At 45.1% G+C, this 72,089-nt stretch overlaps 1 protein-coding gene across 5 annotated transcripts; it reads left to right on the forward strand.

The window, feature by feature from the left end:
• Window positions 1-23,368: 23,368 nt before the first annotated feature.
• Window positions 23,369-52,790, forward strand: LOC123102741 (ubiquitin C-terminal hydrolase 12). 5 transcript variants are annotated; one of them, XM_044524172.1, is made up of 32 exons: window positions 23,369-23,676; window positions 23,819-23,894; window positions 24,038-24,188; window positions 24,294-24,451; window positions 25,559-25,824; window positions 25,917-26,135; window positions 26,201-26,309; window positions 26,394-26,509; window positions 27,656-27,754; window positions 33,794-33,903; window positions 34,214-34,288; window positions 35,740-35,818; window positions 35,941-36,087; window positions 36,173-36,253; window positions 36,344-36,463; window positions 37,823-37,945; window positions 38,519-38,596; window positions 38,704-38,792; window positions 38,868-38,976; window positions 39,177-39,245; window positions 39,345-39,455; window positions 45,899-45,954; window positions 46,042-46,219; window positions 46,325-46,426; window positions 46,510-46,581; window positions 46,743-46,808; window positions 46,935-47,000; window positions 47,117-47,200; window positions 47,318-47,431; window positions 51,190-51,264; window positions 51,334-51,420; window positions 52,255-52,790. In XM_044524172.1, exons 1-32 carry the CDS (start codon window positions 23,647-23,649, stop codon window positions 52,294-52,296), a joined length of 3,357 nt encoding a protein of 1,118 aa, XP_044380107.1. In that variant the 5' UTR covers window positions 23,369-23,646; the 3' UTR covers window positions 52,297-52,790. The 5 variants fall into 5 exon arrangements, with proteins under 5 accessions (XP_044380107.1, XP_044380105.1, XP_044380104.1 ...); XM_044524170.1 differs by having other exon boundaries at window positions 23,370-23,676; window positions 47,315-47,431; XM_044524171.1 differs by having other exon boundaries at window positions 23,374-23,676; window positions 23,822-23,894; window positions 47,315-47,431.
• The last annotated feature ends 19,299 nt before the right edge of the window (window positions 52,791-72,089 follow it).

Genomic DNA, 72,089 nt, shown 5'->3' on the forward strand with positions numbered 1-72,089 from the left:
GAAGTCCAGAACATTTTGGCCTTCCTTGAAGCTAGGCCAACATCCAGGAGTACGCCAACAATGGCGCAAGGTGCCGCCGTCGCCGTCAGTCAGTGGCCTGACAACACATAGAGCACGGCAGAGGAGCCGCTTCCCACCGCAAGACGCCCCTGCCGCATCCGCGTAATCTAAATTTGCCATGAAAAACGTTCGGATTGCCATGCTTAAAATCGGAATGTTTATCATTTCCGTTTATTTTAGATTGATCGTCGTATAATTTAAAGTTAGAGTCAGACTGAGCGAAATATATGGTTTGGTCGATTGAATGTTCTGCTAGAGTCGTATCAAATTAAATATAAAACGTCATCAAGCCACACGTATTCCTTGTCATCCAACGACCTAGACTGCTTCAATGTTGAGCGCTCAACATGTTTAGTGTGCAGTTAATTTCATACCAAAAATAGTGCTAATCACATAATAACACGCAAATAATACCCTACTTAATATCCGCATGCACTTAATATACTTCCAAATTAACATGCATTGCACGTACACACTGACTAGTACTACTAGTACGTGAAACGGGTGCCATAACTTGTGAACGCGTCCAGATATGGTCAACGGCAACATCGCACGATACCTCATGGACGGAGGCAGCAGCCTCAACCTGCTCTATCAGGATACAGTGCGCAAAATGGGCATCGATCCATCAAGGATCAAGCCCACCAAAACTACCTTTAAAGGATTTATACCAGGTGTAGAGGCCCGTTGCTCGGGCTCAATCACATTGGAGGTCGTCTTTGGATCTCCGGACAACTTCTAAAGTGAAGAGTTAATCTTTGATATCGTCCCCTTCCACAGCGGCTATCACGCACTGCTCGGACGAACCGCGTTTGCTCGATTCAATGTGGTGCCACACTATGCTTATCTCAAGCTTAAGATGCCCGGACCATGCGAAGTCATAACAGTCAATGGAAACACGGAGCGCTCCCTCCGTACCGAGGAACACACCGCGGCCCTGGTAGTGGAAGTACAGAGCGGCCTTTTATGGCACAACTTTAATTCAGCGGCCAAGCTCCCGGACACCGTCAAACGAGTCTGGACTACTCCGCAGCATGACAGTCCGGCTCGTCAGGAGTTAGACTAGCAATTCGACCTCCGTGTCAGGCTTGACCAAGTGGCGGCATACGTACCGCGTGTACATAACTACGCACTAAAAATACCATGGGCAGAGATGGAGGCATAACCAGACTGTGGTCCACAATATGGCTCGACCTTCCCGGGACACACATACTTTTACCTTTCTTTCTATCCTTTTCAGGTTTCTTTTCCACAGGCCCCTCTCGACGGCTTGATAATTGACCCTTTTGAAGGACGGATATACCAAGGTGGCAAGTAGCACAGACGTATGGGGGAATCTCTAGATGTTCTTCTTAATGATCATTCTACCTGTTTTCAGGACCAGTATGCAGCTCCCCCTTGGTTTTGGCATGTTAAATAGCCACTGTTGCTTATCGCACTATTTGTACAAATACGCTTTGACGTATTAATCAAAATTATAATGGAAACAGTTTGCGGCCCAACTTATGTGGCACTATCTTACTACTTCATTTTATTTCGCTATTCATATCAATTGCATCCGTACACTTTGGTATGATGTAGTTCGCCAGGGACTTTATTGCACTCCATATCACGGCAACAAGTCCGAACACTTCTACAGTATAGTTCTGCCCCCGAATTTAGCATTATATGCATCGGCTCCGAATCATGTCTTTGGTCAATAGTTGGGTTGCCCGGCTCCTGTGCTTACTACCTTACATTCCGCTCTATCGGCTAGGGTGGTAAAGGGAGAACTACTGCGATTGTGTCCTGGTTTATCCGGATGAGCACCTTAGTAGAAAGCCGAAAACTGACTATCATGATGCGGCGTGGGCCGGTCAGCTCTTCGGAGGTTAGAAATCTTTTGCGATTTTTTCTGCATTACGCGACGGATCGGCCTTCACCCAATCAGGTGTCTACAACACCCTAGTCTAGACTAACAAATACTAGGGGTTGCACCTACATTTCTATTGTCAAACTCCTATGGCTAAGTGACGGTGATAAAGCCACATAGTCCGATTGCCTGGTTCGTTACACTAAACACCACCTTCAAGGACCAAATTCTTGGATCAAGAGTGTTTAGATTCCATCCCGAACACCCATGTACTACCTACATGGGGGCTGAAGCCGACGACTGGCCAACTCTCAGATTTAATAAAAACGACCGCACAGGAGGAAAACTTTTAAATAATAAACAAGCATTATATTACATAAGGGCTTTGTTTCATCATACAAGACAAGATAACATGAATGTATTCATTCGAAGATAATGTCTTTTGAACACTGCCCCTCTACAATGCAGGACCCCTTGAGGACATCGTCAAAATATCGCTCCGGCGTGCGGTGCTCCTTGCCAGCGGGCGGTCCTTCAGTCGCAAGCTTGACGGCATCCATCTTCGCCCACTACACCTTGACACGGGCGAAGGCCATCCGCGCACCTTCAATGCAGACTGACCGCTTGATGACATCAAGCCGGGGGCAGGCATTGACCACCCGCTTCACGAGTTCGAAGTAGCTGCTGGGTATGACTTCGGCAGGCCATAGCCGGATTATTAAATCCTTCATGGCTAGTTCGGCCACCCTATGCAGTTCGACCAGCTGTTTTAGCTACTTGCTAAAGGGCACCAGATGTTCTGGCACAAGGTATTGTGACCAGAACAGCTTCTCCGTCGAGCTCCCCTCTTCGGCTCGGAATAACTCCGCAGCATCGGCAACACTGCGTGGTAAATCCGCAAACGCTCCTGGAGAACTCCAAATCTGGGTTAGTAAGAGATACCTCTTCTTCACATATTTGCTCTGCATAATGAAGGCCTTACCCGCCGCGATTTTTCTGGCCTATTGGATCTCCTAGAGGGTGCCCTGGGCTTCGACCCGGGCATCTTGTGCGCTTTGGCGGGCCTTGGCGAGTTCGGAATCTTGATCCGCAACGTGACGCTCCAGGGACTCATATTTCTTCACGGTGTCCTGGAGCTCCTATTGGACCTCACCGACCCTGGCCTCATGCTTTTCATGGGCGGCTTGTTCCTTTACCACCCTCTCCTCGGCCTCGGCCAGCGCTTTCTTGAGGGCCTCCACCTCGGTCGCCGCCCCTAAAAAATATCATTGCACTATGATCAGCACAAATCATTCATCATTTCCGGATATATACAAGGTCATTGCATACCTTGCTTGTCTTCTAGCTACTTTTTTACATGGTCGAGCTCTTCCTCGGCCCGCTCTAGACTCTGCTTTAGTCTAGAGACCTCAGCAGCATGAGAGGTTGGGGCCAGCAACGACGCATGCTTATTCATGTAGGACATATTTAGTTAGTCTCCTATGAAAGTTACTTGATCCTCAGTCTGGCTTTTCTTTTTGAACACCGGATAGAGTCTCAGGGGCTACTGTCTATACTATGACATTCTTTTTATACGATTGTGTCGCTTACCTCAAAGCCTATTAGAAGGCTTGTGCAGGCTTAGGTCAGTCCGCTCTTTGCAGACTGAATCCTCTCAACCACCGTACCCATGAGGGTATGGTGTTCCTCAAGAATGGAAGCACTTCGCAGCGCTTCCAGTAGAGTATCCGGTGCCTCTAGCTGGATAGAAGGCACCGGTGGAATCGGTGCACCTCCTTCTTTCGAAGGAGGCTGCTTGCCAGATTCCGGAGCCATATAGTGATACGTCTCCGTCGTATCTACTTTTCCAAACACTTTTGCCCTTATTTTGGACCCTAACTTGCATGATTTGAATGGAACTAACCTGGACTGACGCTGTTTTCAGCAGAATTGCCATGGTGTTATTTTTGTGCAGAAATAAAAGTTCTTAAATGACCTGAAAATCAACAAAGAATTATTTTGGAATATATAAAAAATACTGGAAGGAAGATCCACGTCAGGGGGGGATCCACCTGTCCACGAGGGTGGGGGCGCGCCCTACCCCCTGGGCGCCCCCTGCCTCGTGGGCCTCCTGACGCTCCACCGGCCTAAACCCTGACTCCATATATTCACTTTCGGGGAGAAAAAATAGGGAGAAGGATCCATCGCGTTTTACGATACGGAGCCGCCGCCAAGCCCTAAACTCTATCGACAGGGCTGATCTGGAGTCCTTTCGGGGCTCCGGAGAGGGGAATCCGTCGCCATCGTCATCATCAACCATCCTCCATCACCAATTTCATGATGCTCACCACCGTGCGTGAGTAATTCCATCGTAGGCTTGCTGGACGGTGATGGGTTGGATGAGATTTATCATGTAATCGAGTTAGTTTTGTTAGGGTTTGATCCCTAGTATCCACTATGTTCTGAGATTGATGTTGCTATGACTTTGCTATGCTTAATGCTTGTCACTAGGGCCCGAGTGCCATGATTTCAGATCTGAACCTATTATGTTTTCACTAATATATGAGAGTTCTTGATCCTATCTTGCAAGTCTATAGTCACCTACTATGTGTTATGATCCGGCAATCCCAAAGTGACAATAATCGGGACCACTTCCGGTGATGACCGTAGTATGAGGAGTTCATGTATTCACTATGTGTTAATGCTTTGTTCCGGTACTCTATCAAAAGGAGGCCTTAATATCCCTTAGTTTCCAATAGGACCCCGCTGCCACAGGAGGGTAGGACAAAAGATGTCATGCAAGTTCTTTTCCATAAGCACGTATGACTATATAATACATGTCTACATTACATTGATGAATTGGAGCTAGTTCTGTGTCACCCTAGGTTATGAGTGTTACATGATGAGCCGCATCTGGCATAATTCTCCATCACCGATCCATTGCCTACGAGCTTTCCATATATTGTTCTTCGCTTATTTACTTTTCTGTTGCTATTGTTATCATAACTACAAAACACCAAAAATATTACTTTTGCTACCGTTACCTTTTACCACCATTACCACTACTATCATATTACTTTGCTACTAAACACTTTGCTACAGATATTAAGTTTCCAGGTGTGGTTGAATTGACAACTCGGCTGCTAATATTTGAGAATATTCTTTGGCTCCCCTTGTGTCGAATCAATAAATTTGGGTTGAATACTCTACCCTCAAAGACTGTTGCGATCCCCTATACTTGTGGGTTACCAAGACTATCTTTTGGCGCCATTACCGGGGAGCATAGCTCTATTCTTTGAGTCACTTGGGATTTATATCTTCTAATCATTATGAAGAACTTGAAAGACGCGAAAACAAAAATTTATCCCTCAACTACGAGGGGAGGTAAGGAACTGCCATCTAGCTCTGCACTTGATTCACCTTCTGTTTTGAGTAAGCTTGCGACACCTAAACATGCTTCTACTATTAATTCTAATATGCCGCATGTTATTGATGATGCTACTTCTGCTATGCATGATACTTATGATGAAACTACTTCTATGCTTGATACTACTGTGCCACTTGGTGAATTTCTTGATGAACAACTTGCTAGGGCTAGAGAGAATGAAATTATTGAAACTGGTAATATTGATGAAAGTGATGATGAAGACTCTCCCCCTAGATATGAATTACCTGTTGTGCCTGTGGGCTATGTTATGGATGAAGAATCTGCTAGAGACTTTCTTGCTTGCAATGATAGGAGTGATCTTAAGAAATTATTAGCTAAGCTGAAACAAAAAACTCTGAATGCTAGAATGAAATATGATCCTGCTTATGCTACTTCACCAATCTTTGTTATTGATGAGGATTATGATTTCTCTGTTGATCCTGAGATAATTACTTTTGTTGAATCGGATCCTTTCTATGGCTATGAATCTGAAACTGTTGTGGCACATCTTACTAAATTAAATGATATAGCTACCCTATTTACTAATGATGAGAAAACTCGCTATTATTATATCCTTAAATTATTTCCGTTCTCATTAAAGGGTATGCTAAGATATGGTTTAATTCTCTTGATCCTGGTTGTGTGCGTAGTCCCCAGGATATGATTTATTACTTCTCTGCTAAATATTTCTGCTCATAAGAAACAAGCTGCTTTAAGGGAAATATATAATTTTGTGCAAATTAAGAAGAGAGTCTCCCACAAGCTTGGGGGAGGCTTCTCCAATTACTTAATGCTTTGCCTGATCATCCTCTCAAGAAAAATGAAATACTTGATATCTTTTATAATGGACTAACCGATGCTTCCAGAGACCACCTGGATAGTTGTGTTGGTTGTGTTTTCACGGAAAGAACACTAGATGAAGCTGAAATTCTATTGAATACTATGTTGACTAATGAAAATAATTGGACACTTCCTGATCCAATTCCTGAACCAACTCCTAAGCCAACTCCGAAGAAAAGGGGTATTCTATTTCTCAGTCCTGAAGATATGCAAGAGGCAAAGAAATCTATGAAGGAAAAAGGTATTAAAGCTGAAGATGTTAAGAATTTACCTCCTATTGAAGAAATACATGGTCTTAATTCATTGCCTTTTGAAGAAACATATGGTCTTGATAACCCGACACAGGTAGTAAAGGTAAATTCTCTCTATAGATATGATAAAGCTGAAATCCCATTTACTAAGTTTGCTAGCCCATGCTTGGATGAGTTTGATGACTTTATGGCTAAACAAGAAAACTTCAATGCTTATTTTGGTAGAGAATTAAAACACAATGCTGATATGCTTGAACACTTGGGTGATTATATGGATAATGTTAAAGGTGAACTTAGACTTATTAGTAAACATGCTTCTATGGTTACCACTCAAGTAGAACAAGTACTTAAAGCTCAGAATGATTTGCTCAATGAATTAAATAGTAAGAAAAATGATAATGTTGTTAGAGTTATGACTAGAGGTGGTAAAATGACTCAGGAACCTTTGTATCCTGAGGGACATCCTAAGAGAATTGAGCAAGATTCTCAGAGAAATAATATTGATGCACCTAGTCCTTCTAAGAGGAAGAAAATGAAAAATGGTAGGACTTTGCATGCTTCTAGTGAACCTGTTGTAGACACACCTGAGAATCCCAATGATATTTCTATTTCTGATGCTGAAACACAATCTGGTAACGAACATGAACCTAGTAATAATGTTAATGATGATGTTCATATTGATGCTCAACCTAGTAATGATAATGATGTAGAGATTGAACCTGCTATTGATCTTGATAACCCACAATCAAAGAATCAACGTTATGATAACAGAGACTTTGTTGCTAGGAAGCACAGTAAAGAAAGAGAACCATGGGTTCAGAAACTCATGCATTTTCCTCCTAAACCATCCAAGAAAAAGGATGATGAGGATTTTGAGCACTTTGCTGAAATGATTAGACCTATCTTCTTGCGTATGTGTTTGACTGGTATGCTTAAAATGAATCCTTATGCTAAGTATATGAAAGAAATTGTTACAAATAAAAGAAAGATACCGGAAGCTGAAATTTCCACCATGCTTGCTAATTATACTTTTAAAGGTGGAATACCTAAGAAACTAGGAGATCCCAGAGTACCAACTATACCATGCTCCATTAAAAGAAACTATGTTAAAAATGCTTTATGTGATCTTGGAGCCGGTGTTAGTGTTATGCCACTCTATTTATATCGTAGACTTGATTTGAATAAGTTGACACCTACTGAAATATCTTTGCAAATGGCTGATAAATCAACTGCTATACCTGTCGATATTTGTGAGGATGTGCCTGTTGTGGTTGCAAACGTTACTATTTTAACGGACTTTGTTATTCCCGAGGACGATAGTATGTCTATTATTCTTGGAAGACCCTTTTTGAATACTGCAGGGGCTGTTATTGATTGCACCAAAGGCAATGTCACTTTTCATGTTAATGGCAATGAGCATACAGTACACTTTCCGAGGAAACAACCTCAAGTTCATAGTATAAACTCTATTGGAAAATTTTCATCGATTATTTTTGGAGGTTTTGAATTTCCTCTTCCTACTGTCAAGAAGAAATATGATATTCTTATTGTTGGGGATGTGCATATCCCAGTTGAGGTAACCTAGTGTTATTCTAAAATTATCCGGTTCCATGTTATTCAGAATGAGTTTGTTAACACAACCTGATCAACCTTGTTAGTGGATTCCTTTTGATGAGCATGAGATGGATGGATTTAGAAAACACAACTCTCTATACCCTCTTTTTACTTTCTGTTATTTATATTAAATAAAGCAAAAATAGTAATTTCTGTCTGTTTTCTGAATTATCAATGCAATAAAAATACCCCGAAAATAAAAGTTCTCCAAATGCCCTGAAATTTAAATATGATGTTTTCTGGAATATTTGAGAATATCTGGCACTACGAACACAGCAGGGGGAGCAAGCACCTGGCCACGAGGGTGGAGGGCACGCCCCTTACCTCGTGGGCCCACGGTGGCTCCCCTCCACTTATTCTAGCTACCACACACTCCTTCCTCCCACAAACATCACTAACCAGCTCAAACCTGAGTCCAAGCTCATTTTGCTGCCATTTTCGATCTCCTTGCTCAAAGCACCTCTCACAAAACTGCTTTGGGGGATTGTTCCTTGGTATGTGACTCATCCAATGGCCTAATTAGTTTTTGTTCTAGTGCTTTATTCATTGCATATTTTTGCTGCTTAGGTGACCCTGTTCTTGAGCTTGCATGTCAAAGTTATATGGTCAAAAGTAGTTTTGATACATGATATTGCCTCTAGGCACTTGTAGGAGTAGTTGCTATCAATATTGTTGAGTTTGGTTCACTTTTATTTTGGAGTTACTAAAATTTCAGAAATTTTTCAGAGGAAGAAATATGTTTAGGAAAATGAACCAAGGTGGTCCTTCAAGGAAGCAAGGACCCAGGCTTGCAATACGCAATGACGACGAAGAACCACCGAGGGAAGCTCAAGTGCGGGCTTGTGAATGGCCTTCAGAGGACTTTATGGATCAAGCGGGAATCAAGGAAGAATTTAACGCATATGTGCGTAATGCTGATCTTGAGAGCTTCGAGGCAGATAAGTGCCGCCAGTACCACTATCTCACTGATTCCTTTGTGAGAAGGTTTGAATTTTCATCATCACACAACTCTCAAACTGTCCTGTTTGATCTTTATGAAAATTCTTATACTATGGACTTAGAGGATTTTAACACTACGTTGCAAACTTCCACAATGGGGTAGTCCTAATGAACCTCACAAATCTGAATTTAGAGATTTTCTTGCTAGTATAACTATGGGGGAATCTAGAGACATAACACAAGCTACCATAGGGAGCATCCATTTTCCTGCTATACATTATTTTGCTCTCTTCATAGGTAGGTGCATAAATGGTAAGGATGAAGCATGTCACATGTGTGTCCCTGACCTCAGTGTTCTCAGAAGTGTTGTATTAGGAGTTAGACATTATAATTTGGGAGCCATTGTTGCACGTAGGTTGCATAATAATAGATTTACTGAAGATTTCTTCGGTGGAATTTATGCAACCCGTCTAGCTAATTTTCTTGATATACCCATATGTGGGTATGATATTGAGTTGCCTCCTGTTTATTTAGATTATGAGGCCATGGTTCATCATCGGTTTGTTGAGAGGAACGATCAGTTCCTCCAGTAATGACTAATCTTTGACAGACAACGCACCTATCATGTCGCTCTCCCTGCTCCTGCTTTCTTTGACTCTTAGGCAAAAGGGAGATATGTTATAACCAGGGAGGAGGCGGACGAGTATAAGAGGAGGGCGGAGATGGCCCGTCTCCAAGCGGCAGCTCATGAGGCAATAGCTGCTGCATCTTAGTATGACCCCAGCTACAACTTTGGATATCCGCTAGGCCAGTCGTGGCCATAAACCAACTTACGGAAAAATCCTAAGCTTGGGGGAGTATGTATTTCTCACCGACATTACATTCATGTTCACACACTCATTGCTAGTTGTCGGTGCTCATACTTTTTCATTGTATCATCCATGCTAGTTTATTTTCCTTTTTTATGCTTTCTTCTTGTGTGTTTAATAAAACCTTAAGAAAAACAAAAAATTTAGTTGTAGCTTTTAATTAGTTTAATCTCCATGCTTGTAGTAGTAATTAAAAAGAAAACCCCAAAAGATTTCTCGTTCTTCTTTTGCTAGTTGGGAACTTTCCCGTGTAAATAGTTTTATTTCTTTTCTTTTCTTTGGGGGTCAATAGGAGAAGACCATAATGAAAATGTTAAAGTGGCTCTTATATGCATTATCGTTGATCTGACAAAGAGCCCATATTACCTTGTCTTCTCTCTTGAATTGAATGCTTGCAGATTCCAGCTTAGTCCAATGCACGTGCACTATTATTATTATCCACACTATTCAGTCGTGCAAGTGAAAGGCAATAATGATGATTATATGATGAACTTATTGAGATGAGAAAAGCTCGTATGAACTCGACCTCTCTTGTTTTTGTAAATATGATTAGTTCATCGTTCCTGATTCAGCCTATTACAAATAAACATGTTTGCAATGACAATTAGAGATTATAGTTGCTTATGCCATGCTTAATTATCTAGGAGCTTATAATGGTTTACCTTGCGTGCCAACATGCTATTAAAATGGTTGTGATGTGGTATGATAGGGTGGTATCCTCTTTTGAACGATTCGAGTGGCTTGACTTGGCACATGTTCACGCATGTAGTTGAAACAAAATCAACATAGCCTCTATGATATTTATGTTCATGGTGCATTATATCCTACTCATGCTTGCATTCAGTGTTGATTAATTTTAATGCATGTTCATGACTGTTGTCGCTCTCTAGTTGATCGCTTCCCAGTCTTTTGCTAGCCTTCACCTGTATTAAGCGGGAATACTTCTTGTGCATCCAATTCCATAAACCCCAAATTTATTCCATATGAGTCCACCATACCTACCTATATACGGTATCTACCTGCCGTTCCAAGTAAATTTGTATGTGCTAAACTCTAAAGCCTCAAATAAATATCATGTTTTGTATGCTCGAATAGCTCATGTATCAACTAGGGTTGTCTATATCTTCCATGTTAGGCGGGTTATTCTCAAGAGGAGTGGACTCCGCTCCTCACTCACGAGAAAATGGCTGGTCACCGGGATGCCCAATCCCATGCTTTATGCAAATAAAATCAAAATAACTGCAAACAAAACTCCCCCGGGACTCTTGTTAGTTGGAGGCACTCGTTGTTTTCAGCAAGCCATGGATTGATGCTTGTTGGTGGAGGGGAGTATAAACTTTACCATTCTGTTTGGGAACCGCCTATAATGTGTGTAGCATGGAAGATATCGTCATCTCTTGGTTGTTATGTTGACAATGAAAGTACACCGCTCAAAATATTATTCATATCTATTTCAAAACCGAGCTCTAGCACCTCTACAAATCCATGCTTCCCTCTGCGAAGGGCCTATCCATTTACTTTTATGTTGAGTCATCATCCTCTTATTAAAAAGCAATAGTTGGAGAGCACCGCTGTCATTTGCATCCATTACTGTTAGTTTACATTGAGTATGACTTGACTGGATCTCTTTTACCATGAATTACAATGTCTAGTCAGTCCTTGATCTTTAAAGGTGCTCTGCATTTATGTTTTGCGGTCTCAGAAAGGTCTAGCGAGATACCATCTTGTTATGTCATATCATGATTGTTTTGAGAAAGTGTTGTCATCCGAGATTTATTATTATTGCTCGCTAGTTGATTATGTCATTGATATGAGTAAACATGAGACCTAAATGTTATTGTGAATATGGTTAGTTCATAATCTTTGCTAAAAACTTGAATGCTGGCTTTACATATTTACAACAACAAGAGCAAACAGAGTTTGTAAAAAAAATTCTTTATCACTTTCAGTTTATCAACTGAATTGCTTGAGGACAAACAAAGGTTTAAGCTTGGGGGAGTTGATACGTCTCCGTCGTATCTACTTTTCCAAACACTTTTGCCCTTGTTTTGGACTCTAACTTGCATGATTTGAATGGAACTAACCCGGACTGACTTTGTTTTCAGCAAAATTGCCATGGTATTATTTTCGTGCAGAAATAAAAGTTCTCAGAATGACCTGAAAATCAACGGAGAATTATTTTGGAATATATAAAAAATACTGGAAGGAAGATCCACGTCAGGGGGGCCTCCACCTGTCCACGAGGGTGGGGGCGCGCCCTACCCCCTGGGCACGCCCCCTGCCTCATGGGCCCCTTGACGCTCCACCGACCTCAACCCTGACTCCATATATTCACTTTCGGGGAGAAAAAACTAGGGAGAAGGATTCATCACGTTTTACGATACGGAGCCGCCGCTAAGCCCTAAACTCTCTCGGGAGGGCTGATCTGGAGTCCGTCCGGGGCTCCGGAGAGGGGAATCCATCGCCATCGTCATCATCAACCATCCTCCATCACCAATTTCATGATGCTCACCGCCGTGCGTGAGTAATTCCATCGTAGGCTTGCTGGACGGTGATGGGTTGGATGAGATTTATCATGTAATCGAGTTAGTTTTGTTAGGGTTTGATCCCTAGTATCCACTATGTTCTGAGATTGATGTTGCTATGACTTTGCTATGCTTAAGGCTTGTCACTAGGGCCTGAGTGCCATGATTTCAGATTTTAACCTATTATGTTTTTATCAATATATGAGATTCTTGATCCTATCTTGCAAGTCTATAGTCACCTCCTATGTGTTATGATCCGGCAACCCCGAAGTGACAATAATCGGGACCACTCCCGGTGATGACCGTAGTTTGAGGAGTTCATGTATTCACTATCTGTTATTGCTTTGTTCCGGTACTCTATTAAAAGGAGGCCTTAATATCCCTTAGTTTCCAATAGGATCCCGCTGCCACGGGAGGGTAGGACAAAAGATGTCATGCAAGTTCTTTTCCATAAGCACGTATGACTATATTCGGAATACATGCCTACATTACATTGATGAATTGGAGCTAGTTCTGTGCCACCCTAGGTTATGACTGTTACATGATGAACCGCATCTGGCATAATTCTCCATCACCGATCCATTGCCTACGAGCTTTCCATATATTGTTCTTCACTTATTTACTTTTCCGTTGCTATTGTTATCATCACTACAAAACACCAAAAATATTACTTTTGCTACCGTTACCTTTTACCACTGTTACCACTACTATCATATTACTTTGCTACTAAACACTTTGCTGTAGATATTAAGTTTCCAGGTGTGGTTGAATTGACAACTCAACTGCTAATACTTGAGCATATTCTTTGGCTCCCCTTGTGTCGAATCAATAAATTTGGGTTGAATACTCTACCCTCGAAAACTGTTGCGATCCCCTATACTCATGGGTTATCATATAGGTCTCCGGGATTGTATTCGGTTGGGGGCCAAATTGGGTATTGTCCCCATCACCAGTCTCCATGGGGATCTGCTCCCTCATGTGTTCGGCAGCCGAGGTATTATCCTCTGGCGGCACCGTGACAGCCTCCTGTGCCTCCCCCTGAGCCGGAAGGGTCCTTCGGACAACACTTCAGCGTCCTTCGTAGCCTTGGGAGAGGAGGCCGCCGGAAGGGACCCGCTGTCCATCACCTTCGGATCCAGTGAATTTCTCGAAGATGAGGATCGCTCGAGGTCGGAACGGGCCGGACTGCAAGTCCATGATTTAACATGTTAAAATTATGAAGTAAAGAGGCTAGGTGTTTGTGTGCGTCTTTGAGTACTTACGATTTGGCCAGGGGCATATCCCTGGGGCGCCACTCGGAGTTGCTATCAACCTCCCACGCGGAGTTGTCCATGGCAGAGGCCTTCCCCTTCTTGGACGTCTCTACCTCCAGATGCGTGGAGGCCGCCCTTTTCTTCCTTCCCCCCTCAGGGACAGAATTGCTTTTGTCCTCTTCCTTGTCGTCGGTGGCGGGAGGGGAGTGGGTTTCGGCGTCTTCGGATGTCATGTCCGAAGTCCCCTTATGGCGGAGACCACCTCTGGTCCCCTTGGCCTTCTTCTACGATGCTTGATAGGGCGCCGGAACCAGCATTTTCGTTAGAAGTGGGATAGCTGGTTCTTCGGGCAACGGAGCCGGACACCGAATCCGCTCCACCTTCTTTGTCCAGCCCTGAAAAAACAAATAGAGAAGCTTAGACATCTTCCTTGAGTAAGAAAGTAAAGGATACACCTTGAAATACGGAAAACTTACCACACTAGCGGGATAGGCCAGGTCATGCCCGCGGTCTTCGGTCGTCGCCGGCCACGTCTCGTTGGCCTTTAAGAGCACCTTCCAGATGTCTTCGTGCGTAGTGCCGAAGAACCGTTGCAAGGTTTGGTGCTTGGCCGGATTGAACTCCCACAAGTGGCAAGTCCGGCTTTGGCACGGAAGGATCCGGCGAGCGAGCATCACCTGGATCACGTTGACAAGCTTGATGTTCTTGTCCACCATGCTCCCGATGCGTGTTTGAAGCGCTATCAGCTCGTCCGACGAAGACCAGTCCAAGCCCTTCTCTAGCCAGGAGGTGAGCCGCATCGGGCCGCGGGACTGGAATTCGGGAGCCGCGGCCCAGGTGGCGTCGCGAGGCTCTGTGACATAGAACCACTACTGTTGCCACCATTTGATGGTCTCCATGAAGGTACCTTTGGGCCATGCGACATTGGGCAGCTTGCTCACCATGGCACCTCCGCACTCTGCATGTTGGCCATCCACAACCTTCGGCTTCATGTTGAAGATCTTCAGCCACAATCCGAGGTGGGGTGGGATATGGAGGAAGGCCTCGCACACGATAATAAATGCTGAGATATTGAGGAAGGAGTTGGGGGCCAGATCGTGGAAATCCAGCCCGTAGTAGAACATGAGTCCACGGACTAATGGGTGGAGAGGAAATCCCAACCCGCGGATGAAGTGGGGGATGAACACGACCCTCTCATGGGGCTCTGGGGTGGGGATGGTATGTCCCTTGGCCGAAAGCCGGTGGGCAATTTCCTTGGCTAGGTACCCAGCCTCCCGGAGCCTGGTGATGTCCTTCTCCTTGACGGAGGAAACCATCCACTTGCCTTGCACTCCAGATCCGGACATGGCTGGAGTGCTTTTTGGAGGCAGAAAGGATGGAGGCTTGGGCGCTGGAGCTAGAGAATGGATGGGCAGAGAGGAAGAGGGCGTGGGTGAAAGAGGTGAATCCTATCCCTTTATAAAGGTAGTGAATATCAAGCGCCTCCCAACTCGCCTTAAAACTCGCCTATTCCCCAAGGGTCGTGCAGGCAGCGGGTTGGATTACCCATGCCCGTATTGATGTGAATCCCACAATAAGGGGACACGATCTTTGCTTTGACAAGACGTGCCAATAAAACCGCATCTTGAAACATGGAGCGGGAGGCTAAAAAACGGTTCGAAATAACGACCGGGCTATGACATTATGTCACGCTACAAATGTCGTAAGTGGATTTGTGGCACCCCGATCCGCATGGAGCAGGGGGCCTTCGCACGTCAGCGCGGGATAACACCTGACGCACGACAGGTCAATAATACAGCATTCCAGGTACAAGAATATTCATCAAATACATGTATAGAAGATTACATCGTTGATGAATACAATTATCTGGCATAGCCCTAAGGCTATTTAAATGGCAGCGAAAATCTATTTAGATGGCAGCGGAAGCCTTGGTTTGGCAGCATAACAACTCTGGCTGGGCTCCACAACTCACAGGACTGGCAAGGTTACGGCCTAGTACGACGGGTCAAGCGAACACTTCGGGTATGACCTACAAAACTGGCATGACACGCCAGGTCAGTACATTGAATGTACTTGCAAGACAACCAAATACATAACATCCAAACAAGCAGATGACAAAGTAAGAACCAAGTGCATGCAACAACCTATCTCATATAAATTACTAACCATGGCATGATGAAGATCAACTAAGCATGAACATCATAGCATCTACTAACATCGTAATCACATGGCACATCAAAACATGCTTCTAACATGGCGACAATAAAACATAACATATCATCTCAATCATGGCATAATCAATCCAAGCATGGCATGGCATCATGAAACTATGCTGAAAGTAAACTACCGATCATATTCAATGCAAACATAACATGTTAACTTTATGCAACCATCTTCTGTTCTGCCATGGTACTTTAAATGCAAATAACCACATATTACTCATGCAATGCAACCAAACTTGTGCACTGAGTCCCTCGGACTCTCTTACCAACGGGTTGCCTTGTAACCAAACGGTGATCTTTCTGGCGATCACAACCATGACCAACACTTGGTCTCAAACAGTGATCTTTCCGGTGATCACAACCATGACCAACACTTGGTCTCCAACACTCACCGAGACCTCGTCTCGTGATCATATCAAAACATCGTCGTGACTTCTCACGACTATCTCATAGTCCAAGTCACCACATTCTTGTTATCACATTAATTTACTTAATTATTTCAGGTTTATCCTCCATTTCTACCAAGACCCGATAGTGTGACCTACTACAAACTGTGTTGCTATCGATAGACTTTATAAACACTCTGCAGAGGTAGCGCACTGTACACACACCACGGAACCCATGGCCTCGTCATCCCATTCGGGTGGACCAACGGCATTCCGATGAAACCGACCTACTGCCGTGACACTCTCCCGGCCACTCCGACTCACTCCCCACTGGGCTAGTCCTGGGTGGCCCCGTGTCTACCAAAGACAACAACGGCCACCGTCGTGGCCAAACATAAACGTCCCACACGGGGACCTGAGCTCAAAACCAAACCCGGGCACACAAGGCTTATGTCCGCCTACCTGATCAGGGTAGCGCGCACCCATAACCTTCCCTCTTTGGAGGCACCGACGAGAGGCATGACAATAGATCACATTAGGGCCTTCCCATAAAGGCAAAATGTGGCTGCACTGAAGAAGTTCGATTTGGTGGCACTATGACTCAATCCCATCGATAATGGAGGAGGTTTGTTATTATTAAGTCATTTTATTAACTTCTCCATCATCATGAACATGTTTAACATGAATGCAACCATGAACATGCAGCATACAAATGCATGGACAAAGTATCGAACTTCTCAAGTGCACAACTATAGCAAGAACATGACAATGCCAACTACTAGCATATCAACGGCGCAATACAGTTATGATAGCAATCATAATAGCCACTAAGAACCCAAAGGCACATGACATCCACATAATCATCCAAATATAAGCCCTAGAACTCCAAGCAATATCGATAATAACATTCTAATTTGCATGGGAAAAGATATCATGAAAACATAAGCATGCATGATAATCATAACGGAATAACTGCAGACGAAAACGGTAAGTAGCAACTGTAACTACACATACACGAGGTGCAAGCAAAGTCAACATGCAAGTTTGGGGCTCATGATAAGAGGTTTGCTTGCCTGGGGTTGATAAATACTCCGGGAAGAAGTGTGAAACGATCGCGGAAAGATTTGCCGGAGAACGGTTCTCTCTCAAAGGGGCTGAATTAGAGAAAGGGCAAAATGGGCATTTTAAGAATGTGCAAACATCAAGAAAATAGTCCCATCAAAAAGAGCTCGACGAATAGAGAAAATGAGCGTTGGGATCACCTCATTCGGAGTTACGGGTAAAAAGATACGGACGTTTAAAGCTCAGGGACTAGTCTGCAAAAGTACTTCTACAAACAGGTCCCTGGTAGTTTAAACAGAATGTGTCTTTTCTGAGAATACGTTTTCCAAAGAGGAAAACGTATTTCCGGCCGAAGAAGAGGAAGAATACGCTTTCGGTGATTGAAAGCGCACTTTCCAGGAATACGCTTTCGCGTGGGGAAAGCGGCTTCGCGGCTGGGGCGCGTCCACTTATCCTATGTGGCTAGCGGGGCCATGCCCTATGGTCGCGGACAGGTGGGGGCGCGCGAGAAGGGGGCCTGCCTGGCCTAGCTTCTTCAACCTCACGCTCGGGCACGCGCCTGGCCGAGGGAGGTGGACACCCCGACGGCGATCACCGGTGATTCCGGCCACCGCTAGCGGCGTGCGACCTACCGAAATGCGCATGACGGAGAGGCGCATCTTGGGGTGGTGGTTACTGCCGCCGACAAGCGCCGGACTGGCCGCGGTTGAGCTTGCGGCGGGAAGGAGCTTCGGTCGCAGGTGAAGTGGGGGCTATAGTGGAGAAGAGGAGAGGCTGAGGCCACGGGGAGGCTCACCGGAGCATGGGGGATGCAGTGGTGTTGGAGGAGTGGCGGGGGGCTCGGGGTCACCGGAATCAGGCGAGACCCGAGGCGGCGGCTATGGCGATGGTGGTGGTCAGAGAGGGGCTCCGGGCTCGGGGAGAGGCTCGGGGAGGGATTGCGGACTGCGAGAGAGCTCGGGGCACTATTTATAGCCGCGGGAAGAGCTCGGGAAGGAGGGGAGGAGGTGGCACGCGGCAGGCGACGTGTCTGCGCGCCGACGAGGGGCGCAGCGTCGGCAAGCGCGGCCAAGGCTCACGGGAAGCGGCGGGAAGGCGGTGAGGAGGAAACAGCCGAGCTGCAGAGGCTCACGGAGCAACGCAACGCCAAGGAGGCTCGGGGAGGAAGAAGACAGAGGAGGAAGGCGACGGTGCACACGGGCGCTCACTGCTCGGTCGCTGGCACGGCTCGCCGGAGAAGAAAACAGAGGGGGCAAGAGGTCCAGGGGAAGGCGACGGCGAGGGGGGAACTATTGGGCATTAATGGCGAGGCCAGAGCCGGTCGGAGCAGCGCTGCCGACGAGAACAGTGGCTAGACCACCGTTTTGGGCTGGTTACACTCGTGGTCACCACGGACAAGGCATGCTCCGGAGTTTTTACTGATGCCAACTCATGTCTACCGCGTAGTCCATCAAAGATAGAGTGTCACTACGGTAAGGAAATGGGCAGAGACAAACTAAGCTGAGTAAACCAAGCTCCACAAGTTTGTTATTGCAAACTTGGCCACACCCTAGAGAGTAAACCAAGCTCCACAAGTTTGTTGTTGCAAACTTGGCCACACCCTAGAGAGTAAACCTGTAACGCCCTCGATGCGGCTATATCTCCCACGTGTCGAAGCACGACTTAGAGGCATAACCACATTGAAAGCAATCGTAAGTGAGGTAATCTTCACACAACCCATGTAATACATAAGGGAAAGGGATACATGGTTGGCTTACAATCGCCACTTCACACAGTACAAGAATAGCATTACAACATCCAAATACAATCAAGGTCCGACTACGGAACCAAAATAAAAGAAGACTACCCCAAATGCTACACAGATCCCCGATCGACCCCAACTGGGCTCCGCTACTGATCAACTGGAAACGAAACAAGACTACGAACACGATCTTCATCGAGCTCCTCCTTAAGCTCGGTTGCGTCACCTGCTCAGTAACATCGGCACCTGCAAAGTGGTTTTGGAAGTATCTGTGAGTCACTGGGACTTAGCAATATCACACCCTTGCGATCAAGACTATTTAAGCTTAAAGGAAGGGAAAAGGTATGAGGTGGAGCTGCAGCAAGCGACTAGCATATATGGTGGCTAACATACGCAAATGAGAGCGAGAAGAGAAGGCGAAGCACGATCGAGAAACTATGATCAAGAAGTGATCCTAGAACAACTTATGTCAAGCATAACTCCAACACCGTGTTCACTTCCCGGACTCCGCCGAGAAGAGACCATCACAGTTACACACACGATAGATGTATTTTAATTAAGTTAAGTTTCAGGTTATCTACAACCAGACATTAACAAATTCCCATTTGCCCATAACCGCGGGCACGGCTTTCAAAAGTTCAAATCCCTGCAGGGGTGTCCCAACTTAGCCCATCACAAGCTCTCACGGTCAACGAAGGATATTCCTTCTAGCGTGAAGACCCGATCAGACTCGGAATCCCGGTTACAAGACATCCTCGACAATGGTAAAACAAGTCCAGCAAGACCACCCGCTGTGCCAACAAATCCCGATAGGAGCTGCACATATCTCATTCTCAGGGCACACCGAATAAGCTAAGCGTATGGGAGCCAACATAACCCAAGTTGCCAAGGGACGGCCCCACACGATGCTCTGGGTTGGACCAACACTTAGAGAAGCACTGGCCCCGGGGGTTTAAATAAAGATGACCCTTGAGCCGGCCGACTCAAGGGAAAGAAAAGGCTAGGTGGCGAATGGTAAAACCAATGTTGGGACTTGCTGGAGGAGTTTTATTCAAGGTGAACTGTCAAGGGGTTCCCATTATAACCCAACCGCGTAAGGAACGCAAAATCCGGGAACATAACACCGATATGACGGAAACTAGGGCGGCAAGAGTGGAACAAAACACCAGGCATAAGGCCGAGCCTTCCACCCTTTACCAAGTATATAGGTGCATTAATATAAATAAGAGATATTGTGATATCCCAACAAATATCCATGTTCCAACTAGGAACAAACTCCAATCTTCACCTGCAACTAACAACGCTATAAGAGGGGCTGAGCAAAGCGGTAACATAGCCAAACAACGTTTTGCTAGGACAAGGTGGTTAGAGGCTTGGCTTAACAATATGTGAGGCATGATAAAGCAAGTGGTAGGTATCGCAGCATAGGCATAGCAAAAGAGCGAGCAACTAGCAAGCAAAGATAGAAGTGATTTCAAGGGTATGGTCATCTTGCCTGAAATCCCGCAAGGAAGAAGAACGAGTCCATGAAGAAGACAAACGGACATAGTCAAACGGGTCCTCACAAATGTGACGTTAACGGAACCAACCCGAAGAAGCAACACCGAAAGAAGCACACAACATAGTAAACAACCAACACATGAACATGGCATGATATGCGGCATGCGGTATATGATGCATATGCATGATTTGGAAAGGAATGATTGAACCTGGCCTCAACTTGGAAAACCAAGAGTGCCACTGGAAAGCTGAGGTGATTTCGGTTGAAATCGATATAAAGATCACCGGAATCGGATGCACGGTTTGGAAATGGCAAGCAAAACAAATATGACACCGGTCTGCGATAAACAGCAAGTAGCCATCTAAATGCATCAAGATAAATATGCTACAACACTTAAACATGGCAACAAAATACATGGCAGGGATCCACTCATGATGCTTGACAAAAGATGAACACTGAGCTACGGCTAATTCACACATTAACAGGTTCAAACAATCATGGCAAAAGTGCAAACGATAACAAGTTTCAGACTTAGAGAAATAACAAGTCGGGAATTTATCATCATGAAGCAAAGTTTAGAGCATGAAAACTACATGCTACAGGAAGATATCATGGCAACTAAAGGAATGGCATGAAGCTACTCAAAACATATAACAAAAGTCCCTTAGTGACCATAAGCCAAAAGGGATCAGAAAATACAATTGCAAGCATGTGAACATAGCAAAAACATTAACAGATTTAGACTTAGTGAAAAACTGGAGCATGGCAAAGTAGTTAACAAGTAGGCATGTTTACAAGCTCGATGCACTCACTGCAAAGCATGTCATGATAAACTAAGCATACACCCAACAAGAAGACATGGCATAGAAGCTATACATGGCAAAAACAACAACATAGCATGCACGGATCAACAACAACAAGCTCGGCAAAATCGCTAAACATGTTAACAATCTGCCAAGAATATTTTATAGCAAAAGTAGAGCTCGATTGACTCAAGCTAGGGTGCTCCATAATTGCAAACAAATACATGGATGGATAGAGCACCACAATATTAACAAAACATCCTTACTGATCATCCTCAAAATAGGCACGGATCACTAGGAAACAACATGAACATATGGCATAAAAATAAGGACATGGCAAGGACTTAGTGAAATTCTAAGTCCCTGAAATCAGCATCACCGAGTAAGCTACTTTGCATGCTTGTGCTAGTTACCATAAAGATCATAAAAATACATGGCATACACCCCTGTAAAGATGGCATGGCATATAACAAAACACATGTAGAGCTTAAGATCATAGCATGCACACATTAATCATGGCAAAAATAACAAAATGCCATTTGCTGAAACAGAACTGACAAATTCATCACATAGCCCTCTTCCAACAGCATTTCGGGCATCAAGATGAGCTCAAATGAAAATGATGCAATGAGATGAAATGATGTACTCGTCAAGACGAACATTTTGATATGCTACACGCACGAATCAGAGCTACGATGATGCAGTTATGATGCGATGAGAAGTGCACAAAATTACTGAGATCTGGGGACTTAGTGGAAATATTACCCCGCGGGAAAAGTCAATGGGCGGACGAGGTGGTGCGGGATGAGAGGATCCAAGCGCGGGGCGCGGCGTTTGGATCGCGGGACGGGTGGATCTCGTCCACCCGCCCGGATCTGGCCGGGGCGGCGAACGGAGACGAGCGCCGGCGGGGTGGAGGTGGCACGGCGAGGCGAAGTTCGCCGGCGGCGGGGCAGCGGTGCACGGCAACCGAGGCGGCGAGGCGCGGTGGTCCCGGCGTCGGCGAGCGGCGCGCCGGCGAGAGCAGCAACTCGGGCGGCGGGGCGAAGTGGCGCTGGGCGGCGGAGCACTGCAACCGAGGCGGCAGCGAGCGCGGCCGGGAGCACCACGGTGACGCCGGCATGCACCCACTGCGCGAGCATCTCCGAGCGGGTCTCCGACTAGAAGAGCTTGTCGCCCTTCTTGCCGAGCGCGGCGAGGAGGCCGGCGAGGAAGGCCGCGAGCTCGACGACCTTCTGCTTGATGAGCTCCCACAGGGGGGCGAGAAAGCGCCCCGCGTCGTCGAGGTAGAAGCCGAGGCCGGCGTTGCACAGGGACCGCGTCATGGCTCCGCCACCCCGCAGCAGGAGCTTCCTCAATGCAGGTGCCTCCAAGAAGAAAGCCATGGATCCGCTTCTTTCTTTGCTCAGGGACATCTATTGGGTTTGGTCTTTGGTGTGAGTGTAGCGGCCGGAGCTGGCGCCGGCGCCATGCCCGAGCTAGACCGCAACGCGGCATCCGCTGTTGTCGGCGACGACGACGACGAGAGCGCGGGGGAGGCAGCGAAGACGAGGCGGTCGACGCAGAGGCTCTCCGAGAGGTGACAGACGCGGCAAGATCCTCAATAACGCCAGCTCAAGCTCGTCCACGACCTGCGGCGAGCCGGACGCGACCACGTCCACGGCGGCGAGCCGGGCGCGGCCACGATCACGGCAGCGAGTCGGGCGCGTCCACGGTCGTCGGAAGCCGGTGGTGGGCATGATGAGCAGTGGAAGCTCCGACGTGCTCAAAGTGTTTGACAAAATGTCAAGCCCAATCTGATGGCTGTTAAGTTTTGTTGTTAACGCTGGTAATCATATGCATGTATGCAACCAAACGCCAGGTGAAAATTGCATCTTGATAACAAAATTCCAATACAGTCAACCAATCAACTAGTCATCTACATTTTTAACCCTGTTTTTGCTTACTCAGGCCTGCTCGGTCTAGCTCAGAAGGGCCAGGCCCCGCAGCGAAAGCAACTAAACACGCCCATGGTTACCCTCGGTCTAGCACGCGATGTGCTCCGGGCGCGACGACACTCCCTCTGGTCAGATCCAAACGTTCGGCTTCGAGCTTCGCCTCGCTGACAGCACAAGAGAGCATGACGTGAAAATTTAGAATTTGTCATCCCCTCTTGCTGTGACCTGCTGGGCCCGGGAAATCCCCTCGACCATTTCCCCAAGCTCCTCCCCGTCCGCCGCCTCACGCCGCCCGCCGCCCGCCGCCGCTGCCTGCTCGCGCGCGGCAGCCGCCTCCCGGATCGCTACCCCTTCACCGGCCATCGCCGCCAGCGACGACGGCTCCATGACTATGATGACCCCTTCCCCTCTCGAGGTACGTGCCCTATCTCCTCACTCGCCTGATCTCCCCGGCTCCTCTCGCCCCACTGCTCCGTTCCGATCGGGGGTCTCCTCTTTCTTCATGGGTTTACGCGCACCTCCCGGATCTGAACCCTCCCCCTCCGTGCCCCTCTCAGCAGCAGCAGGAGGATGAAGAGATGTTGGTGCCACACCAGGAGCTCTCCGCCGCAGACGCCGCGCAGCCAATGGAAGGTGAGACTGAGAGCCTCGCGATTTACCCCCCAGCGTGCTTGTCCGTCTGTCACGGCGGTGTGATTGTCGGGTGTTTGCATTTCGACCTTTTACTGATCTTGCACGCGTGTTGGTCTCGGTGGTGCTCTTGTTGGCGTTGCTAGTGGTGGCGCAGACGGAGCCTACGAACACGGCGGAGAGCCAAGCACCTGAGGACCCGCAGACTTCCCGGTTCACCTGGACGATAGAGAACTTCACCAGGGTCAGCGGGAAGAAGCACTACTCGGATGTGTTTGTCGTTGGGGGATTTAAATGGTGAGTTTTGGACAACTTGCCATTTTGATTCGCCGTGAAAATGCGTCTAATGTGGGAGATGTTGGACGTTGAAGGTACTGATGGATGTGCTTGTTTTGGACGTAGGCGTGTGCTAATTTTCCCCAAGGGAAATAATGTGGACCATCTCTCGATGTACTTGGATGTTGCAGACTCGGGGAACCTCCCTTACGGATGGAGCCGGTATGCTCAGTTCAGCCTAGCCATTGTAAACCAGATCCATCAGAAGTATACAGCACGCAAAGGTATTGCTTTTCTTGGATTAATGCTGTAATCATATTTTTTAAGCCATCCGTCATGGAAGTTTCAAGGGAATATAACCTTGAAGTCTTGAGCTGACGTGGAACAGGATGAACCCATTGATCAGTTAAAATTCTGTGCATGTACTGCCGCATGTTATCTGTTTGGCTGTGCAACTGAAGCTGTGCACAGTACATGCCTAGGTTATCATGCAATAATGATGCTCGATAACACACAACCGCCTTTTTTCTTTCTTTTGGTGAGATGGAGTACATTCTTGTAGATCAAGATATACAATATTCATAACTGATGTATCACATGCAAAGCAGACATCTTTCTTGTAAAGTTTGATATAAACCTTGTCTAGTCTTTACTTCAATACTTCAATGTCTAAGGATCATTCAACTTTTATACCTGGGAGCTGGATGTTTCTCAGCTGTGCATCTCTTTTTTGTGGGTTCTTGGTCAGTGGTCAACATTGTTAAAGTAATTCAATTATTGTGTGGACTCTAGTTTGACATTGTATTTCTATGGTACTGGTGGCGCTGAAATTGTTATATATATATATATATATATATATATATATATATATATATATGTATATATGTATGTATGTATGTATATATACAGGTAACAGTTTGGGAGTTAATTTCATGAAACTTCTTTTAGGTTATCCGTAAATCACAAATCACAACATCTGCAGTTGATCGTTTTCTTTCTTTCGAGAAACTTACTGCGATACTTATTATGGATCGGAGGGAGTAGTTGATAATTTTTATAATGCACACCAGATTATGTTCTATCACGAGGAAAAAATCCTTATATTTCCACTCATATTGTTTTAGTACTTCTCGGTCAGTTATTGTTGCTTGAAGCCTGAACCTTCAATTATTTTTTATCATGCATTTAGTAATGGTATAATGATTATTAGTTTTGTTCCATGTCATCCACTCGGTTGTGCCCTCATGCTTTCAAAGACTCTTTTGGCTTGTTATTTTATGTGGTAGCTAATGAAGTTCGGTAGTAGCGGTGCTTCGGTGATATTGTGAGTTTTTAAATATTTCTGCAAAATTTCTCTGGTTAAGGCTGTATGTTGGTCCCATGTTTGGCAGATACTCAACATCAGTTTAATGCACGTGAGAGTGACTGGGGTTTCACATCTTTTATGCCTCTGAGTGAGTTGTATGACCCAAGTAGGGGCTATCTCGTGAATGATACTGTTGTTGTTGAAGCTGAGGTTGCTGTTCGCAAAATGGTTGACTATTGGACTTATGACTCGAAAAAGGAAACAGGTTATGTTGGTCTCAAGAATCAGGGTGCTACCTGTTATATGAACTCTCTTCTGCAAACCCTGTATCATATACCTTACTTTCGGAAGGTGTGAGACCTTGCTTTGTCGTACCGCACATGCTTTGTTGTGAGTTTGAATTTTGAACTAATTTTGAATCAATTCATTGGTTTTCTTCTTAGGCTGTGTATCACATGCCAACTACTGAGAATGACATGCCATCTGGGAGTATTCCTTTAGCCCTGCAGAGCCTTTTTTACAAGCTCCAGTATAGCGACAATAGTGTAGCTACAAAAGAGTTGACTAAATCTTTCGGGTGGGACACCTATGATTCTTTCATGCAGCATGATGTGCAAGAGCTCAATAGAGTTCTATGCGAGAAACTTGAAGACAAAATGAAGGTGGATGTTATACTAACAATTACCTCTATGCCAATTACTTGTCATTAACTTTGCTTTCTCCCCAGGGAACTGTTGTGGAAGGAACAATTGAACAACTATTTGAAGGCCACCACATTAATTACATCGAGTGCATTAATGTTGACTATAAATCTAACAGAAAAGAGTCCTTTTATGGTAGGACCTATAATTTGAATTGTGTTTGCATTTTATGTGCTATATCCATCTATTATTTAATGGTCACTTATGCTGGCCTTGCAGATCTACAACTTGATGTCAAAGGTTGTCATGATGTTTATGCATCATTTGATAAATATGTCGAAGTGGAGCGTCTAGAGGGTGATAACAAATACCAGGCTGAACAACATGGCTTACAGGTTCCTACAAATCATGGCTTTGAACCTGAATCTTAAGTTGCATTATCTTTGTTGTTAAATATTTTGGAATATTGGTGTGGTACATTGTACATATGAATGGCAGGGTACCTTTGCTTGCTCTATTAATGGTTACTTTCTAATGTTTCTAATGTTGCCTTGTGATCATGAGGTCACGGGTTTGAGTCCTGGAAACACCCTCTTTCAGAAATGTAGGGAAAGGCTGTGTACAAAAGACCAAAGTGGTCGAACCCTTCCCCGGACCCTGCGCAAGCGGGAGCTACGTGCACCGGGCTGCCCTGTTTTTTTGCTTGCATTAGTCAATACACAGAAATGGTTTACTTGATAGTAATTTTGGATAAAAGAGGTGTTAGTGTTGTAGCTGACGTTGTCTACGGAGGTTGTAGAGTGGGATACTCGGAGGACGCGCGTGCCGTCACCGTGTAGGCGCCGTGGTACAGTAGAAGGGTAGTGGGGAAAGATTGGAGAATTAGAGGGGTAGAAGAGAAGCATAGGCAGGAACTAGATATTTCATTTCTTGCCTTCTTACAAGGGGGAAACATCCTTATATTGACCCTTTAGGTACTTCAACACACGCTGGATACTTCTAGACTAGGCTGGGTCCATCTAAGAGACAACTGGACTCTACCCACAAACAGACTCTTCTACTAGGACATATACACCATGGATAATTCTAGACTAGGCTGGGTTATTCTGGGAGATAACTAGACTCCTCCCACAAACAGATACTTCTACCAGGATACACACACCCTGGATACTTCTAGACTAAGCTTGATAGACAACTGGACTCTAAGATGCCACAACAGTTAGGGTATGCTTGGATGGTGGCCAAAACTTACCCTATGAATATTTTTGACATGGCTAGTTCATTTTTCTTGCTAACGCTGGTCAACATATGGGGCAAACAAAAGGTCACCCAAAAATTTGGCTGGCCAAATATTTGGTAGGGCAAGCATTGGATAGAACCAAACATACCCTTAATTCTCTACTACTCAGAGATCCAGGAAAGCTGCATTGATGGAACCGGTCCTTCCTGTTTAATGAAGGAAATTGGTGTAATGGTTATATTTCTCTGATTTTCTGTTTTTGTTTCCTTGGCACCTGAATTGCAGTCAATCTTTTTTGCAGGATGCAAGAAAGGGCGTACTCTTTCTTGATTTCCCTCCTGTTTTGCAACTTCAACTGAAGCGTTTCGAATATGATTACATGCGAGACACAATGGTTAAGGTTGGACTGGTTACCCTTTTACCTTTAATTGACATCTTTTGTAGGATTGACCTTTTTGAGTTTGATTCTACAAAATAATGGTTATCATAACATCATGGTGTGCATTTGGATATGGTATGAAGGACTTTTGTGTATTAGATTGATGAAACATAGAATGTCGTGTCGATACACCTGTTGCACTTACTTTTGGGGCTACTAAACCTATTTGTGCATGAATATATGACTGATTTATTTTGTAATTGCATTGAAATAAGCTTAATGTGCCAGCTTTGCTAGAATCATCGTATGCGCACTTTTTTTTTTCTGGCAGAATCAGGTGGTTTCTCAGGGAAGTAGGCAAATGTTAAACACACCGTTACAGCCGGTGTTTGCTTTATAGAATTTTGGTACAAAGATGATTCTGATGGTTTTCTTAGGTTGACGCTGGTAGCCTAGTACCATGCTGCTTCAATAAGCATTTCAGGGATACTTGGATATCTTTCTGGCTGAAAGTAGTCATTACAGTTCACACCTCATCCTCTTGTCTTGTGTATTAGCCATTTCTAATTGGGATGACTGTAGAAACCAGATTCACTAATTGGTAGTAGAATCCTAGCATGACCTACATGCTGTAACACACTAATACATCCAGCTTGCAGTTCCATGCTTACTTTCTAGATATTCAAATGAGTACTTGTTTTGCTGTACATACTTTTTCTCATGCCAATGCCAATGGGGTCATCTTAACACAAATGTCAAAATATACATGATATAAGGGGATCCAAACATGTAATTGTTATCTTGGGGTGTGTTTGGTTGGTGGCATCAAGTGGAATATAACTGGTCGGTTCCATTGTTGGCACCTATTCCCGCGTTTGGTTGGGCAAGAGCACCGATTCCTCAAAAGGGAATACACCCCTCAGATGCGGAATGCGGTGGTTCCTCCAAATCGGCGGAATGACATGGTCCTTGGTGGATTAGTGTGCTCTCTCTCTCTCTCTCTCTCTCTCTCTCCCTCTCTCTCTCTCTCTCTCTCTCTCTCTCTGCGCCGCACCACGGAGCATAGGCGGCGGGGGGGATGGGTAGAGGACTGGTGGCGGGCTAGCACCTACAAGCAGCCCCTCCTCCTGAAATCAACTCCTCCAACGGCGGTAGCCGGGATGGCGCAGACCTGTCTCTCCTTCACCAGGGGCGGGGTGGTGGCAGCCAGGAATGGCTCATCCGAGGTGCTGTGGCGGTACGACGAGACAGCAAGCAGGAAATAGGCGTCCACCTGTGTCCTTTGGATGGCGGGCAGGCAACGGCGCCAAGCAGCAGCAGCATCAGATCGCGTGACGGTTGGCTCGTCTCCCTATCTGTCTTCCGGCGGCGGCGAAAGGGGCAGTAGCCAGCCGGCCGGTGGTGGCCACACCTGGGCAGCAGCAGCATCGGGCAGGGAACGGCTGGGGTGGCAAGCAGCGTAAGTAGCAGAGAGCAAGCAGCGGCGGTGGCAAGCAGCAAAGCTGGATCGAGTGAACTGATTGTTTTTTGTTAGCTTGGCATTGCCCTTCAATGCACGGGCAATTATCTATTGACAGACCAAAGTGGTCCGACCCTTCCCTGGACCCTGCACAAGTGGGAGCTATGTGCACCGGGCTCCCTTTTTTTGGCATTGCTTGATTACTGCTAGATCTGTGTGCTCTATGTTAACATTGATGATTTTTTTTCTGCCACTAGATAATTGCCTGTGCGTTGCAAGGGGGATATAAATATTCTAGTACCTTAGCCGTGATTTACCTGCGCATATAAATGTGATTGTGTAAATAAATGTTTATAAAATCCTGCCCATGATTTACCTACCTAAATAAAAAACACTTATTTGTTAAGAATTTATTGGCTTACCAAAGGAAACTTAATTTTATTTGGCAAGTCAATAAAAGGTGAGACAATCAAGACGGTTTTCAAGGAAAATTGGTGAAAAAAACCAGCGACAGGAGGGAAAAAAATCACAACGGAGAGAGGGAGAGGAGAACGTACGTAAGGTTGGAAGAAGCACTCTGCCTGGCAGGAAAAGGAACGCTATTCTTTTCTAATTTTTGCTGTCATTAGTACTTGTGTGATCTAGATTTTGTGCTTAATTAAGATTTCTTGTCTATTCTTATAATAGTTGCTGTGATGATACAATTTACATAGACATCAGATTATATACAACAACAACAACAACAACAACAAAGCCTTTAGTCCCAAACAAGTTGGGGTAGGCTAGAGGTGAAACCCATAAGATCTCGCAACCAACTCATGGCTCTGGCACATGGATAGCAAGCTTCCACGCACCCCTGTCCATAGCTAGCTCTTTGGTGATACTCTACTCCAATCCTTCAGGTCTCTCTTAACGGACTCCTCCCATGTCAAATTCGGTCTACCCCGCCCTTTCTTGACATTCTCCGCACGCTTAGCCGTCCACTATGCACCGGAGCTTCTGGAGGCCTGCGCTGAATATGCCCAAACCATCTCAGACGATGTTGGACAAGCTTCTCTTCAATTGGTGCTACCCCAACTCTATCTCGTATATCATCATTCCGGACTCGATCCTTCCTCGTGTGGCCACACATCCATCTCAACATACGCATCTCCGCTACACCTAACTGTTGAACATGTCGCCTTTTAGTCGGCCAACACTTAGCGCCATACAACATTGCGGGTCGAACCGCCGTCCTGTAGAACTTGCCTTTTAGCTTTTGTGGCACTCTCTTGTCACAGAGAATGCCAGAAGCTTGGCGCCACTTCATCCATCCGGCTTTGATTCGATGGTTCACATCTTCATCAATACCCCCATCCTCCTGCAGCATTGACCCCAAATACCGAAAGGTGTCCTTCTGAGGTACCACCTGGCCATCAAGGCTAACCTCCTCCTCACACCTAGTAGTACTGAAACCGCACATCATGTACTTGGTTTTAGTTCTACTAAGCCTAAACCCTTTTGATTCCAAGGTTTGTCTCCATAACTCTAACTTCCTATTTACCCCCGTCCGACTATCGTCAACTAGCACCACATCATCCGCAAAGAGCATACACCATGGGATATCTCCTTGTATATCCCTTGTGACCTCTCCATCACCAATGCAAAAAGATAAGGGCTCAAAGCTGACCCCTGATGCAGTCCTATCTTAATCGGGAAGTCATCAGTGTCGACATCACTTGTTCGAACACTTGTCACAACATTATCGTACATGTCCTTGATGAGGGTAATGTACTTTGCTGGGACTTTGTGTTTCTCCAAGGCCCACCACATGACATTCCGCGGTATCTTATCATAGGCCTTCTCCAAGTCAATGAACACCATATGCAAGTCCTTTTGCTCCCTATATCTCTCCATAAGTTGTCGTACCAAGAAAATGGCTTCCATGGTCGACCTCCCAGGCATGAAACCAAACTGATTTTTGGTCACGCTTGTCATTCTTCTTAAGCGGTGCTCAATGACTCTCTCCCATAGCTTCATTGTATGGCTCATCAGCTTAATTCCACGGTAATTAGTACAACTCTGAACATCCCCCTTGTTCTTGAAGATTGGTACTAATATACTCCGTCTCCATTCTTCTGGCATCTTGTTTGCCCGAAAAATGAGGTTGAAAAGCTTGGCTAGCCATACTATCGCTATGTCCCCGAGACCTTTCCACACCTCAATGGGGATAAAATCAGGGCCCATCGCCTTGCCTCCTTTCATCCTTTTTAAAGCCTCCTTGACCTCAGACTCCTGGATTCGCCGCACAAAACGCATGCTGGTCTCATCAAAGGAGTCGTCCAGTTCAATGGTAGAACTCTCATTCTCCCCATTGAACAGCTTGTCGAAGTACTCCCGCCATCTATGCTTAATCTCCTCGTCCTTCACCAAGAGTTGGCCTGCTCCGTCCTTGATGCATTTGACTTGGCCAATATCCCTCGTCTTCCTCTCTCGGATCTTGGCCATCTTATAGATGTCCCTTTCACCTTCCTTCGTGCCTAACCGTTGGTAGAGGTCCTCATATGCCCGACCCCTTGCTTCACCAACAGCTCGCTTTGCGGCCTTCTTCGCCATCTTGTACTTCTCTATGTTGTCTGCACTCCTATCCAGGTATAGGCGTTTGAAGCAATCTTTCTTCTCTTTAATCGCCTTCTGGACATCATCATTCCACCACCAGGTATCCTTATCTTCGCTTCTCCTTCCCCTGGACACTCCAAGCTCCTCCGAGGCCACCTTACGAATGCAAGTCGCCATCTTCGTCCACACATTGTTCGCATCTCCTCCTTCCTCCCAAGGGCCCTCCTTAATGACCCTCTCCTTGAACGCTAGAGCTACCTCCCCCTTGAGCTTCCACCACTTCGTTTTAGCGACTTTGGCACGCTTATCCCGCTGGACACGAATCCGAAAGCGGAAGTTAGCAACCACCAGCTTATGCTGGGGTACAACACTCTCTCCAGGTATCACCTTACAGTCTAGGCACGCACGCCTATCTTCTCTTCTCGAGAGGATGAAATCAATCTGGCTAGAGTGTTGGCCACTACTAAAAGTCACCAGATGTGATTCTCTCTTTCTAAAGAGGGTGTTAGCTACAATCATGTTGTAGGCTAGAGCAAAGCTTAAGACATCTTCTCCTTCTTGATTCTTGATGCCATAGCCAAAGCCCCTGTGCGCCCCTTCAAAACCTGTGTTAGATGTACCCACGTCGCCATTGAGGTCTCCTCCTATGAAGAGCTTCTCACCAATCGGTACACTCCTAACCATGTCTTCCAGGCCTTCCCAGAACTCCCTCTTGGTGTTCTCATTGTGGCCTACTTGCGGGGCATACGCGCTGATAACATTGAGAACCAAGTCCTCAACTACCAGCTTGACCAGGATAATCCGGTCCCCACGTCTCTTGACGTCTACCACTCCATACTTGAGGCTCTTGTTGATCAAGATGCCTACGCCATTTCTGTTTGCAGCCGTCCCTGTGTACCACAGCTTGAAGCCGGTATCCTCCACCTCCTTCGCCTTTTGTCCTCTCCATTTGGTTTCTTGGACGCAAACCTCTCCTCACCGCTGCATCAACTAGCTCCCGAAGCTTCCCTGTCAGAGACCCTACGTTCCAGCTACCTAAGCGAATCCTCCTAGGCTCGGCTAGCTTCCTTACCCTTCGCACTCGTCGAGTCAAATGCGAAGACCCTTGCCCATTTTCCACTACATCCGGGCGCCGATGTAGCGCGCCACTAAGGATGCGACGACCCGATCCTCGCTCACTTGCCACCGTATCCGGATCAAGATACAGCGCGCCACCTTGGGGGTGACGGCCCGGCCCTTGCCCATTTTCCACCACACCCGGGTTCCGATGTAGCGCGTCGCTGAGAGGGTTACGCCCCAACGAAAATCTTTTGGGTTTCATCTCCATAAGAGTGGCTGAGTTTTTACGTTGGCTCGCCAAGCCTATCACAACCCTCCTCCTTTACCCGGGCTTGGGACCGGCTATGTTGAGACAACATAGGCGGAGTTAGACATCAGATTATATGTGGATGATAGATCATTGTGAAATTGAAATGTATTTTGCATAATTTGTTGTTAAACATAAAAAAGGCTCTAATTGCTCATATTGTACATATGCATGTGAGAGGTAATCTCAGAATCCATTCCATTCCAACTCTCCAACCAAACGTTGAAATATAACCATTCCATTCCACATTTTATCCCCAAACAAACTCAGGAATGGAACCAACCCATTCTGGTGGAATGGAACCATGACATTCCATTCCACTTCGTTCTCAAACCAAACACACCCTTGAGCACAGCCCATATAGTTAATCATATTTGGAACCATTTAATGTGAGATCCATGCCATCCTATCTTTCATTCTGTATGAAATTGGCGACAAGTTACTTACCCATTTTGTTCTCTTTGTAACCTTTCATTAGGAGTTCTCTCTGATTAACATTTTTTGTTTTTGTTCATTTGATCTCTGTTTGCGTTTTGGTTGCTCAAGTAATTAAAATCATATTGTTTGTTCATTTCTGTTTGTAGAAATGTTTGGAAGGATGCTTATGAGTTGCTAATAAAAATAATGCCTACTGCAGATTAATGACCGTTATGAGTTCCCACTACAACTCGATCTTGATAAGGATGATGGAAAATATCTTACTCCAGATGCAGATAGAAGTATTAGGAACCTTTACACTCTTCACAGGTAATAGGTTTTGTCTGACATTTTGGTACACGTTGTGTTGTTCAGTCATTTATTTGAATGATTTATTATACTAAAGGGAACATCCATGAACAATAATCTTTGATGTATGTAGAAACTATTAATTCCAATAAACAAATCACTATTTTGTGCAGAACAGTTTGAAATGGTACTTTGGAAATTTACCTGTTACTTCTGTAGTTTACTTTCATAGTCACAGTTCCATACGAGTTTAAATGTCACTGCAATAAGTCTCAGATAGATGTGATCTGTATTTTGTTGGTGCTAATGTTGGTCACATGCTTTTATTCAGTGTTCTTGTTCATAGTGGAGGAGTACATGGTGGTCACTACTACGCTTTCATACGGCCTACACTCTCAGACCAGTGGTGAGTTTTATCTTTGGAGTTATCTGTCCTTGCATCTCAGTACTTGTACCTTAGGAAAAGACTATTTTGGGTACTGTTTATTTTTGTTCCTGCTGTTACGCATCACCAAATAGTGTGAAGCAGCACAAGGTTGTGGAGGAGCAACTCCACCTTGCTGCTACAAAGTGTACATCACAAGTGTGGAAGGAACTACTTGAACAAGTTGCACTAGATATCGCTCTAGAGGCGGAAATAGGCCAATGTGGTAGCAGGAGTTCAATCCAAAACCCCTAGAGCACAAGATCTAGTCCAAGATTTTAGATAAGAACACCAAATTCTATTATAGGTAGTGGGGTGCATAGCCTGGTTACAAACTAGAGGTGAAGACCTCTTTTTTTGTTGGGCTTTGGGAAGCCTTCACATCTGACCTACTTATAGCTAGAACACTCTAGAAAACATTACTTAAGATTCAACATTCTACTCGTAGGAATTGACAGACTGAAGAGAAGCAACAGATGCTTTATAGGCTGGAGATAATGCTTCACAGAAATATAGTTTCCAACATCAATGACATCGAACCCATACCTTTTCTCTGGTATCTCTGCCGTTGCTCGAGTAGTTCTCCTCAGCAATTTGCCCATCAGTTCACTCTTCTGTAGCTCCTGACCCTTCAGCCTGATCCCCATCAGAGGAGGTGAAAATTACATCAGCACTATCCTGTTGTTCCGCCAGTGGTTGATCTAGTTGTCCTGAGCTGCTCCTCTTGCTCTGCTGTCCACCTCGGCACACTGGCAGGCGCGTTACCAATTTGAGTCGGTGCACCAACCTGCACATCACCAGTGTAGGACTGTAGGTCGAGGCTTGTGTCACATGAGCCAAATGAGTTAATGTACTACTGCTCTCCCCCTCTTGACCAATTTCACCAACTCGAGGAAGAAAAAAAAAGGATAGACACAGGAGAAATTCAGTCCATTTCATTTGCTCCAGGAACAACTTCAGTACATGACACTCAGTTTAACAGTATGGTCTAACCACCCTTATCATTGATGAATAGGACCCGCTTGGCAGCTCCCTGATCCCGCTCGTCATTTCTTTCTTCTCTATGGGTTTGAGATGGGTATACAGTGTACAGTGTTCGAATTAGCTTCTGTGCACACTTCCTATGGGTATACAGTGTTCGAATTAGTTTCTGTGCACATTTCCTATTTTGGCTGAGTATTCAAATTAGCTTCTGCTCACATTTCGTATTTTGGCTGCATCGGCATCTTGTATTTAGTGCAACTGAAGGATGGCTTCTGACAGAGTTACTTGCATGCAGTCTGCTTGCACCGTAACGTGTTCAACGAGCTGTGACACCAAACCACTTTGTGTTCCTTTGCGTACCATTATGTTTCCTCTCTGATTGCTGTACACCTGAAAGCAGTTCAGCAAATGTTGTGTGTTGATTTTTTCTTTCTTTCTGTTTTTTTCAGGTATAAATTTGATGATGAGCGAGTAACAAAAGAAGATACTAAAAAAGCGCTTGAAGAGCAGTACGGGGGCGAGGAAGAGGTAAGTTTTTTTTTATCAACAGTTCATCCAGTATATGACCTGTTGGTTCTAGGGATTTCGCTCATCTTTTATGTGTAATATGGAACCTTCGTCTCTCTTTTGTCTTCTTTTGGAGGGAACAGTTGCCTCAAGTTAACCCTGGTTTCAATAACACCCCATTTAAGTTCACAAAGTATTCAAATGCCTACATGCTTGTATATATTCGTGAGAGTGACAAGGAGAAAATAATGTGTAATGTTGATGAGAAGGACATTGCTGAGCATTTGAGGGTGAGTCATTATATTCTCCTCTCTTTCTAGTCAGTATGGTGTACTCCTTTTGTAATAGTGAGTCAGTTCAATTGTTCTTTTGCAGATAAGGTTGAAGAAAGAACAACAAGAGAAAGAACACAAGAAAAAGGAAAAAGCTGAAGCTCACCTCTACACCATCATAAAGGTCTTGTTAATTGCTAGTGTCAGTCATACCAGTTAGCTCTACTGGTGCACTCCTTTTAATATTTCTCTATTTGGAATAAATCAACCTTAGGTTGCTCGAGATGAAGATTTGAAGGAGCAGATTGGGAAGAATATATATTTTGATCTGGTGGACCACGAAAAAGTCCGTAATTTTCGTATACAGAAACAATTACCCTTTAATTCATTCAAGGTAATATTTCTAAAGCATAGCTCTATTTTCTACCACAAGGTTTATTTTTTTTTGAGAACATGCAAACCATTGCATGTATGTGCATTAGATAGAAAGAAAAGGTCTTACAACAGTCATGTGGTCTACCACAAGGTTTCATCGCTAAGATTTACACGCGTACTTTTAACATAAGCTCAAGCCCTTGCAAAAACGATCTTTCGGTGAGTGCTCATGATTACGCACTTGTTGTCCACCTTCCGTCTCGTGGTCGGACTCCACTTCTATATGTCGACTACATGATCATCACTAGCGATGACTCTTGAGTACATTGCCTTTGTGAAGGCTCGTCTTAGTGAGCAATTTCTTAGGTCTGATCTCGATCCTCTTGGCTGCTTTCTTGGGATTGAGGTTTCTTCTATCTCTGATGGCTCCTTGATCTCCCAAGAGAAGTATACCCATGAATCCATGATCTTCTTGCTCGTGCTTCTCTTATTGATGAGCGCATTGTTGAGACCCTGATGTAGATGAACGTCCACCTCCGTGCTTCTTACGGTGAGCCTATATCTGAACCGACGCGCTACCGTGATCTTGTTGGGAGTCTTGTCTATCTAGTTGTGACTCATCCCGAGATTTCCTACGCCGTTCACATTACGCGTCAGTTTGTCTCTGCTCCCACTTCGGTCCACTACAATCACCTCCTTCGTGTTCTACGATATCTTTGTGGGACTCTCTCGCCGTCTCTTCTTCCCACGCTCTAGTTCGTTCTGTCTTCAGACCTATTTGGATGCTACTTGGGCTAGTGATCCTTCAGATTGTCTGTCCCTTTTTACTTTGTGTTTTTCTTGGAGTTTCTCTCATTTCCTGGAAGACGAAGAAACATACTGGAGCCTGTTCGAGTTCAGAGGCTGAGTTGTGGTACTCTCTCGCCGTCTCTTATGACTTGGCTACGGTGGTTGCTTGAGGGTTTTGGTGTTTCTATCACCACACCTGCTCCTCTCTTGTTTGACAGTACATGTGCTATCAGTATTGTGTGTGACCCAGTGAAGCATGAGCTCACCAAGCATATTGGTGTTGATGCTTCCTTTGTGCGCATGATCAGGTGATTGCTCTTCAGCATGTGCCTTTCGAGTTATAGTTGGTGGATTTCTTCACGAAGGCACAAACTAGAGCACAACACGCCTTTTTGTCTCTCCAAACATACTGTTGTTGACCCACCATGAGTTTAGGGCGGGGGGTTCCTGTATATGTATATATACTGCCTATGGCCCCATGGGAATACAAGTTGCTATTTCTCTAACATAATCTACATTAATTTAATCAGTTACGTTTTTGGTTCATTTGGATCTCTTTTTTTCTTTTGCCAAATGTGCTGTTTGATAGGAGGAAGTTGCAAAGGAATATGGCATTCCGGTACAGTCTCAGCGCTTCTGGTTGTGGGCTAAGAGGCAAAATCATACATACCGGCCCAATCGTCCGCTGGCCCCTCATGAAGAAGCACAATCAGTGAGTGATAAACTGTTTTGAAAGATTGAACTTGTAACATTTCAATTATTTTGATGGGTGGAAAACTGTTTGTTTGGTGTTATTTGCTCGATATTTCCTTTTTCATTCTTTCTGGTCTCTTGCCGTCATGTCAATGCAAAATTGGTTAATCTGATAGTTCTGTTAGTTGCGAGCACACATAAGTTGCAATTGGATGGTAAGTTGGTAACTTAAATGGAAAGTTGTACCCTTCTTACTGTAAGGGCTGTTTGTGGTCATCTCTCAAGTAAGTATATTGTGGTGCATTGGTGTATTTGGTCTCATAATCCATCAATTCAGTTGAATTGCTAAAATGAGGTGTCAGTGCAGTAAATCACTATGACTTTTTGAGGTATGATTTATTGCTCCTATGTTTGTTGCTCTTTGTATGTTCTTTCATCACAATTCATACCTATACTAGAGCAGTTTGTATGGCCTTCAGGTCTATTTAGGTTGAAGATGGTGGATAATGCCTTGGCCTTTTTACTTTCCGTTCTATTTTATTTGTGTTGTGATTACAATATAGTATCTCATTACTTGTCACGTGCTGCACAGGTGGGGCAACTTAGGGAGGTATCAAACAAGGCACACAATGCTGAGCTGAAGCTATTTCTTGAAGTAGAGCTAGGATTGGTATCGTATAAATCAGTTTCAGTTTATTGTTTCTTTTGTGTACATATTTTGCCTATTTTATCATTAAATTAGAGATGCCTGACCATGTCTTATTGTTACCTGTGTAGGATTTGCGCCCAATTCGTCCTCCCGAGAAGAGCAAGGAAGATATTTTACTTTTCTTCAAGCTTTATAATCCTGAAAAGGAAGAGCTTCGGTATATCTCCTCTCAAGGATCAACTTCTATTTTTGATACAAAAGACTCAGACACTGACATCATTTTGTTATACAGTTTTGTTGGTAGGCTTTTTGTTAAGGCTTTGGGAAAGCCATCTGATATCCTGACAAAACTTAATGAAATGGCTGGATTTTCCCCAAATGAAGAAATCGAACTTTATGAGGTGAGTGCAATATTCAGTTATGTACAACTATGTTTTATTTCTCTTGCTATGTATGCATTCTTGTACTCATTTCGTTGTGGTTAATTGCTAAATTGTACCTTGGATGGAAGTCAATGATCTTGTGGCATACATGCATATACCTATAGTAATTATCTTCCCTATATGAATATTCTGAGCTTTTTGTCATTGTTATGCTGCAGGAAATTAAGTTCGAGCCTAATGTGATGTGTGAACATATTGACAAGAAACTTAGTTTCCGATCTAGTCAGGTTTGGGAAAAAAAACTCGTTTTCAGATACAAATTTCTTTCAGGTCTGTAGTTATAAAAGATAAACATTGGTTCCTCCACTTACTCTTTCTTGTGTTAGCTTGAAGATGGGGACATAATCAGTTTCCAAAAGCCATCTATACCAGGTGGCGATACTCAAGTGCGCTATAAAGATGTTCCTTCTTTCTTGGAGTATGTTCATAATAGGCAGGTATACTCAGATACAAGTGTAGTATTTTCAACTTGACTCATTTGCTTTGCGCCAGTCTACTCTACCGCACCAAGTGTTGTGTTTTCAACTTGACTCATTTGTTTTGCGCCACTCTATTCTACCATTACGTACTTAAGTACTTGTAATCTTCTTGTAAATCTGGTATGATGTTCTTCTCTATGTAGCCGTTTACTTAGTTGGGCAAGAGTTGGGTGTTCATGGTAAGCTTGAATCTCCAAGTCGAAGTACCAAAACAGTTTCAGAACAGAGCTTTTAGAGAATCTATAGACCTTAGGGTGTTTTCATGACACTATATCCCTTACAATAATTTCTTAGATTTTTGCTATATTACGATATATCCATTTTCTGTAATAATATGATGGTATATCCATTAGGTGTGCACTTGTACATAAACAGAAGTGCCGTGTGTTCATACCAATATGGGCATGGGCCGCCCAGCCCGACGACCCGGCCTGGGCCTAGGCTGGGTTGAGTTGGGGTTGACACCCGAGCTAGGCTCAGTCCTCAATCTGCAGCCTGAAAGACAATTTGGGCCGGGCACAGGCTCAGATTTTCAGCCCAGAATAAACCCGACCTGGCCTGAACTACCTCAGATCTAGATCCGGCCTAGTCCCCAGCTGCCATATAAATCTCCCTCTGTCGCATCCCTCCCCCCCCCCCCCCCACCCCCATAACCCTAGCCTCCACACCAGATCTGGAGTTCTGGACCACCTCTCCCCCAAACTACCGAGCACAATGTTCTCCCTCCCCACACAACCAACCTTGCAGCGGCGTCCCCCTCTGTCACCTTGGCGGTCCTCCTCACCACCTCAACCAGACAAATAGTGGTGGTCGACCTCTTGGCGCTGGGGACACAGGAAAGCCGACGAAGTTGTGCCTCAACCGGAGGGCGGCGGCGGTCGCCATCCTCCCCACCACTCCTGCTAGCCTCACATGCATTGCTGCACAGAGTGCGTTGCCATCCTCCCCACGTGCTCCTACCACTAGCCGATGCTTCCATGAGCAATGGCTTCTCCCATTGGCCTCTGTTGAGTATATGAGCAATTTTCCATTAAGTTTTCCAGAAATGCGGTAGATAAATCATGATTGTTTGGCATGAGAAACAATAAAAATAATGTGGTTATTATATTATTATCTCTCTATGCGCCAGGGGAAAATAAACATTGCTGGTGTGCCAGTGTACTAAGTACACAAATAAATATAGGGAAACATGCACTTTATTGATCTCTCATTGGAGAAACAAAATTACAACACCCCTTTACATATGCGCACTCCGTGGCCATCTAGCGCGGCCGAGATGACTTGGGCGATTGTGAAGTTCTGGTTCACGGGGCTTGGAGAGCAACCGATTAATTACGTCCGCGAGTCAAAGTCGCGGACCACCTCCGATTAAGCTGCTACAATGGTGGTCGTCTTCAAGTCTTGTCTTCTCCAAGTGCTCGGTGTAGAGGATGGTGATGATGTGGTGGACTAGAAGGGTGGAGTGGTGCATCCGTCACTCCGACGATGCTTAGCAGTATCCCTCCGGCTTTGTGGATGTTCGATGATGAAGTTGTCTCTAGCTCAAACAGATGGGCGGCCTTCGCCTTATCGGTGCTCGGCCTAGTGGTGCCCGCCTCGTAGGCTTCGGATATGGTGGCTTGCCTTTGCCGTGTCGGTGCCCGGCAAGATATGGATTACTTCATTGGAAAAAGACATGTTGGTGAAGTGGCTTCACCTCGTCTGAGCTTGGTCGATGTTGGGGATGTGTTGATGTAGAAGCTGAAGTAGACTTGAGCCTCGCCGTGTGGCGACGTTGCTTGATGATAGACGACAATGCAAGCTTGACAATGTAGACCTCGGGGCGTTGGAATTAGGCAAATGACCTCTGCCTAGTGTAGACGGTTGACGTAGAAGAATGGTGGTGTACGGGTGCAGTCGTCCGCGCGGGCGATAAGTCTGTGAATATGACTGACATCATGTCGAAGTAGGTGTCTGGCGCGCGCCAATGTAGACGATGTCCTCATTAGATGAAGATTTGACGTAGATGAATGACGCCGTGCCAATGTAGACAATGTCCCCGCCAAATGAGGAGTTGATGTAGAAAGATGTCAATTGGTCAGTGTAGACTGATGGTAGTGTGACGATGTCCATGTCAGGTGCGAAGTAGATGAAGATGGCAACACCATGTCGATATAGTCACCTTCGTCGAGCTGAAGGTTGATGACGACGGCACCGACGCGGTTCCGTGCGATGAGCTAACTAGCTCCCGGGTCGGTGAAGATAGGTGTTGATATGTCGAGCGTCACGGTTGGTGATGGCGTTGGCTCATGTGGCAGCTCGGTCGACGACGACATGGTAAAGTCAATATGCAGGCAACATCTTGTACCTGAAAGTATATATGTGCATGTAGTGGAAGAAACATGGTGTAACGAAGCCACGTTCTAGTGCCATCCCCTTGGTGTACTTCGCTGCCTTGTCCTCTCTCGCTTGGCGCATCGCCTCCGCACTTGTGTTGACATAGAAGTAGCATGTTGGTTTAGATGGGAGAAGGCACTGCCGGTCTGCTCGTGGATGTACGTCTGGGCATGGGTGAGAGAAGGCATGCACCGTTGGTCTGTTCCTGGCGCGCATCCGTTAAGGCGGCCATACATCCGTTATGGACGCATGTGCCTGGAGGCAGCGAATGCTTGTATCCAAGGCGAACGACAGTGGCGCCATACCTGTTATGGATGTATGGCTGCCTTAACGGATGCACGCCAAGGATGTATGGTCACCTTAACGGACGCGCGCAAGGAACAGATCGACGGGCAGGCCGCACACGAGAAGCTCCTCTATCTTCGGCTGTTAGGGCCGCGACGAGGCTGGATCGCTCGCCGGCAGCACCGTCGTATGATACATATTTGGCGATGTAGTCTGAGGGCAGAGCTAGCAGTCTGCTGCACATGGGCCAGCTCTTATAATCCCACCATCGTCTCCGTTGCTATTCCCATATTTTGCTCGCTGGATGTGTTGAAATGAGAGAGATAGTATGGGAGAAATAGAGAGAGAGGATTAATTAGGCAGGCATTCCATTGAAAAAGATGGACGCTGTGTGTGACTTCATTCTTCTCCTTGTTGAGGTAGATGGTGGTGGAGCCTTGACACCGGCCTCCTCCTCCCGGCGCGTGTGCAGCTACGCTTGTTCACCTGATGGATGCTTGTGCTGCTTCACCGGCTGGATGTACGCCCTAGTCGCTGGCGCGTTGTCCGCGGCCACCTTGGACGCGCGCGGACGCTCGCTCAGTCTTCAATTTGTTGGGGCATGCTCTGTGTCGCTGCTCTCGGCTGTATGTGTACGCCTCCCGGCTGTGTGCGTATGCCCTTCCTTGGATGCATGCTTTTCAATTTGTTGGGGCATGCTCTGTGTCGCTGCTCTCGGCTGTATGTGTACGCCTCCCGGCTGTGTGTTTATGCCCCTCCCTGGATGCATGCTTCACTGTCCAGCTAATGGGCTTCGCATCCCTAATCTGCCTAATGAAGAAGGTAAAGAGAACAGCAGAGATATTAATCAATGTGCATGGTTCCTGCATCGACTCGGCCTTGATGCAAGTCTTGACGTCGCTACCACTGAGGGTCTCATTGACGCCGTGGAGATGGCACCGGGGCTTCTTTTCTGAACGTTTGTTCTTCGGCCGTGTGTGCCATGCCGCAGCCTCCTCTTTGTGTTGTCCCGGCGGTGCCATACAACCATGGATTGGCTTTTGGTTCGGGCACGTGTGCCATGCCGATGTCAGTGCGTCGTCCACGGCTGCTGTGTTCCTTAGCTGCCTCTGTATGCTGCGTGCTCACTGATGGAAAAAGGCACCGTGGGCCTGTTTCAAGCCGCATGCTCGTCGCCGTATGGCGTCATTTGCTGCCCCGTGGCTGCATTGTGTGCGAGTGCACCGAGTGCTAGGGCCTTTTCCGCAGGCTCCTCCCCCCTCTCCTCCCTCCGTGTATCTCTTATCCTCTCCCGCTAATCGTTCTGCTCTAGTATTTATAGGCAGATGGTAGGGCACAGGTGAGACCTCATGGTTGCAGATAAGATAAGTACGTACTTGTGAGGGTCATCGTTATCTCTTCCTGCTTATCCGGCTGGTCATTAAGTTGTGATGCGCATGTACGCAACTAAGCATGCGGTGCACCACAACTCCTGATCGGTCGGGCATGCACGAATACGTGGTCATTTGCCTCTGTACCACTTGGCCATTTGGTATATACGTATATACCAGTACTACTTCACATGTATATCTGGCCATGGTGTGCCATGCATGTATACTGATGTGTAGAAACACCACACATTCACGAATGTGATGGATGCCGTAAACAAATGTGTTGAACTTGATGCACTTTATTTATTTATTTATTCTTATTTGCACGTAATATGTACAAAATCTTGTTGAACAATGATGAACCATATTAATCACGATCAAAATCTCATCGAACAATGACGAACATATTAAACATAATGATCGAATGAACAGAAGTACTACGCATGGTAGACATTTGATAAAAGTAACATGTCCAGATCAATTGTAGTGCCAATAGTCCAAACATAATCCCTAACAAAAGGGATAAGAACACATACAGTGAAATGGAAGAAGAGTCGTTCATATCAGTAGTTATGTCGTCTTGACGTCGGGGAAGTAGTTGTTGGGGAAGAACTTGGGTGCAGCCACGTTGAAGAAGAATCCAGCAGTCGCGCAAGAGCGCTCCTCGAAAACTTGATCGCCTCTCTCCCGTGCAGGATCACAAGAGTTGTGGTTTCAGAGGCCTGCACTTCACGGTGCACGCCATGAAACGGAGTGAGAAAGTCGCAGGCGCAAGGTTTTGGAACTACTCCCTCCGTTTCCAAATATAAGACCTTTTAGATATTCCAATGTGGACTACATACGGATGTATACAGTCGTATTTTAGAGTATAGATTCACTCATTTTGCTCCGTATTTAGTCCATATTGGAATACCTAAAAGGTCTTATATGTAGGAACGGAGGGAGTAGGAGGCATAGGTGTGGTGTCAAATGGCTGCATCTACATTAGAGGAGCGAGCTCTTGTAGAAAAAAGTGAAATGGCTCCACCAGGGAGACAAAGAAAACAAAAACTGATCCACTACAGGGAGAGGAACAGTCCATGTTAGTTTGGATTTCCACTAGTAAAAAAACATTTCAACTTATTTCCTACATGACAAAAATAAGGCAGCACGTACATGTGGCATAGGTCCTAGTGTGGCTTAGCTTAATCACGAAACGCGACGCGTGTGCGAGGCCAGGCGGGCGGCAGAGGAGAGCGCGTGTGTGCCCTCTTCTGAAGCTCTTTTTTTTTGAACACAGTACAGACGCAAGCGCTCATATACACGCGCATACACTCACCCCTATGAACGCACGCACGCACACCCTACCCCTATGAGCACCTCCGAAATACTGAGCCGGCATATCATCTTGAAATTTACGAAGTCACGGTAGGCACCTCGTCGTCGACAGGTACGTCTCCTCCCACTGAATGCGCATCGCCGGAAATCCTGAAATAAATCCAGGAATAAATGCGAGCACCAGGATTTGAACCCTGGTGGGCTGGGGATACCAGTCCCTCTAACCATCCAACCACGGGTTGGTTCGCCTCTTCTGAAGCTCTTAGTGGTGTGTGAAGGAACCAACCTTATATGTTGGTCCAACACATGCTGCACAACCGGGGTGGGACTAAACTTTCCACATTGTCATGCATGAATGGGCCATGTGGGCTTCTCGGATTTCCTAGGAATATTGGAAATAGTAAAATGGGCTAAAAGCCCAATAATTCCAACAGCCTCTTCTCGCTGCGGTGTCCTCCCATTGTCAGTTGCTCCCCTGCGCGGCGGTTCGTCTCGCTGGCCATGGTCTGCTGGCTGCTATATCAAGTTGATCCAGAAGAGATTGCCGATTGTACTAGGCCACCATGGTGTATTGCTGGATGTGTATGGCCCTATGGTGTATGGTACTTGTATGTTTGGAGCTCAAATTGATCTGTACAACTTGTATCCGTGTCGTTGTTTGATGTTCATTTTTTTTGGCCAATTTCAGAGATTATTTTCATAGTATGTACCACCTGGAATTTTTTCTACTGTCCAAGTAGAGCTCTTGGGCTTTTGGACTGGGTCTTGGGTTTCAGGCTTTTGCTTGGGCGGGGCTTGGGCTTGTACTTACAATATCTGGGCTTTGGGCGCCCAGACTTGGTTGTTGAGGGTCAACTTCTGCAAGCCTGGCCTGAAACCCGACCCGGCCCAAAGAATGCCCAGGTTTAGTTGATACCTTATGTTAGTTAGATCGCAGACATGCAATACATAACTTCTTTTTTCTGTTTGCAGCTAAACTTGTTCACTGCTCTTCTTTTTTCCCAGGGTCTTGTTTACTATTACTGAGATAAATATTTGTTTTGAGTACCATAGGTTGTGCACTTCCGGTGTCTGGAGAAACCAAAGGAGGAGGGATTTTGTTTGGAATTGTGAGGGGTCACAAATCATTCCCAATTTTGTACTTACATATGTCTTTTTAGTCAACTCGAAAAGATATAATAGTTTTCTTCACTTAGGTCGAAGCTTCATACTTATGATGATGTTGTTGAGAGAGTTGCACGCCAACTTGGATTAAATGATCCATCAAAAGTTCGGCTTACGTCTCACAATTGCTATTCTCAGCAACCTAAACCACAGCCCATCAGATATCGTGGAGTAGAGCATCTATTGGATATGCTTGTCCATTATAATCAGGTTTAGCTTCATCTTTCTTTTGTTTATTCAGGAAGGCCAGTTTATTATTTAAAAGATGTAACATGACCCGATTTCATACTAATTTTCTGCCTACCTTCCTTTCAGACTTCTGACATACTGTATTATGAAGTCTTGGACATTCCACTGCCAGAATTGCAGTGTTTAAAAACACTTAAAGTTGCATTTCACCATGCAACGAAAGATGAGGTTTGTTTGGCTGCCTGAGTGCTTGGTACATGTTCTTATCTCCATCTTCAGTTGCCGCATCATTAATGCAAATGATCTGCCAGGTTGTAATTCACAGCATCAGGCTTTCGAAAAATAGCACCATCAGTGATGTGATCACTGACTTGAAGACCAAGGTTAGCACTCATCTACCATTTCAGATTATTCAGTCCTTTTTTTCTTCTGTTTGGAGCTGAAGCTAGAATTGGATAGCCTGACTAGATGCAAATGTAACCCATGGCTGGTATCTATTGAGTAGCTACTATAACCCTTTATCTCGTGGTTGTATGCTCAACAGGTTGAACTATCCAATCCTGATGCTGAGCTCCGCTTGCTTGAAGTTTTCTACCACAAGATTTATAAGGTCCGTGCATGTTTATTTGCAAATGGAGATGGTGCACTTTATACACAGTGCTTCTGTACATCCGGGCATACTCTTTCGACGTTCTTTTGGCATCACTGAATAAAATAATCTTACCTCTATCTGCAGATATTTCCACCTCATGAGAAGATAGAGAACATAAATGATCAGTACTGGACACTACGTGCTGAGGAGGTTCGTGGCATTATCTCTGTTTTGTTTGATGATGTTGACCTGTTGACATACTAGTTATGTTGCACACGTTTTTTTTATGTCATTTGTCTTGCACTACATTGTTTCTACTGAAACAGATTCCAGAGGAGGAGAAGAATCTCACTGCACAGGATCGGTTGATTCACGTCTATCATTTCATGAAAGATCCTAATCAGAACCAGGTACCACACTTTCCATATTTCTACCTTAAAAGATATTAGTCTATGGTGTGTTGCATGGAGTAGCTACCGATATGCTGGACCAATATAAGCTGAGATCGTTATCATGGCCAACAGCAGATTCAGAATTTTGGAGATCCCTTTTTGCTGGTCATCCGTGAAGGTGAGACTGCTGCAGAGGTAATGGACCGTGTGCAGAAAAAACTCCGAGTTCCCAATGAAGAATTCGCCAAGGTAATCCATACTTACATATCCTAATAATCTGTTTGGAATGAACTATTCTGCCTGCATGTATTGCTTTGGTATAGATAGAGGAGGTTTGTTGGATTTAGTATGTCTGTTGCTCCAGTTCTGCATACCCAAAATTTCCAGACGTTTCTGGTATTTCCAACCCATGTCTGTTGAGGATATGAGCGTGGAGTTGAAGTGTCAAAAACTCAAAATACTTACCTACACCCCCAATCAAGATCCTTAATGGTATTTAAATTGAAATAAGTTACTTGTCAGAAAATGTTTGTGTACATCTGTTATCCAGACAATAATCTTCTACGTGTCTTGTACAAAAGTAGGAATACGCCTTTCTCCACTTTACCGTGTGCGATCCATTTCTATCCCTACTATGTTCTCAGGTGGTTATCTTCTGTTGATTTGTGTGTATGGAAGCTGAAGGTATGATGGTTGGAGATGGGGGTTGGTGGTCAGAACACAAGAGTGTAACGAGGTCCCCCTCGGACGTACGTCAGGGCTCATTCCTGTCCAAAGAGGCACTGAACTATTGGGGCATTTTTTGGTTTATTTATTGGTCGATGCGAAGTTACATACGAGGTCCTTTATTTACAGGACCAGCTATGTACTGGTAAACAGACGACCACTTCTTTCCTACTATTATGTTATTATCTCACCAATTAATACATTGGACACTTAGCCGAACTAATCAGCCGAACCGACTAAATGCGGGCCATGACTATGACTCTTCAACCACTTCCTTGCCCCATTTTACGGATCATTTATTCATATTTATCTATAATTCTTGGCTTGGGCACTTGGAGAGGGACATTTAAACATATAGACTAGGAACCGGGGAAGGAGAATAAAATACTCAGAAATACGACCACCTAATTTGCACCGATATGGATGCACGTATCGGTGTAGGGCCAATTCGGATATGGGAATACAGTATTTCTGAAAAGCACCCTATGTCAGGGCACATTCCTGTCGAAAGAGGCACATTCCTGTCCAAAGAGGCTCTGAACTATTGGGGCATTTTTTTGGTTTATTTATTGGTCGATGCAAGTTACATACTAGGTCCTTCATTTACAGGGCCAGCTATGTACAAGTAAACAGACTACCACTTCTTTCCTACTATTATATTATTATCTCACCAATTAGCCGAACCGACTAAATGCGGGCCATGACTATTCAACCACTTCCTTGCGCCCCATTTTATGGATTATTTAGGCCAACTCCAACGCACGACCCCAAACGGACGTCCGTTGGGCGGCGTTGGCCGTTTTCATGGATGCGCTGGCCGTGCGCCCAACGCGCGTACACATCTGATCCGCCACGGCCGGCTAGTGCCCGTATGTATACATTTTTTGGTCCCATTTCTTTTATTTCATCAACGGCATTTTGATACATTGGAGTACATTCACCAATTCTCGACTAGAATAGCAAGACCAAAGAAAACAAGAACTACAATTAGACATTTTAAAAGATATCCAACTTTCATAACTCTCCCACAAGTTGGATTAGTATCTTCTCGATATCTTCATTGTTGATCTGCAGCTTCTTGATCTTGCATACTTTCTTCTTCGATTCTAAAGAAGTAGACATTGCTTCACATCTAGTCTCATCTCTAGCCTCTATCCTCACAACGAGTGCACGAACATCTATCAAATTTCGTCCTATCAATAGATCGATGTATTCTTCTTCCAATGCCAAAACTTGCATCCATCCTACACACAAATTTGAGTATAAGCAAAGAGCTATCCAAAATGCGCCGAACCCGGGAGCACAACCGATGAACAAGCACGTACCCCATCGTTTTTGCACTTGATGAACACCCATCCGGGATGTTCCGGCGTTGTAGATACGCAATGAACGACCTGCCCTGCCGTGGGCAGTCGTCGCACTTTATGAGCGGCAAGGGTGAGCCGACGAGTTGCTGGGCCAGCATCGACCCTGGACGACGGCCGGACGTGTCGTTGCCGGTGAACCGCCAACGGGATAGATCCCAGCGGCTAGAGGCGGAGTCAATACCTGCATGCGGTGTGGAGGTGTTGTCATGCGGTCCGGTACCCAATACATGGCAAGGCGCAGCCTCTCGTGTCCGGATGCGCTCAAATCCGACGGCCGGGCTGGATAGCAAGGTGGTCGAGAAAATGGCAGCGGCTATGGAGGCGGGAGGGGAACAGAAAAAGGGCCGTCTGTATCGCCGACGGGCGGGCCAGGGGAGGACAAGGGCACGCATCCCGCTCGTCCGCGTGTGTTCGTTTTGATGCAAACGCGGCCCAAATTTGGGTGGGAAACGGGTCAAAAGCGGACGGTTGTCCGTTTGCTCCCGCGCGTTGGGCCGCGTTTTTTGTCCGTTTACCCCCAAACGGTCGCGGCCGGACCAATTGGGGTTGTGCATTGGAGTTGGCCTTGGTCATACTTATCTCTAATTCTTGGCTTGAGCACTTGGAGAGGGACATTTGAACATATAGACTAGGAACGGGGAAGGAGAATAAAATACTTAGAAATACAACCGCCTAATTTGCACAGATATGGATACATGTATCAATATAGGGCCAATTCAGATATGGGAATACGGTATTTCTAAGTACCAATACGGGGATACGTTTGACTATTTCAAAAAGTAATGGTAAATGTGGGACTCCAGCCCACCACCTGCTGGAGCTGCTTGGTGCCTGCTCCAGTGCACTGCCGCCAGGAGGTAGCTGCCGCTAACAGAGAGGGAGAGGGAGAAAGAGAGAGCTGAGCTGGCTTGCTCTCAGCGAGCTGCTGCAGGTTCCCTGAGCCAACCGCTGTGTCGCCGCCGGCTGCTGCATCTGGTGACGCTGCATGGCCACGCAGTCTAGGTTGGGACCTGGGAGAAAGATTCGAATCGGGTCGGGATGGCTAGCTTATGCTGCCCTTAATGGGCTGGTCGGTTGGAGGTATCCACATGTATCGTGCAAGTATCCTGCACGTATTGAGAATTAAAAATTGTTTTAATGCTATATCAGGGGATACTCAGCCGATACTTATCCAACATGTATAGGGGACGTATCGGTTTCAGATATGTACCGATATGGGTGCGATGCTCCAGTCACGTATCAGTGTTTTTGAGATAACCACTGGATGATCAGCTTTTGAACAAAAAAATTACGACTTGGTCCATGGGTTAAGTTTCTAAGCCGGACCCGGTCATTCCTTTTTATCCGATAAATCCAACATGTATGGGGACGCATCGGTTTCAGATATGTACCGATATGGGTGCGATGCTCCAGTCACGTATCAGTGTTTTTGAGATAACCACTGGATGATCAGCTTTTGAACAAAAAAATTACGACTTGGTCCATGGGTTAAGTTTCTAAGCCGGACCCGGTCATTCCTTTTTTTTTTTTGAACCGGGCATAACCCCTTTCCATTATAAGCATAAGGGACATAAAACCATCCGTCCACCGACCAAGTTTAAAGGAAACAAAGAAAGGGGAAAGTGAGTTCAACGCATCGCCAGGAAACCCACTGGAAGTGCCCTTCATCGAAACACTTGATATGGGGTGAAAACCCGATGACACCTAACAATAAACTATCCAAAAGGCAGGGAAAGTTCAAATGAGTCTAGGAGAAGCTCACAAGCAAGCATAGGCTACCAAGGACCCGGTCATTCCTGCCAGGGTTATGCATCCCCGCATCTTCCTCCCATCGTGATTGTGCATGGTTCTAGTGAATATAATATTTTCCTCTGCCAACATGCATTTTTGACCCCGATGATTCTTATTGATCAGTGGAAGGTTGCATTCATATCCATGAATCGTCCAGAATACCTCCAGGATATTGATGCTGTGTCTGCACGCTTTCAGGCAAGTAGTTATTTTTAGCATGTAGTCTAAATATGTTCACGTGATGAGGTTTTTCTTCTGATCTTACAGAGGAGAGATGTCTATGGAGCTTGGGAACAATACCTTGGTTTGGAGCATACTGACACAACACCCAAAAGGTCTTACGCAGCTAATCAGGTAGGCAGTGCTGGCTTATTATGCAATACTTAAGAAAAAAGAGTTTTGATGTGTTCTCAAATTTTGTCGGTGAAACATGCATATTTAAACAAAACCAGATTTAGTAAAGATCTAGGCTTATATGCAGTAAATGGTGTTTTTCAGTCTATTCCATTTTGCTATTTTTTCTGAAGTGTTATTGTATTTCGTGTTACACAAGCATCAACGTCAAGGTTACGTTATGTCAAAAACCCCGTCAACGTTACAATTTTAATTAGTATGAAAGCACCTCTTTCTGGTCTAGTATATTCCTTTACCAGTTCGGGCTGGTGGTTGCCACAGTACAGGTCTTGGGTAGGGAGTCACATATAAATGGCCAGTTCCCATCCATTGTGATATTTTAAACATGTACCTTCAGACCTTAGAAAGTTTTTATTGTCTTGACTTCTTACTCCAGCAAACATCTGGCTCTCACCCATAGTTATCCTCAAGGGAAAATAGTTTTCTTGAAGCTGCCTTTATTATTTACTTTTGCAAGAGACCTTAATTGATGGAAAAGTTTCTGATAGCATAAGACTAACCTAGTGCACGCATATTACATGAGCTGAAGCACACACTTCAAATTTATTTGTAGAAATAACTTCTGTATTTTAAAAAAGAAATTATGTAACGTCAATATTCAAGGGAGCATGCAGACAAATGCTTTAGCTGGGGGTGATTTTGTCCATGCGTAGAGTTTACACGACTAATTTGTGTGTTATTAGAAGCTAAGGTGACCTACTATGTTGTAAATTCACATGAACTATTGTGCCGACTTGCCCCGTCCTTTAACTGTCCTTTGCTTGGTGACTGCAGAATCGACACACATATGAGAAGCCTGTGAAGATTTACAATTGAGAAACCTTCCATCTGGGCTGCAAGCCTCGGGACAAAGGCCTCATCCGAGAAAGTATGCTAAAGAGGCCAAGTGACCTCAACAGAAGGGAAATGCTGTCAAATATATGGTTATTTGTGTGCCAAGGCCTATATTACTTGCTACTTGTTGACAGTCGGTGCTGTGGTTGGCAGAAGGATATATTCTTTGAGGCTTTCCCTCTTGCCTGCTCCCTGACAACGAAGCAAGCATGCTGATTTCGTTGTCCTGAGTGTGATAGACCCCACTAGGATAGATGTTGCTTCTTTTGTGCAGAGCAGAGCTGGTACATAAGAAAATGATTTTGGTAGGGGCATGTATACATGGTTATAGCCGAGACTGATTGCTTTATTTGCTGCTCCGGCATTGGAACAATGGGGTAGATTGTATAATGGGTTTGTGGCTGGTTCCAGTTTTTGGTGTCCATTGTGAATGTAGGCAGTAACTTCAGCAGAAAGTAGTCTCATGAGTTTCAGCACAGCCGTGTTCTTTGCATTGATTTGATTCTACCTAGGAGATACTGATGATAGTTCTATAGACGCACTAGTTTTCTCCCGCCTTGTAGAATGAGAACCAAGTAATTATTTTGACTCGATAGCTTTATTCTAAATCCTTTTTGAACTTAAAAGGTCTCTGTTCAATAGTAGGTCAATTCTGACAAACTAAGGTATAATTTCAGTCTTGTGGAGATAATTTGAATATGAGAAATGCTGAAAGTCCATTCTTCTGTTTTTTTTAATTGTCACCGGGGAAAAGACTCCCCACCAGAATATATTTCAAGAAAAAGTTATGGAACAAATGTAGGTAAGACGGGAGGAGATTATTTGCTGGGTAGGCGACCGATTCTTACCGTCTATAGGGTGAGCCTGGAGATTATCTGCGTGAGGGGGTTTGGTGAAGAGGCGCGTGTAGTGGCTTCGGGTCTGATCTAGGTTTTTGTGGGCCTGTGGTGGAGGGGTCCTTGCTGCGTGCTTTGCAAGGTTGAGATGTGACATTGTGTTTTTTTTAGAAGATTTGACGTTGTGCTTGTGTGTCGTAGAGGTGGTTGGCAGGATGGCCTCACGGATCGACCATGACTACGCTAGTGGCTTTGCTCAACACCGTATTTCCTCTTGGGGGCGTCGTGGAGTTGGACTCGGTCAGAGGGACTCATGCATCATGAAGGTGGTCGGCGACGGCTAGCATGACTTCTTCGTGGGAGCGGGAGCAGAAGAAGCATTGTCCATATGCGAGGTGTGTTAGACAAGTTATGTCGACCAATCTTGAGGGACCAAAGCGACACATGTTTGCTGAAAGTGCTATCAAGCACTTAAGATAATTTTGGTGTTGATGACACACATGTTGTTGGACTAACACAATTCACAAGTATATCTCAAGTATTAGGTCCATGGTTGATGGTTGATGGATGATCGTCGTCCCCCTAGAAGTTAAGGAGCGAGTTGTGGATCCTCGAAGGCTTAGGGTAGTCTTTCGGCCTATTTGTTTTCCTTGATGGGGATCTTGCATTATTAAGGGGGGCTAGTAGTGAGGTGACAAGTTAAGCTCATTCACATTTCAACCATCCACTCATATGATCACACATATATCATAGCCACCAAATAAAGAGACATCAAAATAACCAAGCTGAAAAAGGTGCACCACCGAACTGTTTGGTCCAGGTGTCCGACAGTTCAAATTAGCCATGCCAACACGGTGGTTGCCACTTGATCGACCAGATTGTCCCGTGCTCCGGACTAGACTGATCGATGGGGCATCCAACCGCCCGGTCCACTGAGTGGACTATCTGGCTGCTTGCTCACAGAACTGTGTTCTCTCCTAGACAGACCGGACTGTTCGGTCCCCTGGACCAGATTGTCCGACATGTCAAATTCCTCTCCCTTGTTCTAGACAAACCCTATATTCAGTTCTACTACATGACTGTTTCATCTAGGGCTACATGATTTGGCAGACTGTCCGGTAGTGCATTCTTGGGCTGTAACGGTTGGATTTGAAGCTCCACCGTATATACTCCAACTCAGTTAGTAATAGGGCTACCCTCTAAGCATACTTCGTCCATAGCCGCCACATTTTCTTCACCTACTCTCCCAAGCCCTATTTCCTTTGATTCTTGGAGAGATTCAAAGGGAAACCACCAATCAAAAGCAAGATCCACTCATTCCCCACGCTTTGACTAGTCACCTTGTGTTTGAGCTTGATTTGGATCCTTGGCACTTGTCTTGTTACTCTTGGAGGTTGGAGACTCCTAGGAGGTAGGAGTTCTTCGGTGAGGGTGACTCCTAGGAGGTAGGAATTCTTCATCTAGTAGTAACAATAACAATGCTAAAACCAATATTGTTGCTTCTAGTAGCTCTCTTGATTCCACTAAAGATTCTCTTAGCCAAGTTACATTTGAGCAAGAAAATAGTTTATTGAAGGGAATTGTAGAGAAAGGTGTTTACAAGAGTCTTGCCAGGAGTAAGCAATTTTAGGAAATTGTACGCAAGCAAGGAAGACACCGGAAGAATCAAGGTATTGGTTTTGAACGAAAGTTCAATGCCAATGGAGTTGAATGGGAAGAAGATCAATATCCCAAGACGAAGTTTGTTCTTCAACAAGAGAAGTATGACCCAACTTCCTTTAAGGGAACACAAGCTCAAGATGATCTTCCACCACAAGACCACAAGCTAAAAGGCAAGGACAAGCTTCAAGAAGAGTTTGACTCATTTGAAGAAGCACCTCAAGCCATGGTCAAGTGGGTTCCCAAGACTTCATCAAGCTCTACATCAAGTTCAACCACAACTCCAAGAATTCCCATCAAGTTGATGTGGATCCCAAAGAAGAAGAACTTGAGTGTTCTTGAGGGTGACTCCGCCTACAAACTTCACTCACATTCTGTTTGGCAAGGACTTGTGCAAACAACTTCAACATCTTGCACTAGTTCGTGGAGTTACAAACCCTCTTGTTGGTAAGACAAGGACAAGATATTCAATGCATTCATGGACATCATCATATGTGTATTCCACTCTATGTCTATGGATATCCTTGTGGGACTAATCCATGTAGTTACTGAAAGTTCCCAAATCCAAAGGATTGCTCCCAACTCTTGATGATCCTCATCAATATTGAGCATCCACATCTTCAACATCTACATGAAGTCACCATCGACAAAACCCAAGGTTAGTTCATCCCTCTTTAGGGGATATCACATCTAGGGGGAGCTTTGCTCTAAGACTTGTGCTTAAACAATGAGTATGACCTATGATCAAATGTTTTTATCTGGCTCCTAAGTCAATATACTCATATATAGATGACCTAGTCATCGCCCGTTGCTTGATAGTTGCTAGAATTGGTTGTGCATGTTTGGCACATATTTCATTTGCTACCTTATTGTGTGAGCATGTTGGCATGCATGTTTTCTTCATTCGAGGACATCCATTTGTTGTTTTGCTTGTGTTTGTTTTTCTCGCCAAGTGGATGTACAAGATGCCTAAGCACCTTCTCTAGATATTTATTCTTTCTTGTCTCAAATTCTATTCTTGCTACATTACGAAAATTGAACAAGTCTTTTTCAGACCCTCTGGGTGAGGTGCACTCGGAGCCACCGATCTGGCAAGGACTGAACTCCAAAACCTTTTGAATGATTTTGGTTGGACCAACTCACTGTCATTCGGTCGTACTGAAACTATTTAGACTGATCTGAGTTTTCCTTCTTGGTGTCATCGAGTTGAACCATTTCGAAGTCACTGATGTTCTATACTGCCAGCAGTTACACATATCGATGCCACCGAGTTGTTTCAGTCGGAGCCACCGACAGCTGATGGGTATATATATCCAGCGAGACCGTACAGTTGAGATTTCTTGACTCGTTTCGACCTTGCGCCCCACAGCTGCCTTCGCCAAGTCTCTGGACATTCGCCTTTGCATCTAGCACGCCCACGCCGCCGGATTCTGTCACCATCAACTGGAATCTCTCCCTCCATTGCCGTCGTAGAGGATTTGTGCCAAGTTAGGGTAAAATCCGATCCCCTCATGCTTCAATTTCTGATTCAATGCACTACGGTTTGCGCCATGATTCATGCCATAGTTTGCAATATCCATTCCTCATCAAACTCCTTAGATTAGATTCGAGTAAAAGTTTTAGGTTTAAGTTTCTGCAGAATGCATCTCGGACCGACCGGTTTGAAATTTTCGGAGTCACCGATTTGGCCTTGGCCATTGCACTAGTAAGTCTCGCTACCACCGAGTTGTACTAATCGGTGAGGCCGAAAGTAAGTTTCTATGAAACCTTAGCATATCAAAGACACCGAGCCACATATTGGTCTGACTTAAACCGTGTGCCAAGTTATTATTTATTTCCTTATATCATGATAAATGTTTATTATTCATGCTAGAATTGTATTAACCGGAAACATAATACATGTGTGAATACATAGACAAACAGAGTGTCACTAGTATGCCTCTACTAGACTAGCTCGTTAATCAAAGATGGTTATGTTTCCTAACCATGGACAAAGAGTTGTTATTTAATTAACAGGATCACATCATTAGGTGAATGATCTGATTGACATGACCCATTCCATTAGCTTAGCACCCGATCGTTTAGTATGTTGCTATTGCTTTCTTCATGACTTATACATGTTCCTATGACTATGAGATTATGCAACTCCCGTTTGCCGGAGGAACACTTTGTGTGCTACCAAACGTCACAACGTAACTGGATGATTATAAAGGTGCTCTACAGGTGTCTCCAAAGGTACATGTTGGGTTGGCGTATTTCGAGATTAGGATTTGTCACTCCGATTGTCGGAGAGGTATCTCTGGGCCCTCTCGGTAATGCACATCACATAAGCCTTGCAAGCATTGCAACTAATGAGTTAGTTGTGAGATGATGCATTACGGAACGAGTAAAGAGACTTGCCGGTAACGAGATTGAACTAGGTATTGAGATACCGACAATCGAATCTCGGACAAGTAACATACCGATGACAAAGGGAACACCGTATGTTGTTATGCGGTCTGACCGATAAAAGATCTTCATAGAATATGTAGGAGCCAATATGAGCATCAAGGTTCCGCTATTGGTTATTGACCGGAGACATGTCTCGGTCATGTCTACATTGTTCTCGAACCCGTAGGGTCCGCACGCTTAAGGTTTTGATGACAATTATATTATGAGTTTATGCATTTTGATGTACCGAAGTTTGTTCGGAGTCCCGGATGTGATCACGGACATGACGAGGAGTCTCGAAATGGTCGAGACATAAAGATTGATATATTGGAAGCCTATATTTGGATATCGGAAGTGTTCCGGGTGAAATCGGGATTTTACCGGAGTACCGGAAGGTTACCGGAACCCCCGGGAGGTATGTGGGCCTTAGTGGGCCTTAGTGGAAGAGAGGAGAGGTGGCCAGGGCTGGGCCGCGCGCCCCTCCCCCCTAGTCCGAATAGGACAAGGAGGGGGGGCCGGCGCCCCTCTTCCTTCTCTCTCTCCTCTTCCCCCCCTCCCGAATCCTATTCCAACTAGGAAAGGGGGGGGGGGAATCCTACTCCCGGAGGGAGTAGGACTCCTCCTGGTGCGCCCTCTCCTGGCCGGCCGCACCCCCCCTTTGATCCTTTATATACGGAGGCAGGGAGCACCCCCAGACACACAAGTTGATCCACGTGATCATATTCTTAGCCGTGTGCGGTGCCACCTTCCACCATAGTCCTCGATAATATTGTAGCGGTGCTTAGGCGAAGCCCTGCGACGGTAGAACATCAAGATCGTCACCACGCCATCGTGCTGATGGAACTCTTCCCGACACTTTGCTGGATCGGAGTCCGGGGATCGTCATCGAGCTGAACGTGTGCTAGAACTCGGAGGTGCCGTAGTTTCGGTGCTTGATCGGTCGGGCCGTGCAGACGTACGACTACATCAACCACGTTGTGCTAACGCTTCCGTTTTCTATCTACAAGGGTACATAGATCACACTCTCCCCTCTCGTTGCTATGCATCACTATGATCTTGCGTGTGCGTAGGAATTTTTTTGAAATTACTACGTTCCCCAACAGTGGCATCCGAGCCTAGGTTTTATATGTTGATGTTATATGCACGAGTAGAACACAAGTGAGTTGTGGGCGATATAAGTCATACTGCTTACCAGCATGTCATACTTTGGTTCGGCGGTATTGTTGGACGAAGCGGCCCGGACCGACATTACGCGTACGCTTACGCGAGACCGGTTCTCCCGACGTGCTTTGCACAAAGGTGGCTAGCGGGTTACAGTTTCTCCAACTTTAGTTGAACCGAGTGTGGCTACGCTCGGTCCTTGCGAAGGTTAAAACAGCACCAACTTGACAAACTATCGTTGTGGTTTTGATGCGTAGGTAAGATTGGTTCTTGCTTAAGCCCGTAGCAGCCACGTAAAACATGCAACAACAAAGTAGAGGACGTCTAACTTGTTTTTACAGGGCATGTTGTGATGTGATATGGTCAAGACATGATGCTAAACTTTATTGTATGAGATGATCATGTTTTGTAACCGGGTTATCGGCAACTGGCAGGAGCCATATGGTTGTCACTTTATTGTATGCAATGCAATCGCGCTGTAATGCTTTACTTTATCACTAAGCGGTAGCGATAGTCGTGAAAGCATAAGATTGGCGAGACGACAACGATGCTACGATGGTGATCAAGGTGTCGCGCCGGTGACGATGGTGATCACGATGGTGCTTCAAAGATGGAGATCACAAGCACAAGATGATGATGGCCATATCATATCACTTATATTGATTGCATGTGATGTTTATCTTTTATGCATCTTATCTTGCTTTGATTGACGGTAGCATTATAAGATGATCTCTCACTAATTATCAAGAAGTGTTCTCCCTGAGTATGCACCATTGCAAAAGTTCTTCGTGCTGAGACACCACGTGATGATCGGGTGTGATAGGCTCTACGTTTAAATACAACGGGTGCAAAACAGTTGCACACGCGGAATACTCATGTTATACTTGACGAGCCAAGCATATACAGATATGGCCTCGGAACACGGAGACCGAAAGGTCGAGCGTGAATCATATAGTAGATATGATCAACATAGTGATGTTCACCAATGAAACTACTCCATCTCACGTGATGATCGGACATGGTTTAGTTGATTTGGATCACGTGATCACTTAGAGGATTAGAGGGATGTCTATCTAAGTGGGAGTTCTTAAGTAATATGATTAATTGAACTTAAATTTATCATGAACTTAGTCCTGGTAGTATTTTGCAAATCATGTTGTAGATCAATAGCTCGCATTGTTGCTTCCCTGTGTTTATTTTGATATGTTCCTAGAGAAAATTGTGTTGAAAGATGTTAGTAGCAATGATGCGGATTGGATCCGTGATCTGAGGTTTATCCTCATTGCTGCACAGAAGAATTATGTCCTTGATGCACCGCTAGGTGACAGACCTATTGCAGGAGCAGATGTAGACGTTATGAACGTTTGGCTAGCTCAATATGATGACTACTTAATAGTTTAGTGCATCATACTTAAGGGCTTAGAATCGGGACTTCAAAAGACGTTTTGAACGTCATGGACCATATGAGATGTTCCAGGAGTTGAAGTTAATATTTCAAGCAAATACCTGAGTTGAGAGATATGAAGTCTCCAACAAGTTCTATAGCCAAAAGATGGAGGAGAATCGCTCAACTAGTGAGCATGTGCTCAGATTGTCTGGGTACTACAATCGCTTGAATCAAGTGGGAGTTAATCTTCCAGATAAGATAGTGATTGACAGAATTCTCTAGTCACCATCACCAAGTTAGTAGAACTTCGTGATGAACTATAGTATGCAAGGGATGACGAAAACGATTCCCGAGCTTTTCATGATGATGAAATCGATGAAGGTAGAAATCAAGAAAGAGCATCAAGTGTTGATGGTAGACAAGACCACTAGTTTCAATAAAAGAGCAAAGGGAAGAAGGGGAACTTCAAGAAGAATAGCAAGCAAGTTGCTGCTCAAGTGAAGAAGCCCAAGTCTGGTCCTAAGCCTGAGACTAAGTGCTTCTACTGCAAAGGGACTGGTCACTGGAAGCGGAACTGCCCCAAGTATTTGGCGGATAAGAAGGATGGCAAAGTGAACAAAGGTATATTTGATATACAGATTATTAATGTGTATTTTACTAGTGTTCGTAGCAACCCCTCGGTATTTGATACTGGTTCAGTTGCTAAGAGTAGAAACTCGAAATGGGAGTTGCAGAATGAACAGAAACTAGTTAAGGGTGAAGTGATGATGTGTGTTGGAAGTAGTTCAAAGATTGATATGATCATCATCGCACACTCCCTATACTTTCGGGATTAGTGTTGAACCTAAAAGTGTTATTTGGTGTTTGCGTTGAGCATGAATATGATTTGATCATGTTTATTGCAATACGGTTATTCATTTAAGTTAGAGAATAATTGTTGTTCTGTTTACATGAATAAAACCTTATATGGTTACACACCCAATGAAAATGGTTCATTGGATCTTGATCATGGTGATACACATATTCATAATATTGAAGACAAAAGATGCAAAGTTAATAATGATAGTGCAACTTATTTGTGGCACTGCCGTTTAGGTCATATTGGTGTAAAGTGCATGAAGAAACTCCATGCTGATGGGATTTTGGAATCACTTGATGCTTGCGAACCATGCCTTATGGGCAAGATGACCAAGACTCCGTTCTCCGGAACAATGGAGCGAGCAACTGACTTATTGGAAATAATACATACTGATGTATGTGATCCGATGAGTGTTGAGGCTCGCGGCAGGTATCGTTATTTTCTGACCTTCACAGATGATTTGAGAAGATATGGGTATATTTACTTGATGAAACACAAGTCTGAAACATTTGAAAAGTTCAAAGAATTTCAGAGTGAAGTGGAGAATCATCGTAACAAAAATAAAAAGTTTCTACGATATGATCGCAGAAGTAAAATATTTGAGTTACGAGTTTGGCCTTCAGTTAAAAACAATGTGAAATAGTTTCACTACTCACGTCAACTGGAACACCACAGCATAATGGTGTGTCCGAACGTCATAACCGTACTTTATTAGATATGGTGCGAACTATGATGTCTCTTACCAATCTACCACTATCGTTTTGGGATTATGCATTAGAGACAGCTGCATTCACGTTAAATAGGGCACCATCTAAATCCGTTGAGACGACATCGTATGAACTATGGTTTGACAAGAAACCTAAGCTGTCGTTCCTTAAAGTTTGAGGTTGCGATGCTTATGTAAAAAAAACTTCAACCTGATAAGCTCGAACCCAAATCGGAGAAATGTGTCTTCATAGGATATCCAAAGGAAACTATTGGATACACCTTCTATCACAGATCCGAAGGCAAGACTTTTGTTGCTAAATTCGGAAACTTTCTGGAGGAGTTTCTCTCGAAAGAAGTGAGTGGGAGGAAAGTAGAACTTGACGAGGTAACTGTACCTTCTCCCTTATTGGAAAGTAGTTCATCACAGAAATCTGTTCTTGTGACTACTACACCAATTAGTGAGGAAGCTAATGATGATGATCATGTAACTTCAGATCAAGTTACTACCGAATCTCGTAGGTAAACCAGAGTGAGATCCGCACCAGAGTGGTACGGTAATCCTGTTCTGGAAGTCATGTTACTAGACCATGACGAACTTGCGAACTATGAGGAATCGATGATGAGGCCAGATTCCGCGAAATGGTTTGAGGCCATGAAATCTGAGATATGATCCGTGTATGAGAACAAAGTATGGACTTTGATGGATTTGCCCGATGATCGGCAAGCCATAGAAAATAAATGGATCTTCAAGAGGAAGACGGACACTGATAGTAGTATTACTATCTACAAAGCTAGACTTGTCGAAAAAGGTTTTTTACGATGAAATTTTCTCACTCGTAGCGATGCTTAAGTCTGTCCAAATCATGTTAGCAATTGCCGCATTTTTATGAAATCTGGCAAATGGATAAACAAAACTACATTCCTTGATGGATTTAAAGAAGAGTTGTATATGATGCAATCAGAAGGTTTTGTCAATCCTAAAGGTGCTAACAAAATATGCAAGCTCCAGCGATCCATCTATGGACTGGTGCAAGCATCTCGGAGTTGGAATATACGTTTTGATAAGTTGATCAAAGCATATAGTTTTATACAGACTTGCGGTGAAGCCTGTATTTACAAGAAAGTGAGTGGGAGCACTACAGCATTTCTGATAAGTATATGTGAATGACATATTGTTGATCAGAAATAATGTAGAATTATTCTGCAAAGCATAAAGGAGTGTTTTGAAAGAAGTTTTTCAAATAAAGACCTCGGTGAAGCTGCTTACATATTGAGCATCAAGATCTATAGAGATAGATCAAGACGCTTGATAAGTTTTTTCAATGAGTACATACCTTGACAAGATTTTGAAGTAGTTCAAAATGGAACAGTCAAAGAAAGAATTCTTGCCTGTGTTACAAGGTGTGAAGTTGAGTAAGACTCAAAGCCCGACCACGGCAGAAAATAGAATGAGAATGAAAATCATTCCCTATGCCTTAGCCATAGGTTCTATAAAGTATGCCATGCTGTGTACCAGACCTATTGTATACCCTACACTAATTTTGGCAAGGGAGTACAATAGTGATCTAGGAGTAGATCACTGGACAGCGGTCAAAATTATCCTTGATGGAATAAGGATATGTTTCTCGATGATGGAGGTGACAAAAGGTTCGTCGTAAAAGGGTTACGTCGATACAAGTTTTGGCACTGATCCGGATGACTCTTAGTCTTCATCTGGATACATATTGAAAGTGGGAGCAATTAGCTAAAGTAGCTCCGTGCAGAGCATTGTAGACATAGAAAATTGCAAAATACTATCTGAATATGGCAGACCCGTTGACTAAACTTCTCTCACAGGCAAAACATGATCACACCTTAGTACTCTTTGGGTGTTAATCACATAGCAATGTGAACTAGATTACTGACTCTAGTAAACCCTTTGGGTGTTGGTCACATATCGATGTGAACTATGGGTGTTAACCACATAAAGATGTGAATTATTGATGTTAGATCACATGGCGATGTGAACTAGATTATTGACTCTAGTGGAAGTGGGAGACTGAAGGAAATATGCCCTAGAGGCAATAATAAAGTTATTATTTATTTCCTTATATCATGATAAATGTTTATTATTCATGCTAGAATTGTATTAACCGGAAACAAAATACATGTGTAAATACATAGACAAACAGAGTGTCACTAGTATGCCTCTACTAGACTAGCTCGTTAATCAAAGATGGTTATGTTTCCTAACCATGGATAAAGAGTTGTTATTTAATTAACGGGATCACATCATTAGGTGAATGATCTGATTGACATGACCCATTCCATTAGCTTAGCACCCGATCGTTTAGTATGTCGCTATTGCTTTCTTCATGACTTATACATGTTCCTATGACTATGAAATTATGCAACTCCCGTTTGCCGGAGGAACACTTTGTGTGCTACCAAACATCACAACGTAACTGGGTGATTATAAAGGTGCTCTACAGGTGTCTCCAAAGGTACATGTTGGGTTGGCGTATTTCGAGATTAGGATTTGTCACTCGATTGTCGGAGAGGTATCTCTAGGCCCTCTCGGTAATGCACATCACATAAGCCTTGCAAGCATTGCAACTAATGAGTTAGTTGTGAGATGATGCATTACGGAACGAGTAAAGAGACTTGCCGGTAACGAGATTGAACTAGGTATTGAGATACCGACGATCGAATCTCGGGCAAGTAACATACCGATGACAAAGGGAACAACGTATGTTGTTATGCGGTCTGACCGATAAAAGATCTTCGTAGAATATGTAGGAGCCAATATGAGCATCCAGGTTCCGCTATTGGTTATTGACCGGAGACATGTCTCGGTCATGTCTACATTGTTCTCGAACCCATAGGGTCTGCACGCTTAAGGTTTTGATGACAGTTATATTATGAGTTTATGCATTTTGATGTACCGAAGTTTGTTCGGAGTCCCGGATGTGATCACGGACATGACGAGGAGTCTCGAAGTGGTCGAGACATAAAGATTGATATATTGGAAGCCTATATTTGGATATCGGAAGTGTTCGGGGTGAAATCGGGATTTTACCGGAGTACCGGGAGGTTACCGGAACCCCCCGGGAGGTATGTGGGCCTTAGTGGGCCTTAGTGGAAGAGAGGAGAGGTGGCCAGGGCTGGGCCGCGCGCCCCTCCCCCCTAGTCCGAATAGGACAAGGAGAGGGGGCCAGCGCCCCCCTTCCTTCTCTCTCTCCTCTTTCCCCCCTCCCGAATCCTATTCCAACTAGGAAAGGGGGGGAATCCTACTCCCAGAGGGAGTAGGACTCCTCCTGGCGCGCCCTCTCCTGGACGGCCGCACGCCCCCCTTTGATCCTTTATATACGGAGGCAGGGAGCACCCCTAGACACACAAGTTAATCCACGTGATCATATTCTTAGCCGTGTGCGGTGCCACCTTCCACCATAGTCCTCGATAATATTGTAGCAGTGCTTAGGCGAAGCCCTGCGACGGTAGAACGTCAAGATCGTCACCACGCCGTCATGCTGACGGAACTCTTCCTCGACACTTTGCTGGATCGGAGTCCGGGGATCGTCATCGAGCTGAACGTGTGCTAGAACTCGGAGGTGCCGTAGTTTCGGTGCTTGATCGGTCGGGTCGTGAAGACGTACGACTACATCAACCACGTTGTGCTAACTCTTCCGTTGTTGATCTACAAGGGTACGTAGATCACACTCTCCCCTCTCGTTGCTATGCATCACTATGATCTTGTGTGTGCGTAAGAATTTTTTTGAAATTACTACGTTCCCCAACAAATCCACCTCCTGCCAAGCAACAAAAGCTTATGGCAGATGCAATGAGAACAACTAGTCCCTCCAAGCCTAAGGTTCCTCCCACCAAGCCCAAGGGAACCACACGAAGTGTTTCTGCAAGTGAGAAGAACAAGGCCCCAGTGCCTGAAGCTGCTGCTGACGATGAGCCGCTAGTGCTCAGAAAGCTTAGGCCCAAGATGCTAGACCATGACAATGCTCATCCTATTGTAGACACGAGGACTACCGTTTTTGCCCCAGCTGCTACTTCATCAGTTCCACCGCCAGTGTCTACTCCACCATCCCAGCAGACGTCAGCCGAAGCTTTTGCAGATGCACTTCTCTCCATGCCATCGATGCACACCGGAGCTGCCATCCAAAGATCTTCACCTCTAGGAGCTGCCGGAGAACGTGCCTAGAGTGACGCATAGCTCTATACCTATTAGAGCTTTTTGGTACTTGTTGCCAAAGGGTGACAATTTGTTAGATCATTAGACTTCGAGAGAGAGAGAGAGAGAGCGTCTTGCTGTTGCTCGTTTGATTTCCCTTGAGTTATTGCTACTATTTGGTTTGTGCTACTTTTCTCGTTATGTTTGCGAGATACTATGTCGGATGTTCTTGTGCTTGATCATACGATGCTTCATGCTATGCACACTGCTTATCAATACCATTATCTATGCATGATCATTCACTTGTGCTTTTGGTGATGCGTGCTTATTAGTCCAATCATATCATTTGTGCGCTCGCTCCACCAAGTTGTATGTGACATGGAAGAGTGACCCATGATCCTAATTGATTGTGCATTTGCATTCAAACGCAAATTTGTAATAATGCACAAATTTAGGGGGAGCTCTTGCTTATCACATACTTCTCAAAGCGACGATGTATTTTATTCATTTAATCATTTTTCGAAACTTTGATCTATATGTTGTCATCAATTACCAAAAAGGGGGAGATTGAAAGTGCAACTAATTCTAGGGTGGTTTTGGTAATTAATAACAACACATATCTCATTGAACTAATATCCATTCAAGTTAAAGATTTCAAGAAGTTCAATGATTGGCATGGCAAGGACTAGTGAATGTGGACCCCTCAAAATGCTAAGGACATGGATTGGCCAAAGCTCAAGACTCTACATTTTTGTTAAGTGATCCAAGATCACATTGAGTCCATAGGAAAGCCAATGCTATTAAAAGGGGATAAGGTTTTGATGATGATCTGGTTGCTCAAGTGCTTAGTGATATTGATCCAAAACCCTCAACCACTTTATCTAACCAAATATGTCCAAACCCTATAAGCCAACTCGGCCCCACTGAATTCTACCTATTCGGACCCACCTAGTTCATCTGGACACTGCCACAGCCAAACCCTAACAAATTGGATCCACTGATATGGATCTCGGTCTCACCGAGATGGCCTTGCCAACTCTCTGTCATCTGTTGCAATTATTTTGGTCTTACCGAGTTTTGCAATCGGTGCCACCGAGATGGCTTGCCAACCTTCTGTTGCCTTATTGCTTCACATCGGTCTTACCGAGATGATGCAGTCGGTCCCACCAAAGCGAGGTTTGCCCTACCATTGCACATCAGTCGCTCTGAGATGTTCCATTCGGTCCCACGAGACCTCCAACGTTCACATCTTTTACATATGTCGGCGCCACCGAGAATTCTGATCGGTGTCACTGAGTTGGGTCAAATGTGTGTAACGGTTGGATTTCGGGTGGAGTCTATATATACCCCTCCACCCACTCTTACTTAGTAAGAGAGCCATCAGAACATTACTACACTTCCACCATTCATTTTCTGAGAGAGAGAGAACTACCTGCTCATGTGTTGAGATCAAGAAATTCCAATCCTACCATTTGAACTTTATTTCTAGCCTTCTCCAAATTGCTTTCCACTCAAATCCTTCTTCCACCATGGCCAAATCTGAGAGTACTTCATTATCTACACACCATCTATTACCTTTTGGAGAGTGGTCTCTCTAGATTGGTTAGGTGTCACTTGGGAGCCTCCGACATGATGTGGAGTTGAACCAAGAAGTTTGTAAGGGCAAGGAGATCGCCTACTTCATGGATTCGCACAGCCGTTACCCTCTGTGGGTTGAAGTCTTCATCAACGTGGACATATGATAGCACCACCTATCAGAACCACGCCAAAATCATCATGTCTCCATTGCGCTTGCTTTCTCCAAACCCCTCCTTTACTTACATGTGCAATGCTTTACTTTCTGCTACTACATTCTTTTGCATGTGTAGGTGATACATGACTTGCTAGAATTGCTAAAATTTGCCTACAACTAAAATTGGGAAAAGGTTAGGTTTTATTTGGTCAAGTAGTCCGTCGGTGCAACACACATTCATGTTTGCTACCCGAACTCATGCACATGCGTGCTGGCGATCATGCATCCAGTACTAATGCATGACACAAAAATAAGTGAGTGAAACTGCTCTTTGTGAGATCAAGGAGAGCATTAAGAAGATTAGGCTGGAAGGAGAACACCTCAGGGAGACCTCCCTTGCCGGGCAGGCGAGCCTGGCCGGGTCGAGGCTCCACCTGAGGAACAAGACCAGTTCGTCCCGGCAAGGTTTTCAGGGCCGCCAAGACCAGAACCTACCAGGCTCCTTGCCGCCAGGCCTTCCCCAAGATGCCACCGCTCCACCTCATCATACCCAAGTCATTAATTAGTGTGATGTCAAGCTATCAAGCAACTAGGTGGATCCTGTCAGGCACGTGACAGCATGGTGAGGAAGAGATTAGCTTTATGGACACCCATCTAGGAGGCGTGTCATGCTAATAAGGAGAAGATGGATAAGCGGTGCGGTAGGCTTGCCAGGCTTCAATCTCAGCACGACACCTAGCAGTGCATTTAATGCACTTTGTCCTAACTGCTAGAGTTAGGTATGTGTAACACCCCGCTAATTAAGCTACAGTAACCTCACCCTAATGTGCCATGTCATCGTGTTTTATTAAGCCAAATTGCCACATTATAAAATTCGAAGTCAAATTCAAAATTCAAATAACAAGTCAAATTATTTTTCTTCAAACTATAAAACCAAAAGGTTCGAATTTTAGTATAAATTCCCTTGATCGTTCGTCATGTTGAAACCAACATCATTTGGCTCTCCTATTAATCTCTAGTAAAATATAAAGTGATCCAACTGCAACAGATATAACCATTACAAAATAAACAAATCTTTATGAGTTTCCAATTGACTCAAAACCTTAGGTGCCACTCCAAAATATTGTGCTTAAATTTTGGGCCAAATCCCAAGTTTAACTAAATTCTTTTGCTATAGCAATTAAATAGAAAACAACAGAAAAGAAAAAAAATAAATAAAATGAAAATGAAAATAAAACAAAGGAAAGCCTTCCCCCTAGGCCTTGTGTCACAGCCCTAGAATATTGTTTGTAAATAGTTGCATCTTCATCCAGGCATCATATTTAAATTTCTAAAACATGAATTGAGGATTGTTGAAGCCTCAAAACTTTAATTAAAAGCAGGGCAAAAGAACCCTGGAAATTGCATTCAGTGTTTCCAAAATGGCCTTAATAATGTTGGTTATATTTGGCAAAGGTTTTTGCACCAAACCAAAAATAATGAGCATTTTGAGGAATATTTTGGGCACTGAATTTAAATCATTATTTTATTTGCATTTGGAATTATATTCATAACTTGTATAGAATATATTTCCAAATACCCTGAAACATTTTATGTGCTTTTGGAAAAGTCCATCAAGCAACATAAAAATATTCAGAGGAGTTACTGGCATTGTTTGAATTATTTTAAAATTCAAACAGTGGCAAAACAAATTTAACAAAATAAAACAGAACAGAAATAAAAGAGAGAGAGAGAAGGAAGTTACCTGGCGCCACTTACCTGGCCCAGCACGGCCCAGCCCATCTCCACTTCCCCCCCTGTCGTCTTCCTCTGCCAGTAGGCAGAGGCGAGGTGTGGCGCGCGCCCGAGAGGCCTCGGCCACCTCCTGCTTCCCCTGGCCACCTCCTGCTTCCTCTCGTCACCCTGGACCCCGTCCGCGACGCCACGTACCCTCCCAGGCCTCGCACTCTCCCCGTGCCTTCTCCCCCCTTCTCTGGCTCCCTCTCTCTTCCACCGAGCGGAGCCCCGTCGCCACCGACGCCGTTCGCCGCGGCCACAACCACCGCCTCGCCTCCCCGACGCCTCCCAAAGCTCCGCCGGTCCTCCCTCTTCCTCCTCACCAAGACGGAAGGCGCCGGAAGCCCTGGATGGGGCCAGCTTCGCCGTTCCCCTCCTCGGCCACCGCGGATCGCCGCCGTCAAATCCGTCCCCGTCCGGCCTCCCTCAAGCTCGCCGTCCACCTCTACAGGGTCTACGTGAGCTCTCCGTCCGTTTCCCCCTCTCTGTTTCGTCGTTCGCGCGCCGTAGCTAGGTTATCCACCAAGACCGAAACCCCATCGCCGCCGGCCATGGCGCCGCCGTGGCTAGGGCCACCGCAGCCCGCGCCTGAGCACGTCACCGTGCTCGGTGAACCCCCAGGAGCACGTAGCCCTCCTCGTTTTCTCCTCTAGTGCGCCATAGCTTCGCCACCGTTCGTGCCCGAACTCCGGCCACCGCGGAAGTGCTCGCCGCCGTCGTCTCCGGCCACCCCGCGGCCCCTCGTGCAGCCAGCTAGGTGCGGCCGTGTACGGGCTACCTTCTGGTGGCCTTCGCGCGTCCAGCCGTCGCCCGTAGCGCAACCCCGGTGAACTTCCGCCGCATTTCGGGTCGCCGCCGGCCGAACTCCGGTGGCCAGTGACGTGGCGCTGTCATTAGCCACTAATGACGCACTAACCAACCCCCTAGGCCACTGACTGTGGGCCCCACCCCTGGTCAAACCCCAGTCAGCGCTGGGTTTGACCGGGATTAGGTCCTGTGTCACTGACGTGTGGCCCCACACGTCAGGTTTGACCGGACCAGCCCAGTTGACTCTGCTGACGTCACAGTGACGTGGTGCTGACGCCATAAATCATTTTCTGGAATTATTTTAATTCTAAATATTCAGGAAATTCCAGAAAATGCCTAAAACTTCTAAAATTCATAGAAATTCAACCGTAACTCCAAATTAAATAATCTATATATGAAAAATTATCAAAACAATTCAAGGAATCCATCTGTACCATTTTCATGCATGTTAGAACAACTTATAGCTGCTGTTTGCACAAATCAATTAAATGGCATTTGAATAATCACATATGGAGTTTAAATTTGAATCTTGTATTCAAACCAACTTCATTTAATCTGTTGCTAGATGCATTAGCCCAAAACACATTCATATTGCCATGTCATAGCATGCATCATATTGTGCATTGCATTGATCGTGTTTGTTCTGTGTTTGCCGGTGTTGTTCTCCCTCGGTAGACGTTGTACCGACGATGTGATCGTTGACACTGATGAAGACTCAATGTTATGTTTAGAAGTGCCAGGCAAGCAAAACCCCCTTGTTCATTCCGATACAAGCCCACTCTCTCGCTCCTGCTCTCTTTTACTACATTAGGACAACAACGATTCATCTGTTACTTGTTGCGGTAGTTGAACCCCTTTATCCTTTGCATGACCTGTCATTGCCACAGTAAATAGATGAAACCCACTAGCATGAGTAGGAGTTGTTTGAGCCCTGTTGTGCCTACTCGTTCTTGCTTGTTTGTCATGCCTGCTACTGCTTAGAGTTGTGTCAGGTCTGATTCATCGGGAATGGATCAGAGGTGTGTGAACATGTCCTACCATTGAGAGCTAAGTGTGTGAACACGATTTGGTAAAGGTAGCGGTGAGAGGCCATGTAGGAGTACATGGTGGGTTGTCTCATTGAAGCCGTCCTTAGGAACTGAGTTCTGTGTTTGTGATCCATGACTCAACTACTACCATACATTGGGCCCTGAAATATGACCCCGCTCGACTTCTTAATCACCCTTGTCCTCTGTCCAGGAGTTGCAAGTAGTTTCTGGTGTTTGTAGTATGCTGGAGGCCGTGGATAGCGCTGACCGTAGGGGTGGGCTGTGATGCGGTAGGCACGTGGCCGGGTATACCGGGCGCCCGTTTGGTGTCACGGAACCCTGTTCACATCGTTTGGGGCTGTGAGCGAAACTCCGGCCGGATCTCCTCATGGATGGAACCCGAATAGGCGATAAACCTGGACTAGAGACTTGAGTGTTTAGGTAGGTCGTGGTCTACACCCACGTCGGCTTTCGCTTGAAGTCTGCCGAGCACATGTCGTGTGCAGACGCTAAGTGGTGGAAACATGTATGAAGAAGTACACCCCTGCAGGGTTAACATCATCTATTCGGATAGCCGTGTCCGCGGTAAAGGACTTCTGGGTTGCTTATATCAGTTCATAGACAAGTGAAAGTGGATACTTTAAAATGCGCAAGATAAGCGTGAGTGCTATGGATGGCGTTCTCGTAGGGAGACGGGAGCGGATCCATAGTGGTGTATTGATATGGTGAATATGTGGACTCGTGTGCGGCACCTCAAAAGAGTTACTTGCAGTCGTAGTTTAGGATAGCCACCGAGTCAAAGCTGGCTTGCTGCAGTTAAACCCCACCATCCCCTTTGTTGATAATGATGCATATGTAGTTAGTTCTGATGTAAGTCTTGCTGGGTACATTTGTACTCACGTTTGCCTATTTTATGTTTTGCAGAGAGACTTCGGTCTCACTAGTAGTTTCGCGTGGACTTCGACGTTTAGCTTGTTACCTCAGCTACGATCTTGTGCCCCCGGCAGGATTTGGTAGATAGTCAGGCTTCTCAGCCTTTTTCATTTATAGATGTCTGTACTCAGACATGATAGCTTCCGCTTGTGTTTTGATTTGTATGCTCTGAATGTTGGGTCGTGAGACCCCTGTTTGTAATATCTCGCTCCTCGGAGCCTATTGAATAAATACTTGAGTCGTAGAGTCATGTTGTGATGCCATATTGTATTTGCACATATCGAGCATATTGTGTGT

The sequence above is a fragment of the Triticum aestivum genome, chromosome 5A, assembly GCF_018294505.1.
Source record: "Triticum aestivum cultivar Chinese Spring chromosome 5A, IWGSC CS RefSeq v2.1, whole genome shotgun sequence".
Lineage (NCBI taxonomy): Eukaryota > Viridiplantae > Streptophyta > Magnoliopsida > Poales > Poaceae > Triticum > Triticum aestivum.

Excerpts from the sequence above, each read along its gene's own strand:
- LOC123102741 (XM_044524168.1), top strand. The coding sequence starts at position 23,647 with ATGACTATGATGACCCCTTCCCCTCTCGAG. Across the intron at positions 35,819-35,940 it reads AGTACGGGGGCGAGGAAGAG|TTGCCTCAAGTTAACCCTGG; the intron begins GTAAGTTTTTTT and ends TGGAGGGAACAG. Across the intron at positions 47,432-51,189 it reads CCAATGAAGAATTCGCCAAG|TGGAAGGTTGCATTCATATC; the intron begins GTAATCCATACT and ends CTTATTGATCAG.